Source organism: Mustela nivalis (assembly GCF_964662115.1).
Source record: "Mustela nivalis genome assembly, chromosome: 9".
Lineage (NCBI taxonomy): Eukaryota > Metazoa > Chordata > Mammalia > Carnivora > Mustelidae > Mustela > Mustela nivalis.
The window spans coordinates 19,651,453-19,722,702 of record NC_139028.1 but is presented as its reverse complement, the minus strand read 5'-3'; the positions used below and the strand labels follow the sequence as shown (position 1 = coordinate 19,722,702).

General features: G+C 51.7%; 1 long non-coding RNA gene across 2 annotated transcripts; it reads right to left on the bottom strand.

Moving 5' to 3' along the window:
* Positions 1-17,339: 17,339 nt before the first annotated feature.
* LOC309840436 lies at positions 17,340-69,002 on the bottom strand. 2 transcript variants are annotated; one of them, XR_014298599.1, is made up of 7 exons: positions 68,518-69,002; positions 63,430-63,545; positions 59,697-59,842; positions 37,341-37,530; positions 36,989-37,133; positions 19,937-20,054; positions 17,340-19,003 (listed from the first exon to the last, which is right to left on the bottom strand). It is a non-coding gene; the product is annotated as an uncharacterized lncRNA (long non-coding RNA). The 2 variants fall into 2 exon arrangements; XR_014298600.1 differs by lacking the exon at positions 37,341-37,530.
* Between the last annotated feature and the right edge of the window lie 2,248 nt (positions 69,003-71,250).

Here is a 71,250-nt window from a genome sequence, read left to right as displayed (position 1 = left end):
TCATCGTCCAATGGACTTGAGTCCTTCAACATGACCTCCTAGGAATTGACCTCTCTCCCAAGTCCTCTGTTGGTCCTAATTGCATCCTGTTTGCTCTCAAAGGAAAACCATTCAACCTTCACCTGAAGGTCAGACTAGGAGATACTGTTACTCATGGTTAACTTGCTAGAGAAAGGATAAGCATTTGGGAAATGCATGATGGGGATACAAGGAAAGATCCGGAAGCTGAAGTACACCAGGAGTATGTCTACGCAGTGGACTCTGACCTGGAGAAAAACCTGCCCAGAGGAAACTTTGTTTCTCTCTGGAACCAAGGTAGAAAAAATGACCAGCTCGCATGGCTGAAAGGAACCCAGTTGGAACCAAGAAGGCAGACCTGGGTGTTAAGCCAGACAAAGTCCTATGTTATGACTAAGCTATGCACCTGTAAACTGACTCATAGTTTAAACCATAGCTACTAGTTTATTCATTCACTCCAAACGGTTCCCAGTAAGTGTTACTATTCTGTGATCCACCGTGGAGCCAGGTTTCTGGAAAGAACAGAGAAGGGGCTACAGGCCCAAGATTGTTGTTTAAAGAGTTAGCTGCAACACACACCTTCTTTTGCTTCTTGAGCAATGAATGCAGATGCCATGGAGATGTCTGTCTTTTGGGCACAGGGGAAGGGGATTGGTGAGGACTCAGAGGTAGAAGCTGCCTTATACCCAAGACCCGGCTGTTTCATGGGTCTTGGGTGTAAGGAACCAAGACCCCTGTTTCACAGCCAGGCTCACCTTCCTCCAGTGTGACTCGCCCTTCCACCCCAAGGCTCCCTTCTTAGATATCAAGAATCGTCATGCCCACAATCTTGCATCTTTGGTTACCCCTCACGAGGCCTGCAAGTATGTCTAGGAGGAAAGGAAGGCAGGGTTGATCCTACTGAATCCCAGAATCCAGAATTTAGAGGATTTTTAAACCACAGCTGTAAGACAGCGCTTGAGAACGTAGAGATTTTCTCACTGTGTTCAGTAGGATACAGACATCCAGTTGACTGGACTTGACTCCTGGTTTGAACACTTACTGGGTTCTGTGACCTTGGCCAAGTGGCTTGACCTCCCAGCTGTGTGTCAGTTTCCTTATCTGTGGAGTGTGGTTGGTGATAACTGACCTCTCAGGGGTCTGGGGAGGCTACTGTGGTAATTAAATTAGTTGATTCATATAAATTGTTTGGAGGAGTGCCTGGTATTATTATTAATAGGAATAAGCAGAGTTTAAGTCCTGCCCAACGGATAAGGAGCTGGGCTGAGTGACTTCTTAAGATTCTGTGTCTTGGCCTTGTCTTTTCTGAACTAGGTGATTGCAACTTTTTCTTGATCCCTGCAAAATTTGCCCCAGACTGGCAAGGAGCAGAAAGTGGGCGCGCGTGCGCGCGCACGCACACACACACACACACACACACACACACACACACTTGTTTCTCCACATGGAATTGCTAGAGTGACTAGAGTGACTAACAAGTGACCTGCAGGAGAGAGGAAACAGTGTCTATGACAGCTGATAGGTCTATATTCACGAAGCCCCTGGTCTCACCCTGAGCTCCTGCCATCTCCAGCCCACCCACCTATAGGTACTGAAAGTTTCACCTGTGCACTCCCACCGGTCCTATCCCCCAGCCTGTTCTGACCAAGCCCAGGTGTTAACTGGGTGCCCTATCCCACCTGCAGATGAGGACCTGTAAATTAATGGGTCTCCCTTCCTCAACTGAGACCTGAACCCCGTGAGGCTTTTCAAGGCCCACTGAGACTAATCTTTTCCACCAGTGCTCACCCTTTCTTCCTGGTGAGAGTGGCTGGATTCTGTCCAGATCTAAATCTGCACTCTCTTTTGCTCTTCTGCGCCTCGGCCCAGATCACAGCTGCGATGTTCAGAGAGTCACTGCCCCTGCACCAAGGAGAAGCAATGTGTCGCCGCTGATCTTACTATGACCTTGCCTGGAGTCTCCCTGTGCTGAGCTGAATCTACCAGCTTTTTCTTGTCCTCTGGGACACTGATTGGGACCCTGGGACATCATCACTTGAGAGCCAGACTTACCATGGGGGTGGACTCCACTAGCCGCCCCCACCCCCGGCCAGGCCGTGGTTAGGATCCTTCTCTTCCTTTAGTGACCCATGGCTTAAGTTACTACATGCCCTGTGGCTAACTCATAGAAGCCATGACAACCACTAACCATGTACTGTACACGCAATCTGTCTGAGCTCACCGCCCGCCGATGTCTCTGCTAGGATGCCTCCAAGACACATCAAATTCAGTAGTCCAAAACCAAATTCATGATCTTCTGCCCCAAATCATACCCCCCCATCCACTGTGACGTCCCTCAAATCACAACTCCACACTTCAACCAGAGTGATCTTTTCAGAATGCAAATCTGTTCATCACACACTTAAAACCCTCCATTAATTTCTCATTGTTCTCAGGGACTTCAGGGCCTGCCTAATCTGGCCCTGACTGCCTTTCCAGGCTTACCTGGTCTCACATCTCCCCTCCCTTGCCGTGGTTAGTCCCCTGGCCACGTTAGCATTTAGGCCACTTCAGAGGGCATCAGATAAAGGCACCCCATTCTGGGCAGCCCAACTGGGGAAAGGTGCCTTTACCCCGGGGCTGATATAGCTGCTCATCTGGGTTCTAGCACATGGCAGGCGGGGCCTGGCTGGATTTCCACTCCTTACACCCTCGTCCAGAGCCCAGCTTGTGCCACGACCTCGCCAATCATCTTCGCCTTTTTTGAGCTCCAGAAAATACGCCATGTGCTCTCCCACCACTAGGCTCGTTCGCACCAATTGCTCTGCTCGAGGTCCCCTTGCCCTCTCTCTTGACCCAAAGATCCCCTGCTTATCTCATCACGACCTGGGGGGAGCACCCCCTCCCTCAGGGAGCCCTCCACCTCTCTACCTGGCTGGGACAAGTTTGGGGTGGCATAAGCTTCCATTAGACAGTGCCCCCATTTCTCCTGACACTTTCATTTGTAAGCAGGCATTCATTTGTGTAACTAACAGCTGACTCTCTCATCGTATTACAAGCACCATTATAGCAGGAACCATGTCTTTTTTTCCCCCTCACTCCTTTGTATCTCCAGACCTTAACACAGTGTCAGACATATAATAGCTGATCATTAAATATTTATTGAGGACCTACTGAGTGCTGCCTGCTATGCTGTAGACAGGAGCGTCTGGGCTTTATAATTGGAACAACTTAAGCTTCCCAGAGGCGTGATTAAGTACATCAAAGAAGAAAATATTCTGTTCCACTTAATTATGCATTTTTATTTAAAAATAGAAGTCTTTATTAAAACAACAAAGCATAAATATTAAAGAATGTATTTAAATAACTTGTGCAATTTAGTGCAAACTTTAAAGGTGCATAAACACTGAAATGCAATTCAATGTCTTTTTATACCACTCTGCATCATTGTGTCTATCCAATCCAGTCTCTTAAGGTGGGTTGGAGAAGAAAGAATTCATTCTGACTCTTCTCATTTGGTCTCGAAGCCTGCTAAGGCATGTCCACAACTTGGGCAGGTTCCTGGCCCCTGGGGCTTTAAATCAAATCGCAGCAAAAGTCTTCGGGGGTAGTTGGCCTCCTTGCCGCACAGCGGGAGGGCTCCTGCCATTTTCAAGGGGGAAAGGTCCTTCTCCTAAGAGTATTCAGGATAGATGCTCTTTGCCCTGGCTGGCTCCACAGGGAGCATCAGATGACTCAGCAGTCCAAGAGCATGACCTGCCAGTGACAGCACCCCCCCCCCCAGACCTCCAGGTTGCAAAGGGAATTGCACCTGAGCCCAGAAGGGTCATAAGGGAGCTTTTGGGGTGCCCCCACATGAGGCATAGCCATGGGGGATTAACGGCTCTCAGGCCACCCAGGGAGCTCTTCTCCCAAGCTGAGACTTCCCTGCCTCCTTCTCCCACAACTGGATGTTTACAGGTGCTGGGAGCGGGAAGCCTCCACAGCGGTGAGAGCCATGGAATGAGAAGTCCGCCCATTGACAGAGCTGCAAAGAGGCCATTAATGCTAAGCTTCAGCCGGGGAACACAGAAAACGGCATTAAAGGATTTACTTTTCATGACCATAATTCACAGTTAATGTACATTTGATGTTTAATGTATGAACCAGAGGTGACTTCAAACTTGCGGGCCTTTTCTAAATAGTGTTTTAATCTAAGTTTAAAAAAAAAAAATAGAGGTTCATACACTCCGTCTGTCAGACAAAAGGGAGGGGGGCAGAGGCAAAGCTAGGTGTGAGAATCCAATGTGGGGGAAGGCTTTGTTCAGTCTTTTATTGAGGTTTTACCTCTAATCTCTCCCTTTTTGATGCAATTTAAGATTAAGGAAATGAAAGGCAAGGCTGCCTGTGAATGGTTTTACAAACAGGACAGCCAAGGGGCCCTCAGAAGACAGTTTTGTAAGAGGCTTTGGGCTTCAATCCCTAGGAAGGACAGAGGTGGGAGAACTAACTGGCCTCTGTGTGCCCAGGAATGTGGCCCCTGTAAGGCCCCGTGTCTGTCTGCCTGGAAACTGGCCTGCCGGGTCCCAGCAGGAGATGATCGTAGGAGGAGCTCTGATTGCCACGAGCCACAGGCAGGCTAGGGAGACCACAAAAAGCCTCACTGGGAGAGCGAGAGGTGCCCCGCTCTGGGGGAAAGAGTCCAGGGTTACTGTGTGACCTTGGGCAAGTCATTCTTCCCTCTCCGGACCTCGGTCTCCTCACCCCCACCACCAGCTTCTTAAGCTCAACCAGCTCTTTCAAAAGGTCTCTGTGGAAGCCCTGAGGCCCTGGAGTAGCCTCGGTGGAGGGACCCAGCCCACAGCACCCTGTCAGCAAAAGTCACTCCACTTCTGTTTCAAATAATGGTTTTACGCCAAAGTCAGGTTTTCCACTTCAAGATTGAAAGCATTAAAATGTCCCACATCAGCCAGTCCCTGAGATGCTTCCCAGCCTGCATCCAGAGAGCAGGGTGCCGAGAAGTCACTCACATGGATGTCCTCAAGAAAACGACCCTCTAAAATGGGCAGCAGAGATAGAGAAGCCCCGGACAGGACCCACAGATTGCAGCAACCACATTGCACGAGATCAATGCCGGGTGGGGTCAGGGGTCTCTGCCTCGGAGTTCCATCAATCGACCTCAAGGGGAGGCCGATTTTCTCCAGCAACACACTCAGCTGCTTCCGAGAAGGTGCAGAGCAAGTGGGGTCCTTGGGGTTTTCCAGGGGAGTCCGGGGAGGGAGATGGGGAAAGGGAGTTAAGGGTGCAAGGGAATTGCTTTGTCGAGATGCCCTAGAGAAAGGAAGGAAGGAAGTGGGGGACCTGGTGAGGGGGATGAAAGAAAAGGAACCATTTTATGTCTTTATGATTTTTTTCCCTATTGCACTTTTCTGGAGCATCTACTCTGCACTAGGCACCATGGGCTATAAGGATCGCGCGACAGTCAAGTGCAGGTTGCCCTCAGAACCTAATGAGAGAGTCAGAAGCTGAACAAAGGTTTGTCTGTGTGACACGCATTATGGGGGCGGGCGTCCAGGCTGTTCTGGGCGATGTGAACAAAGGGAACTCACTCAGTCAGAAAGCAGGGGCCCCCCTCACCGCCCCCAGGACTTGCCTGATTCCCAGGTCAGCACGAGAAGGTTCAGAATGACTCCCCGAGTCCTCTCCCCAAAGCTGCCCTCCCACTCACCCCCTGGGTGCCACCCCAGCCCTGGTTTCAACAGCTCATCCAAGAGGAAGAAGGGCCCCAACCACCTGCACCACTTGCTTCCTCCGTGCGACCTCCGTCTGTCAGTCCGTACTTTCTAACTGACGAGATTCTTCTTTCCAAATCTCTTACCTGAAGTGAAAGGGCTGGAGGCAAACTGTCCCCTGATGGGAAGCGAGATCAGCCCCTCACGCAACAGGACCCCCTGACACCGGCAAGATCCGGCACGACGGACCCCAAGACAATGACCTCTCTGACCTTCACTGCCCACCCACGTGTACCCACCGACCTTTGTCCCCCAGTTTCTTCATGTGAACCTGGGAGTATTTTGGGCACTTTGGAGATAGTCTTTGAGACTCTAGGGCACTGCTTTCCCAGGGTTGGCCTCACGGACGTAGATCCCTTCCTTGGGTCACCACTGCTCCTTTCTCTGTCTGTGGATTTTATCAGTGGCCGGGGCCGAGCCGGGGCTGTGTGGGACCCCCAAAGCCGTGGCCCCCCACGCTCTGGCAACAAAACCAGCGTTTCTCTGAGCCTCTCCTGCCTCCTCTTCAGGAAGGATTGTGAGGTCTTCTTCCGACTGCCCTCCTCAGCCTCTGGAAGAAAATTCCCTTTCTTGGGTGGCATTAGAAAAAAGGAGATAGACCCGCTCCGCCCTGTGGTGGTCCAACCAGACTTGAATATCCTGTACACGTCTCTGATTCAGAGATAAATGAAACAAGTCTTGATCAAAGGACGGTGACCAGGGTGGAGAGGGGAGCTGGAATAGGAGCTCGGGAAGAGCATGTGGGGAAACCGGATGTTTACCCAGAAGGCGCTGGGCGGGCATGGCTGTGCCAAAGCTTGCAGGACAGTCCTAAGGAAGGAAACCAACACAAGTCAGTGCTCACAAATGAGAACAAGGGTCAATGGGCCAAAGCTATAGAACATATTTTTATCTCAAATTAAAAAATATATAAAAGTGGCTGGAAACAGACTGGAGGCTGAGTTACTGAGTTCTCTGTGGAGAAGGGTAAGGAGGAGCTGGGTGGCCATTCAGCAAGGATATTGTTCAAGAAACACCGAAATGAGGTGAGGAGCTAGAACGCTACCAAGTTCTTTACGATACTCCCCACACGTGACAGCGTCTTTCTGGGTTGCTCAAACTCCTCTGCTCTCCTTCCCCAGCCTCCAGTCCTCGTCGTCCCTCCTCCTATGACGGTCCTCACCAAGCCCTCCAGCGGCCCCTCAAGATCATGGGAGAGAACTCTTCCCTAGAAGAACTCTGAGCCTCTCCGTTCCATCCTCCACAGAACGTGACTCATGACGGTGTTCGGTTCTTCAGGCTGAAGAGTCGCCGCATCTCTCCCCCCGGCACCGGGGGTATCTCCCTGTGGCATGGCGTGATACTGTGATTTATAATAAGAAATGGGCTTTCTGGCACAGAGCTCCTAAAGCCCTTGGGGTTTGGCTTATGTTCATGAGGCAACTGTTGGACAGTCCCTGGAGTCACTGAAGGATGGGGACTGGTTGCCAGGGGAACCAAACACAAGAATACAGGGTTGGAAACTTCAGTCTCATTCTCCCCCCGACACACGCACCCATGCAGCTTCAGGGAGGGGAGAGGGGCTGGAGATGGAGTTCAGTTGCCAGTGGCCAGTGACGTCAACAATCAAGTCCATGAAATGAAAGCTCCATTCAAATCCCAAAAGGGTGCGTTCAGAGAGCTTCCAGGTTGGTGGACATGCGGAGGTCTGGGGAGAGGGGTACATGCAGAGAGAGGCTGGAAGCCCCATGCCCTTTCCCTATGCCTCGTCCTCCGCATCTCTTCCATCTAGCTGTTCCTGAATTCTATTGTTTTATCACAAACCGGTGATCTAGTAAATGAAATGCTTCTCCGAGCTCTGTGAGTTGCTCCAGCAAATCAATCAAACCAGGGGTAGAGGATGGTCACTGGAACAGCCAGTCTGTGGCTGGTCTGTCAGAGCACAGATAACAGCCTCAACTTGTCATTGGGGTCTGAAGGGGAGAGACAGTCCTATGGGACTGAGCCCCTGGCCTGTGGGATCTGATGTTCTCTCCAGGTAGATAGGTCAGACCTGAGTTAACTGCTTGGTGGTGTGGGGAAACACCCTCTTATCCCCCCGCCCCAACACACACACACACACTGGAATTGGGCACGAGAACTTTTACGCTCTACGTGCATAAAGGAGAAAAGGCCTGGTCTCCTGGCCTAAGTTTGCATGGGGGCTCTGCATCCCACTTCCTCCCCAACTTCTGCTTTCACAGCTTTTACCTCCAGAAACCACGGACCCGCCTCACCAGGGCACAGGACTTTCGGCCCCGGTGTTGATCATTCATCCCCAAACTAGGAAGAACTTGTGTTTCTAGCCTGTCTGCAAACGTTCCCGCTCCCATCACCTCAACCACTGCCCCTCTCGAGCTGTAGCATGGGGCCCCTTTTCACACGGCAAATGTTTCTAGAAAGGCAGAGAGCAAAATGGATCCCGTCCAGGAGAACCAATCCCAAAATCTCAGAATCTTCCATATGGGGGTGGTGCTTCTCATCTCGACGAAGGAAAGGTCACCCACGGACAGTACAAAGTAATTATTAAATAACTTCCCCCATTTGTTCGGGATCAGTAGCGGCTTCATTACCTGGATCCGAAGACAATATCTCTAAGTCCTGGGCATGGATCCAAAAAGGTCATTAATAGCAGGAGAGTCCCCAAATTTGCAGGAAAAGAAAGACCAGTTCCAATTAAGGAAGCAAAACATTCCAGACCAGCCCTTTATATCAACCAGTTGCAGGGTAATAACAATTTGCTTTTCTCAGGGGCTGACTTTTCACAGCCCCTTGACAGACAGTAGCCGGGTTGAGGGAACCTTTCCATGGCAAACGGGACAGGACTCTGTATGTTACAGGCAGGGTATTGCGCTTCTCATGGCTTCAGACCAGAGTTCAAGGACTGGACCCAGAGGCTCAGATTCCTGGCTCTTCTTAAGTTGGACTTAAAGAAAAGCCTGGTGCAGATGGGTCACCTCGTGGCTAAGCACTACACTTAGTCCCAAGCAGGGTTCTCCAGGCATCGGCACTGAGAGCGAGTCTACCCCGGGGCTCGGAGTTCGAAGGGCAGCCTTTCTTCTTTGACTGTCTTGAGTTAACCAGGCATCTTTGAACTGCTTCCTCAAGCTGGGTGCCCCTGGCTTCCCCCTAGGAGCCCCTCAGCCTCTAAAGACAGATTAGACTGTGCTAGGTATCCAAGGAGAGCTAACATCACAGCAGTCGCCCCTTCTGCCTCATTTCCCTGCTTTTCCTCTTCTCCACCAGCCTTGAAAATCAAGAGCATGCCGGCTGAGAGTTCGGCCTCTGTCTGGAGCCGGTACAAAACCCGGTCTGCCACTTACCAGCTGGGAGGACTTGGGTAAAGCTCCAAAACTTTAGCAACCCTTCGACAAAATGGGGAGAACAGCTTGTGAGCCAAATAAGGAAGGGCCCTTCTGAGAGTGAAAGCTGGGGGGGGTGGGCACCCTTCACGATGATTCAGAGGCCGCAGGCATAGATCAGAACGCCCCTGGACAAACCATGATGCACAGCTACCCTGCTGAGTAGGTGATCGTGAAGACGAAACAGAAGGTGACACGTCCAAAGTGTACCGCAAGGTGCGGTCCATTCCAACCAACAGAAACCAGCACGGCCTGATGACTACTGCCCCACCTCTGCAAACTCCAGGACTGCCCAAAGGTCAAGAGTGGCCAAAGGATGGAGCAGGGGAGTCTTCCATCTCCCCGGGTCCCGCCCCGCCTCCCGCAGGCCTGTCCCCACCCTCTCTCCACACCCAGCGGTCCTAGCAGACTTGACTCACAGCGGGGTCCAACAACAGGAACACCGACTCCCATCAAAGAACCATTTGGAGTCCTGGACCGTCCCTGGGAAGCAGGCTGGCGTCCTCCATGGGAAGTCTGAAGGAGCCTCATTCCACGCGTCTCCGGGATATTCTCCAGGATCCGATTAATCTCACGAAAGCTTGAAACACCTTGTTTCCACCTCACTCAGGCCCATGCTCCGGGGCACTGGGCTAGGTCCAGGGTGACACCCAAATGGGCCTGATAATTAAAACAGTCTCTGCCCCGGCTCATTTCTTCCCCCATTACTCTCTCCCATTACTGGAGATGCAAACAATAAATAATTTAATAACCCAGGTTGAGTAGAATCTGGTTCCAAAACAAAGTGTTTTAATTCTCCAGTGTGCCTGCTTTCAGCATTACTGTAATTCCATTTCCCTTCACTTGACTGGGCCTTTTGCTGCTTTTTAGGCTTCTCGTATTTCTCCCCCAGTTTTCCCCACGGGGCCCTGACAGCTGCATTAGAGCGGGGCCCGGCGGCCAGCATGACATCACTCCCTGCTCAAGTCCAAGGCCGTGCTACACGTACTCATTAACCCCAGCAATCTGTCCTCCTCGGGGTGGAAATCTGGCCATGGGGCTGCAGGCAGGGCACCCTGGCCCTCCCCTTTCCCGCCACCCTCTCTTTCCCTCGCCCTGCCTCCTGTGATCTCCTGCCAGCCCTGACAGGCCCAGAGAAGAGGAAGGGGCCTGGGTGGGGGACATTGGAAGGAGTGTGGGGGCCTAGCCACCCCCCAACACTCTCCGATCCTGGCTCTGAAGGAAAGATCTCCGGACACCCCCCACTTTGGCCAAAGTCTACGACACCCCCCAACTCTCAAAGATTAGGTGTTGCTCCCTCTCCAAAGAGAGCCAGAACCACAAGCTCTCACTCTAGCCAAGGAAAATCTCGCTGCTGGGTCCCCCCACCCTCTGCCCCCACCACAGCCCTCCCCGGCAGCCAGAAGCCAGAATTTGCTGACGTGCCTGCCTGGGAGTCTGGGGCCCTTGCCTGAAACCAAGGGGGCCGGGGAGGGGCAGCTGTGGGGAGGAGCAGGGGAAAGGAAACGCACCAATGGAGCTTTCGTTTAAATAAAGAGCAGGGAAGCATTGTGCTCCATTGATTACAATTTTTTTTTTTTTTCTGAATGTTGTGACATTTGCAGGAAGGCTAATTTATTCAAGCATGGAAATCTTTAAAAACTTAATTAAGTTATTTCTGTGATTTTCCGTGCCTTATTGTTTCGAGTTCACATTTACTTTCATCCTTGTTAATAAAAAAATAAAAAAAGTGGGGAGGGGGCTCAGGAGAGAAGAAAAAGAGAAAAATGATCTCACGGAAGCTCCCAGGATGGTTTCTAGATGCTCCATTCCCCGGCAAGAGGCCTTGGAGCACAGAGGGGACAGACTGAAGGAGGGTAGAGCCTCCCGTGTCAGGGTCCAGGTCAGGGTCCCGTCTCCATGAGTCTGGTGCGGGATTCATGCCTGGCCTCCTCCTCCAGGCTCTCCGGCATCTGCAGCCAACATAGATTAGTGTGGGCTTGGGCACTAATTTCCTACAGAACCTTGCTGGTTACATCATGTCTGACGCTGGTCCTCCCAAGCAAGCCTGACGCTGTGCTTTGTGGGGTGTCATGGCAGGAGGCAAGGTTGGAATTCAGAGACCAGGCCCAGTGCCAGAGCCAGATGTCTTCCCACACAGCTGTGCTGCCTACTAATAACACTATGGGCCTCATCAAGGACTGGGTGTTCTCCAGCTCAGGCTCTGAATCCTAGAATCTGTATTCACCCGTTTCTCCCGAAGCGAGTAGGAGACAGGGCATCCTCTGTGACACAGGGGCTCATGACCCTCCCTGAGTCACTCATCTGTGGGGGACTGAGATGCCCAGGCAGGGGTGGGACAGAGCAAAGAGTAGACTGAGTCAAGAAACGCAGAGGTGAGGACTCCCACTGGAAAAATGAAGCCCGTGCTGGCAGGAAGCATACGCAGAGCTATTCTGCAGTTAACACTGATTTATACAAAGACACAAGCAGGAGGACTCTGCTGGGAAGTAGCGTCCTGCCTGTGCTGGCTTGACTGAGGGCTGGTGAGCGGCCAGGGGGGAAGCACTGAGTTTGGTGTAAGGACATGTATGGTGTGGGGGTTTGGGGGAAAGGGAGCGGGAAGCTACGCCTCTCAGCTGCTAATATAGGAAGGCTGAGCAGGTGAACTTTAATGGGTCGCTAGATGAGGAAGGATACGTGATGTGATATATGAACGTGTTTATGGAGGAAGGAAAAAAATAGTCAAAAAAGGCAGAGAAGACTGGCTCCAGAGCCTAGCTGAAGGCTTCCAAAGCAGACGGAGAGGCCACCAAGGAATGAAGATGGAGAAAGAGAAGGTCTTCCCTTAGAGGAGGCAAACAGGGAAAGCCAAGACCCGGCCGGCGTGCAGATGCGCGGATGTGTTCACGGCCTTCCTCCCTGGGTTCTGCCTGCTTGGAACATTCCTTGCAGATGATCCCTGCTCAGAGCAAATGGGAACCGCGACCCTCCCCAGAAGGTCTCCCTGAATTTCCCTTCCTCGTGCTTTAGCCATGATCCCAAATAAAACATTCTCCTCGTATGCAAGATGCTATTCACTCAGCCCTAACTCTGAAATGAACCCTCTGCTTTGTCTGAGACATCAGACAGGGGCTCCCCGCTGGGGCTCCCCTCCGGGTCATCTGTATTCTGATGACATTTGCCCATATTATTTTTAAGTCATTAGTCTCTGCCTGATATTGTGAGTCAAGAACTTTAATAAGAGAAATTTATGGCTTGTCTCCTCCAATCAACACAATAATTCATGGTTGTGTTGAGTGTGCTACGCTAATGGATATTGCTTTCAACGGGGTGTTTTTTTTTTTTTTTTTTCCCTCAAATTCATTAGCTAGTTCTTCCTGATCTATTAACAAGAACAGCAGCCAGTCCCCCCCGCCCCAGGCTGTCCACGAGCACAACGGGTCTCCAAGAGTGGTCCTGAAGAGACCTCCAGGAGGCCTACCAGCGAATCCAAATGGAGAGGTACACAAAAATGCCTTTTCTTAAAGTATGATCTCCAGACCAGATTTGAACGTACATTAGGAAGGCTCGAAACGAACATTACCAAAACTGTAAATATAGTAATGATTACTTACCCAGACACAAGTGTCCCTGGATCACTGTAAGGTCTAGATAGCAATCAGGGCCGGTGAACACGAGAGGCCCGTGCCTGGTCTTCTATACTGAGGTCTGGGTTGGCAGGGCGGCCCTGCCTCGCCCTGGAGAGTGCAGCTTGGTGGGAAGGGGAGGCATCGGCCTTAAGTAAGACAACCAAAATGTCGGGGTTCACAGAGAAATGTCTCCAGCTCTCGGCCCAGCCGTCTCCTTCCAAGATCAAGAATCGGCAAAGACGTAAAAGAAGAATAAAATAAAAATGAGGGAGGTGGAGGAGACCCGCATCAAGACACGGTGTAGAGACAGAGCCCCGGAAGGCTGGGGCCACGGGGGCCACCTTCCCGCCTTGGGCCGGCTTCTCCTGCTCTGGTCAGCACCCACACAGAGCCTGAGCCAGTACCACAACACTCCCTCCACGGGAAATGGTCACTCTGACCCTGATTCTGAAAAGCTTCCCATGTAGGGGAGGGACGATCAGAGCCAAGAGAAAAAGGGTGACATCCAGACAGAAGAAGGCTCTCTGGGCATGCAGGCCATTGGTTGCGTTTCTACCACAGCAACAAGGAAATGAGAGTGGAGACCATCCCTTAAGCCCCCTGGCACGTGAGTTCCCTGCGGTGACCCTTCCCCTAGTGCCTAACTCGTGCACGCAGGCTCTTCTAGGAGTTGCTGGAAACATGACAGCTAGAGCTCCGACACCAGTAAGACCAGTCATTGGCCTGTAACAGGCTGTTCTGCTTCTGGCTTGGCCTGCCAGCCTTCTGCTGGCTGCTCCGCCTCCCTCCACGCCCCCCTTGTTCCAGGAATGACTGAGGGTAGCTCCTCTCACGACCCCACTCTCCTCTGTGAACTCCCCTGATCCCCGCGCATTGTCCATCTTTCCCCCGGAATGAGAATGTTGTTCTTCATCTCTTCCCCCTACACCTGCCCTTGAACGACACCTCTATATACTTTTGATCTCAGCTCCTCCTTCTCCCAGCCTTCTGGGCCAGTGACTTAAACACCAGCGTGAATCAGATCACCTGGAGGGCTTACTCAAACTGACACAACGTTGGACCGGGCCACTGAGCTTTTTTCATTTGTTTTTGTTTTTGTTTTTTATTTATTCACTGGAGACAGATACAGAGAGAGAGAGAGAGTACGAGCAGGGGGAGAGGCAGAGGGAGAGGGAGAAGCAGGCTCGCCACTGAGCAGGGAGCCTGATATGGGGCTTGATCCCAGGACCTAGAGATCGCGACCTAAGCAGAAGGCAGACGCGTCACCAACTGAGCCACCCAGGTGCTGGAAAGTTTCTGATTCAGAGGGTCTGAGGCAGGGCCTGAAGCGTGCATTTCTAACCTGCTCCCAGGCCATGCCAGTGCAGCTGGCCTGGGAACCCCACCTTGGGAACCACCATTCTACATCCCCAAGTGTTCCCTGTTCCTCTCCAAGCAGCCCGGGGCATGCAGGAAGCAAAGCATCCTTTTTCGAATGGATGCGTCCCACCCGTGGGCTGCCCCAGCAGGCCGTGCCCCCCTCACTCTCCAGCCACAGGGACCAACTGGGATCACCTCGCCCTGTCCTCTGAGTTGCTGCTTCCTGGTCCCATGGCCACCCCCCCCCCCCAGCTTCCCTCTCCCCTTATGCCTGTGGCTTTTTGCCTTTTGCTTTTCTCACACTCCCGTGTTTCTTCACATCCATCCCTGTCTGCCGGATTCTCACATCCAGGCTTCCCCTGGCATCTCTCCATCATCCTCATACAGCTCGCTGTGCAGATATTTACATTTCTAAAGCCCAGTGTGTTTTTATGATTCCTCCTACTTCAGCCAAACAGGGCTTTTCCTCTCAAATCTACTCACAGTTAGAGCGGGGGCTGGGGGAGGGCGGACACTGGGCTCTGTGGAGTGACCCTTCTGGAGGCTGTTTATTCATCGAGAGCACAGAATGATGGCAGCAGGGACAGAGAGCAGACAAATCAGTGCCGTACCTTGGAGCACCTGTCTCACTCAGGGACAGTCAAGACAACAATTAGATTGGTTGGTTGGGTCCCATTGATCCCTTCTAATCACGGGGAGCTGACTTGAAAACCCCTCCCAGAGACCTTGGCATGGGTATTTATTTGCAATCCTCAAGGACCAAGGAAAAAACAATTACATATTCTTTTCTGGAGCGGAAGCCCTTGATCCCTGGGATCAAGCCACCAAAGGCAGTGGTTGAGGGCCTGAGACTCTGGTCTTGGATTGCCTGCTTTGAATCCCAGCTCTGGCCTTGAACAAACATGATCATTACCAAATACCATGTCTCTCTAAACCTCAGTGTCCCCATCTGCAGAATGGGCATGATACCTCAGGGCAATGTCCAGAGAATTAGATGGGAGACACATCTAGCACTTGACTCCTATGACCCCCCACACGGAAGGACTCAGTCAATGCTACTGGCACTATTATCCTCGACGCATACTTTGGAGCTTCAGAAGCTGAGGACAAAGACCGCGAGAAAGCACGGGTGGGTCACCTTGTGTCTGAGACTGGACTAGCAAAGCCCAGAGTTTCTCAGTTAGATAACAGCCATTCCCCATTTTGCCCTGAACAGTCAAACCCCCCAGCACTTTACTTAAAAGCTTTGTGCTTTGATTTTTGTGTTGTTTTGTTTTTTTAAATAGGAAAAAAAAAAAAATCCTATTCTTGTCTGTCCAGTGTTTTTCCAGCAAAAGAGCAAGTCAGCACTAAGAATTCTCCCTGGTCAGCAAAACATATGTTGCAGTGGGACAATTTGGGGGAGTTTGAGGAGGCCCTAATGAGATGGGAAGTTAGGGGCGGCTGGGCACTAGACAATTTTCCAGGCGTCCCAGAGATTCCTTGGGAGGGATTCTTTCTCATTCCTTCTACATCTGCTCCGTTCCCTTCCTATGGAAGGCAAGTCTGAGGTCTTAAGAAGAGTCAGATGTAGGAAAAGCAAAAAAGCAACTCTCCCAGAACAGTCTGGAGGCTAATTACCAGAAAAATCATAGACCCCCCCCCCCACACTGGAGCCATCTCTTTGAGGGCCTGTCTTCCAAGTATTCTGGAAGGAAAATGTAGGTTACAACGCCAGCCACCCACCCATCACCAAGGCGCTCTCTGAGAATGTCTTGCCCCAAAGGCCTTGGCTCACGGGCCACCAGAAGGACACGCTAAAATCTGTCAGCCACTGTCTGCCTAAAGATGCCCAGCCTTGTCTGCACATCACCACCAGCCATGTAGGACAGATGGAAGGAAAAGCCCATTGTCTTCTACCAGCCAGGGCAGCCCATCTTCAGAAAGGCTGCAAGGCCTCAACTTTCAGTCTCCTTAAGTGGGAGGACCTCCTTCCCCCCATCTCTCCCTCCAGGAACCTGGAAATCAGGCCCTCCTTGGCCATCACCATGGAACGAACACAAGCGGTGGACCAGATGGGCATGATTTAAGATCCCGACGAATTCGGCCAGCTACGTCCATCGGCTCTTCTGGGATACGGGGTCGGTTCCTGCTCCACAGACCTGTTCCCACGATGAAAAGTGTCACATCCAATCAAGTACCACAAGTGTACAGTGGGGGCCCCAAACTCTCCTGGGCTCACCCAATGAACTGTGGCTCTCGTGATTACTTAAAATAAGTTGCAATCCTGACATGCTTATCCGTTACCGGAGTCCGGAAAACGGTCATACTCAGCCCCCCAGGACCTTCCACTAGAACGGACCTCACTGTGTTAGAAAGCAAGTCCGAGGTTCTCGGCCGCTGCCCTGGCTCTCCCCTGCTTGTCGGCAAGTGCATTTGCATTCCTCCGCCGCCCGCGGCCCAGTACATATGGAATACATTTTCTTTGGATGTCTCACCATTAACGTTTTCATCTCTGCTTAGTGTCAGGGGCTTTGCACATCGCTGGCTTTCCAGAGCCCTAAGCCTGCCTTTGTGTAGGTTTGCTTTGTTCTCTCATTTCCTCATCAGCCGGGGAGCATTCCTGGCCAAGGGCTCTCTGGGAGGAGGGGTTTGGCAGGGCAGTTCAATACACTCTGAGTTTTGGAGGAGGATGAATCAAGTCCCACCTGATCCCTGGGTCCTCTCCCTCCCTCCCTAGCACCTGTGGCTCCTCGAGGATCAGCTCCGGCCTCTGTCTTTGTAGGGCCGAACCCACGTGTGGCCTGGCAGAGCGCTGCCAACACACACAAGGGAAGTGAGCTGCCGCGCTCAAAGCTCGTCCTGTCGGCAAGCCGAGCGTGACTCGGGGAAGATGACCTCTGCCCCCAGAGAATGTAGAAACTCGCAGTTATTGGCAAATGGGCAGCGAGGGGGGCACTGTCATAGGCACTGATGAATGGAAGTGTGAGTCGGTATCGAGTTCCAGGTGCGGGGGGCGGAGGTGTCTGCCGGCGCGCCACGAGAGCCCTGGAGACACGGACCCCACTTCCAGGAAAGCAGCCGGAGGAAATCATCGGAAGCCTGCTCAAATGTTGCTACGATGCAAAGATGTTCGTTGTAGTGGTGTTTACAGTGGTGCCAATTTACAAACAATCCAAATATCCGGCAATAATTGGTTAACTAAATACATACGCATCCACGGAATTAAATACTCTGGAAGGTTTTTAGGACCGATTATAGAACAAGATTTAATAGGATGGGGATAGGCTCATGATCTACTCTTATATGACAAAGATTATTATGAATGTAAACATAATGTAATTCCAACACTATTTGAAACTGTGTATACCTGAGTATAAAAGAGCCTGGAAGGAAAGTCCCCGAAATCTCAACGGTAATTATCTTTGATGGTGGGATCGTGAAGGATAGCCTACTTCCTTCTCTAGGTTTCTCCGTACTTCCGACACCAAACACGTATTATAATCAGGAAAGAATGACAGCCGTGTAAACAAAAGCGACGCTTTCCTACCCAGGGTCCATGACCACATAGAAAAGGCAGGCTCCCTCCCTGGGACCACCTCCAACCCTGACCATTGAGGCCAGGACATGGCAGGGGAGATGCTGTCGGCCCCCGTTGGCCCGGTTCCACCCCGCCAAGCGTATGACCGAAGCTGCCCGAGCCTAGTTGTCCGAGAGGCCCGGAGTCACCTGGTCGTGATCTCCCGCGGCCCCGCACATCCTGGGAGCCTTTTCTAAGCCTCCCGTTAGCCGGCTCTCCTCCTGTCTATTAGGTCACAGCAGATTGATTCATCTCACTTCACTGTGGTTTACAATTTGCAGTTCTTGACCCTTACATTCCCCCCTGGGGCTGGAGCCGTGTTTCGGCAGTACCAGCAGCCCAACGGCAGCAAGCGGCGGTCAGCTCCGGCCTTCTATGCCGTTGACCTCCTCGGCGGGCTCCTTCCCTCGCCCTTCCATTCCAGCCCCATTCGGCATCCGCACACGCCAGGCTGCCTCTTCCAGGAGCACGATGGGGTCCTACCCTAGATAACACGGGCGAGCCTGAGACCTGGCCAAGGTACCCAACATGAGACACCATGTGCTGAGCCCTCAAGGTCTGGGCCGTTCCCCCCTGCCTTCCGGTGCGATGCCAGGAGTGCAGAATGTCGGACCCCGTTCCCGTCACAGGTGAACTCTAAAAACCCAAAGACTCTGAGCTCTGGATTTATTGGTGGAGTCTTTGCAGAATAATCTCTCTGATGATTAATATCAGCAGAAGGAAGTCCTGGAAGATAGTTAGGGGGAGTCTATCCTCCAGATCCTTAGTGCCAATCGTGAAAAAATACCAAATTTAGTCCCCTCAACCTTCAGGGTCTTCAGTGACATGACCCTCATACTCTTCTACCCCCAGTGTCTCGCTTCAGCTCAGTACGAACGTCTAGTCCATAAAATCCTTTCCCCCCACTCCCTTCCTCAGATATCTTTTTCCATGGGCTGTTCCCCCCACTTTCATTTCTGTAAAATTATACGAGCAGCTAGACACACGGAGGGAGCCTGACTTCCGATTCTGACTCTCTTGTTCACTCTCAGGCCTTCAGGCCAACCGTGAGCCATCCTGAGTCTCAACTTCCTGTCTGAACATCCATGGGGTGGACTCAGCATCCAGACACCTTGCCAGTTGCTCGGAAGCCTTGTCTAGAGCGTCTGGCCCCTCCTCCGATGACCACAGGTTCGCTCTACAGTTACGTTCTCAGCGTAGAGGAATTCACCCAGACGTGTTCTGCATTTCCTTCGTCAGTACGTGCAAGACCTCTCTGTTTGTTTGTCTTCTCCTGTCCGCGTCCAGAGTACTTTTGGAACAATGGCAGCGTTTCCTCGTGACCCCCTAATACAGTGTGCAGAACACAGGAAACAGTCAGGCGAGGTTGTTAGTTCTCTGACTAATGCCTCCCCCTCAGGCCGACTTGAAAAGGGACTCATTTAAATTTGGTTTCCCTGCCAGAATTGTCAGGCCTCAGTAGCCTTGGGAAATCACCAAGGAGGAAAATCACCATTTATCCTAAAATCTCAGCAATCTGCAGGACTGCCACCAGCCCCAAACCTCTGCCTGGCCCTCACCAAGCAGTGCGAAATGCCTTGCTCCCAGCCCTTTCCAGGGTCACAGCCACTCCTGGAGAGGAGCGGGTCTCTGCTCCCTGCCGGGTGTGTGTGTGGGGGGATCCTGCAGAGGTTGCCAGACTCATTCAAACCCAAAGCCCAGATTTTCCAGCACAGATGAGCTGGAGGAGCCCTGACGCAGAACTGCAGACACAGCTATGAGGTACATTACAGCCTGGAAAGCCACGACAGTCTCTGCTGTGGCCAAGACTGTCCATCTTTCCCTCCCTTCAAAGTCCCCCTTCCACAAGGCTGCCGGCAGAAGGACGAGGGAGGAGCATTTATGCTTTTTTTGCTTTTTTAAATTGTTTTATTATGTTCAGTAAGCCAGCATATCATATATCATAAGTTTTTGACATAGTGTTCAATGATTCCTTAGTTGCATATAACACCCAGTGCGTTTATCCTGATATGCGGAGTTGGATCTCGTAACGTCTTTTCCCACCAAATTGCTGGCGTGTGAGGCATTTAGGTGCTGGGGACCGAAATGGCCATATTTAGTACTTTAGTTATGTGTGAGTTAATAGATTTTCAAGGAGTTCCCTGAAAACTTCCCCCTACATTTAACACGTTCTCTATGAGAGAAAAACATCCCCACTTCATGGAAACCAACTTCCAAGCAAATCACGGGAACCCTGCCCATCCGTAAGTAGAGTTCTACCTGTGTTAAATCGCCTTCAGCTGCTGCTGTTCTGCACCAACCGGTGGGCTAATGACACATTTGTGGATCCCAGCATGTGTGTGATATTACAAACACAGGTGTGGTCTCCTGCCTTCGCCTGCAGAGGAAGGAAGGGGCAAGAAGAAAGAAAGCACAGTCAATTCCTTGGCCCTCTTATCTCACAGAAGGGGATCTTTCTGCGCAGGACCTTCCAGGGGCGGAGAGCTCTTTTCTGGTAAAGCAACTTGTGCAAAAGACAAATACATTGTAACAGTCCCAGTTGGAGAAAGGAATCTCAGAAAGGACTCCTATGTCTCAGTCAGAAACAGAAAATAGAACGCCCTCCTAGGCAGGATGTTAGAGGCAGGAAGAAGGGATTCAAGAAACGGTGGTTCTAGGAAAGGCAAGGGCCTGCAGAGAGGGGTTTGCACTGCTACTGAAAGCTACCAGGATCTCAGCTCAGCTCCTCTCCCAGAAAGGGTGCCCAGGAGGCCGACCAACCCACTGCACTTCTCTGCCAAGGGGCTGAGATGGGGCACCTGGGTGGCTCAGTGGATTGAGCCTCTGCCTTTGGCTCAGGTCATGATCTCAGGGTCCTGGGGTCGAGCCCCGCATCCGGCTCTCTGCGCAGCAGGGAGCCTACTTCCCCATCTCTCTCTACCTCTGCCTGCCTCTCTGCCTACTTGTGATCCCTCTCTGTCAAATAAATAAAATCTTTAAAAAAAAAAGTTTATTTAAAAAAAAAGGGCTGAAATAAAGGATGCCTATTGCCTAGCTGTATGTTGTAGGCTGAACTGTGCCCCCCCTCCACAATTCATATGTGAAGATCTAACCCGCCAGTAGCTCAGAATGTGACTGTACTTAGCGATCTGGGTCCTTAAAGAGGTTATTAAGGTTAAAGGAGGTCATGAGGCTGGGCAGTAAAGCAATATGACTGGCGTCTTTAAAGGAAGGAGGCAAGGATGTAGTCGGGCACAGAGGGGAGGCTGTGAGCAGACCCGGGGAGCAGACGGCATCTGCAAGCCCAGGAGAGAGGCCTCAGAAGCAAGGACCCTGCCCAGACCTCAAGCTCACATTCCAGCCTCCGGGGCGGGGGAAAAATAAATGTCTCCTCTGTGAGCCGCCCAGCCTCTGGTACTTCGTTTTGTCAACCCCCACAACTGTACCCCCACAACGGCAGAAGTAAGTCAGGAAGGAAATAAGGTGCAGACCCCAGGAGTCTGGCCTCCGGGTCCAGATATGGCCGGACTTGGACGGAGATGGTTAACACACTTACGAAGGGCCGACGGAGTTTGCGTGTCCCGGGCCCTCACACACGGGCACCGGGCTCCTTCCGTCCATGTAGCTGGATTGCCATGTCCCCGCTCTCTTGGAATCGTGTCACTGCTGTCGGGAGCGACCCTCTCCCCGCAGACAGAGTTCTCTGGAAGGCAGAGGAAGAGCAGAAAAAAAGAGGGAGCCCAGGAAACCCTTGTGCAGGCCTCGCTGTCTAACGCCCGTCGTGTCCTGCTTTTGCAGGACAGTTTGGGTTTGCAGGATCGGCTCCCTGAGAAGCCTCTCGCGGGACCATCTCAGCCTGCCAAGCAAGCAGATTCTGGTGCTGAAGGACCACGAAGGGTCCCACTGGAAAGGGTGGGTATGGGTTTATGTTGTTTCTGAATACTATTAAGATTTTATTTATTTTTATCTCTTTTTAAAAAGATTTTATTTATTTATCAGAGAAAGAGAGAGTACGGGGGAGAGAGGGAGAGAGCACGAGCAGGGGAAGCCGCAGGCAGAGAGAGAAGCAGGCTTCCCCACTGAGCGAGGAGCCCGATGAGGTCGTGACCTGTGCCAAAGGCAGACGTCTAACCGACAGAGTCACGCAGGTGCCCCAGGATTTTATTTTGTGGAAGGGAAGGTGCAGCGTCTTCCCATACACCTCCTGCCTGGGGACGTGCTCAGCCTCGCTCCAGCGGGGCCCTGGAGCCTGGAGGCCTTCTTTCTCCAACCCAGTTTCCTTCTGGTGGCTGAGACCCTGGGCCTTGTCCCTTCCCTTCATTGTCCACTGACTTCCACTCTGGCCCCAGTGTGTTGTGTTTTCAGTGAAACGAAGCACATTCCTCCCCCAAGCACAGCACCTTTTCTTAAATGATCGTAAGCTCAGAAAAGCTCGTAACCGTCAGGACCCCTTTCAGGATGCCCACTGTGTGGGTCCTCGGATGTCATCACTCACTCACTCTAATGCTCCCCATCCCCCCGGGAAGCGGGGAAGACCACCCCCTTGTCACCGACGAGGAAGCCAAGCCAGCGGAGGAGGAACCCTGGATGCGTTTGGGGCAGAGCGAGGATGGAGGACGTCACGCTCCGGCCGACTCGCAGGCTTCGCACTTCCGCGCTGCCTCCCTGACGAGAAAACACGCCCGGGAGACTCATTTACCGGTGTGAAATGCTCTGTAATGAAGAGTGCTATTCTTTTTTTCCATTTTTTATGGCTCAAAACGGGGAGAGGAGAAAAGAGAGCGCAAGCGAGATCTTCAGCCAACACAGAAGTCCCATGACTTCTGAAACCGAGACCCTCCCCTCGAAAACCGTCTGGGTCTTCACGGTGCCCGAGAGCAGTCTCTGTTCCCAGCACCGTCTGAAGTTCAATATCGGAGGTCGGAGTGGGGCTGTTTGTCAGTGTCTGCTTTCTGCCCTGGACTGAAGCTCTCTAGGCAGAATGACCACAGACAGGGTAGTGGAAACAGAAACGTTTCTGAAAGGAAAAGGAGGCTTCAGTCATCATTCCTCCAGGACGAGAAGGAACCTGGGACATATGGCCATCCTGCGTAGGAAACAGAGAGCGACTCCGGCTTGCTTGCCATGAGAGTCCCAGTGACAGATTCCACACTTGGCACATAGCAGATGCTCAATAAAGAAATCTGTTGATTGATTCAACAACATGTCTTTCATTGATTTCTCACCATTTTGTCCCACCAGATCTTTCAGACCTTCTCCCTGGTAGCTGCTCCCCAAACCTGCCCCTAGACACACAGGGCTCTCCCTTAAGCCCATCTCTGACCCACTATTCCCTCTCATGCCTCCGAGCGATTATGAAACTCTGACCTCTGGGGCGCCGGGGTGGCTCAGTCGATTGAGCATCTGTCTTTGGCTCAGGCCATGATCTCAGGGTCCTGGGATCAAGTCCTGTATTGGGCTCCCCAATCAGTGGGGGGGGGGGGTCTGCTTCTCCCTCTACCCCTCCCCCTCACTCATGTGCTCTCTCTCTATCTCTCAAGTAAATAACTGAATAAAATCTTCATTAAAAAAAAAAAAAAAACTATGAGCTCTGCTCAGTGTCCCCACCACAGACGACGGACCTAAATCCTCCCCTGCGTCCTCCCCGAAGCCCTCCTCCCATCCCCTGCAATACCTAAATACACTCTCTAATGACACCCCCCAACCCACCAATTGTTTACGTGTCCCCTTCCTTCCTAGACGGTGAGTCCCTCCAGGTTGGAGGCCAAGTTCCATCCGTCTCCACAGGGCCCACCCCCTTCCAGTATGGAATAAACGCCCATCAAAAGACTGAGAGAGGGCTGGGACCCTTGTGGGCGCCGGCAGGCTAGAGACTCGTCCTCTGAAGCAAGCGGGGTTCTGATGAGTCTCGGCAGCGTCTCACGTCCCGCCCCCATGGCGCAGGGCACATCACAGACATGCCGTCATTCCCTATCCCCACCACCATCATGGGCCTCATCAAGCTTTTCTGTGGCCGTGTCCCATCATCTCTGTCCTTCCTGTCTTCTGTAGCTCTCATGCTGCGTCCCCACCAACACCAACTCTCTGTTGGAGCCAGCCTTCCCCCTGCCTTCCGTCAGCTTGGATCTATGCGAGGCATCCTTCCTCGACAGGCAGGATGTGCCAGTCCTCCGGCACCTCCGACCCCTCCCAGGTTCTCCTGGACCAAGGCCGGCGCCGGACTTCTCGGACCCTCTGCCTTTCCCTCGGCCGGCGCTTGCATTCCTTAAAGACCTGTCCCGCCATGCTTGAGCTAATATTTACATCCCTGCTTAACCAGGCTGGCCTCTGCAGCCCTGGGCATTTCTTAGACTCAAGCAGGAGGGAGCTGCGATCTTTCCAAGCTACTCCGTTGCTCAGAGCGTGCTGAGAGCCAGAAGCCGCTTCTGGGCAGGCTGCCTGGCTGGGGACTGGGAGGCGTCCAGTGAATGATGGGCTGGGTCTGTCCTGGTCCTAGGTAACTGCGGACACAGACCGCCCCGTGCTTGGAGCAATGCTCAGCGACACATCAGCCGGGGGACCATGCAGTGACTGAATCTGTCCCCAGCCATACTTCCCACATCTACGAAATGGAAGTGATTGATACTGTGTAGGGTTGGTAGGAGGCCTACATGTGACCATGAAAAGAGACAGGCACATAGTAATTGCTCACGAAATACTCCCCAGGATTATAAAAAATCAACCCAAGTGGGTCGCATCCCAACTATCTACTAGGTGCGTATAGGGTCAAGCTCTGGGATCGGAGCAGGGGAAATGTAAAGATGGAGATGTAACAAAGGAGTCATCCCGCCGCCCTCCTTGATTTTAAAGGCGGATCTCAAAGCGGGCTGGGGTGGCGGCGCGCTAACAGGCACAGACAGGCGCCCTGGGAGCAGGAGGGAGAGGCACAGGATGGGGCCAGAGCTGAGGTCTGGCCCGGGCCTGGCAGACGGAGAAGAGCCTCAGTCTGCAGCTGTGATGAAAGAAAAGTCTACAAAAGCGGTTTTCTGCGCAGAATCTCAGAGAGAGGGTGAAGCATCGCAAGAATAACCGATTATCTCCAGGGGCGCTGGAGACCAGGCGGGCACCTAGCAAACGCTCTATACCAGCTCCCGTGCCCTTCTCAACAACCCCGCGGGGCGGGCATTGGTGCGCTGGTATTCCCATCCTCCAGATAACTCGATGCCCCAGAAGGTAAGGGTACTTGCTCCCTTGCTCCCGCCTGACCCCAAAGCCGGAGCTCCTGACCCCGCACTGTGCAGGCTGGGTAGGGACATGTGGCACTGCAGGGAAGATGTGGGCTTGGAGCGTACAGGGAGGGTGTGCACGCACACATGTGTGGGCCCGGCTGGGTGTGCGAGCTTGCTCGCAGGCCCCTGTGGAATGCAGGGGAAATCGAGAGAGGAGTCTTGTAGCTAAGAAACAGGAAGACACTATCGACGATTCTGGAGTCCAGGCTGAGGGGCTCACTCTCTTTTTTGAGGCTGCTTCCGTTCTTGCTGCCACTCAACCCCAATGAGCCCCAAGGGTTATGCAGAGCAGCAAGGAATTTGCTGACACGGGTAACAGGGACAGCCCCGGGAGTAGGAGGGAGGACAGTGCACCAGGGCGTGCACTTCACTCTATACGGAAGGGAAAGGCCTCCAACTCCCATCCTGGGGCTGATTCAGGGCCAGGCCCAGGCCTCCAGATTGACTCTGACTTCACAGAGGAGCTCAGCAAATCCTGCAAAAGCCAAACACCTGGAGGAATATCCCTCCTTCTCCGGAGTTTTGGCAAACTTATTATCCCAATCAATATCTGAGTAATTACAATCCCCTGTGATCAAAGGGGGTGTTTTTCCCTTTCTGTGGCCTCTTTACAGGCCTCTCTTATCTGGAAAAAGATTTCTTAATCTACTTTCCCTAAATGCCCTGAAGTGTGCATGCCACAGAGGCCTGGGAGCTCCCAGATTGCTTTCCACTCCTTCTCGGCCTGACCGAGCTCCCAGGCTGTGCTGGTAGGAATCTGCCTTCAGCCCAGCCACCCACAGAACCTACAGAGAAAGAAGTGGGGGTGGGAGCCTAGGAAAACAGAGGCGGGTCCCCCTTCTCTCTCCATCTAAGAGGAGGTGAGGAAGAGTTGGAGGGCGGGGCCAGAGGACCCACTGGGAACAGCCAGCAAGTCAGCCTGGCCTGGTGCCTCTTACTGTCTCCAATTCCTCACCCTACCCCTGGCCGCCAGGCTCTCAGCCACTGGGGAGGCCCGGGCACACTGGCCAGGGTGGGGGAAAGGGGCTTTGGGGGATTTGAAGGAAGTAAGTGGGAACGGTTTCTTTTCCATCCTTGACAAGGAATCATGGGTCTGAAAAACATTCTGTTCGGACATCCCAACCATCTGTCTGGGGCCATACACCCCTGCCCCAACGGGCCTTCAGACGAAAATCCACCTGCCCTGCTTGGGGAACCCCGCCCCGGGCAGGAAGAAGCTTTCTGCCTCGGCCCCCCCGTGCCTCTCAGCAACAAATGCAGGAGGGTCTCTTTGGAGGGTCCGACGCAGTGTGCCCACATGAAAGGGGGGCTGCCCCGTGGCCACCAGCCCGCATACAAGAAGGAAGGCAGGGGCCGTGGAGAGAGCCCTCAGGCTCCATCGGGCCTGATGTATGATTTAGAGACCAAGTCCTCTCTGACTCTCAATGATTTAAGAGGTTTGTGCACTCCAAAAACTTAATTACCCCAAAGATTTCTGTTACGTCTTCTCGGCTTTGCTTCTGAAGAGGCCTTTCCAAGAACGCCCCTGGGTTACAGTCATTACTCTGCGGATGCTGGCTCGCAGGGCCCTTTATTGTATTTTTATGAGGGGAATGCTGTGCGGCCCTCATGCATTTCCCAGGGAAGGTTCTGCCGTGGGGGGTCCCCGCTCCACGGCTGCTGAGGCGGGAGGGGTCAGGTCCATGTCACAGACAGGCGTGCATGTGTGTGCCTCCACCCGAGGAGAGGAGGGAGTGTGTGCCCAGTAAACACAAGTAACTGAAGCCAGGCGGTGCACACTTAGGAGACAGACAGATAAGCCAGCAGAAGACTCACCACCTGGGACATGTTGATAAGCATTCCAGAGGCCATCCTGTCCAGCCCCGGCCTCTAGGCAGATCTGTTCCAATTTACCCACGACAGCATGCGTTTCTACATCTCCAAGGCAGGCAATTTCACCGCTCCCATAGTAGAATTTTCTAGTGTTTTAACGGCCCTCCTCCCACGGAGCATTTTCCTTCCGGAATTAGCAGTGTTGGCCTGGAAGGGAACTTGGAAGACAGAGACAATGCCTCTGGTTTTAGGCATTTAATGACAGAAGCCAAGGGGTGTCCGTTCTTGGCAAAGTCACCCTGCCTCACAGCACAGACACCATCAAGAAGGAGATCAAACCCCGTGCAGACTCCTTCGGCTCAGCTCAGAGCCGAGGGGGTGGCCCTTCTGATCATGTCCAGGTCCCGGGTAGGCAACATCAATGTTCAAAAGAGAATGACAACCCTACCCCACGGTTGGCAGGTTCCTACTGTCTGTGTGTTTGTAAGGCATATGGGTCTGTATTTAATTGGCAACCCAAGAGCCACACTTCAGGTACCTGGCAAGGAATATAGTCTTGAACTCACTGCCACGCCGTGTCCATCAAAAACCCAGCTGAGACAAAGAAGGAGGACGGAAGAGGGCCTGACGGGTGTGGAGGCCGTCTGTCCCTCCAGGAATACGGACAGTGACTGCAAGATCAAGCCAGGTCAGCGGAGAGCTGTCCAGCGCGCCGTGTCCCTCTGGTCCCCTGGTTTTCTGAGCTGAAGCGCAATCTGTGTGGACTGGTGATACGACGGCAGACAGCCGAAAGACGCGGGGAGTTCCAGTCTCGACGCAGGGCTGCTGAGGACACCGCTACCCCAGCGGCACACAGGAAGTGCCCCAGGAAGGCCCTGGGGACCCGAGGCGCCGGGGAAGTTGAGCTTCTCCTGAACAACCTTTTGTCTGCATTCTCCTTGGCTCTCTCCCTTCTGTCCTGCCTCCCGCTGTCTCCTTCTCCCTTTCCTCCTTCCCTCCTTTCCTCGTCCTTTCTCCGATCTTACAGGCACGATGACCTGTGAGGGGGATCCATTCACCTTGGTCAGGTTGGCTGTAGGGCTCATCAGGGGAGGTGTCCAGGGCCGTGAGCTCTGCAGGCCTCCGTTACCCTCATTTCTGATCCGCTGAGACCTTCCTTTTTTCCCCCTTTCCCCTTCCCGTTGGCTTCCAGCGGCTCGCATCGCACTCCGTTTTTCCTATCTGTGTGAGCCACCACAATGCCCGTCTGGCACCAGGCAGATATAAGTAGGAACGTTAATAAATTAATTAATACAGCTCAAACTGTGCTGCACACACGAATTATGTTTACAAAGGAGAGCATTTACCAAGCTGGTACTGGAGAGCCTCCCAGACCATATGGACCTTGAGCTCAGCGTCTTGAAAGAGGCGTAAGATACAGAGCAGCAGAGAGAAGCTTTGAAATTCTGTCCCTTTCACCGAAGTCGGACCCAGCACCCTCTGCCTCTTCTCTCAAGGACCCGCGGAGCTGGTCTCCCGGAACTTGGCCCGGTCTAATAGCCCTTTGTGAACTTGAAGGCATGGAATTAAAAAAAATAATAATAAGTAAATTGGAATCAGAACATTAGGAAAGTAAGCCCTTGAAGGAACCAGAGAAATCATCGCACCGAAGCCCTTCGATTAGCCTAAAGGAAATGAAGGACCAGAGCCGGCGGGTCCAGGTCCTGGATCACTTGGCCACTTTGAGCAGATTCCAGAGAGAATCCAGGGCTCCAGCTCCCTGCATGTCCACACCCTTTGTTGAAGCCCTGGAAGCTCAGGACTGGCCGGACCCCTTAGCCGGCCCCTTAGCTGGCCTGAGCTTCCTACAGGCATCCGCAGGCACCGACTGTCTGTAAAACAGAGAAGGGCCAGTGGGACCGCCCCTCCCATAATCTCATCCTTCCGGGGCGCTTCTGCCCAGGCAGGCCTTTGGGCACATTCCTTAACCTCACGGGGGCCTTTGCTGCCTCACCTGTAAAATGGGGATGATAAGACAATTTCTCTCAGGTTGCTGTGAGGACTGAAGCCGCAAATGCGTGTGAAGGACGTGCCAAGGCGTAGGCACTCGCTAAAATGAGTTGCGGCGGTGCTGGCGGTGGTTTGCTTGTCTTGGTTTACAAAGGAGACACAGCAGCCCCAGACAAGGCAGTCATTTGACCAAAGGAAGAGCAGACCTCCGGGGCTGCTCCAGAACTTGTACTTTCCCTGCTTGGAATCACCAGGTCGGGGGGTGGGGGGTGGCGGGCGGACGGCTAAAGAGTGCAGGCGCTTGGATGTCCCATTTCTCGTTCCCTCCATCCCATCTCCACCTTACCTCTGGCCTCCTCCGGTTCCGCAGCCTGCCGCTGCCTGCCAGCTAACACCCTCTTTAAGGATACCATCTGCCCAAATGCCAGCACCAACACCAAGATGCCTAAATCAAGGTTAATGCCAGAGATACTTACCAAGGGCAATTGCACCATCTCTTGGGGGCTCTCCTAGCTGGGACAATTGACGTGAGATTCTGATCAAAGGAAGGGGGACGGGAACCAAGTCATTTTCTAGGCATCTCTTCAGGCTAAGGACTCCAGCGGTTCTGTTTTCTTCCATCCCAAGCTTGGGCATCGAAATCTTGTTTTGGTGCCTGGGGTAGAAGCAGGAACATCTGGAGCCCTTGCTGAGTTCGCACTTCAAAGCCTCAAAGCTTCGCCTCGCACACCAGCCTGAACTACTTTGTTCATGTCCCCTGCGCCCCGGCTTGAGACGTTGGCTCACGGGAAGGGAAAGGGGCGACCCGGTGGGGTAAGTGGACAGGAGGCAGGGCACAGCGGACCGCGGGCATTTCTCAGGTGCTGGAGGACTGCTGTTCATCTTTACAATCAGCGAAGGGGAGAGGGAAAACTGACTGTTGCTTGGATTTTTGTGTTTACTTCATCGGCACCTACTTCCTGAGACCTGACTGCATCCACTTCCCCCGCCTGACCACCCACCTCTCAGAACCGCAAAAGCTGGTTGTTTGCCAGCTTTTCAGATGGTCATACCGAGGGCCCAGGATCCTGGACTGCTGAGTTGTCCTGCCCCAGGCCAGTATACACGGTGACGGACCAACAGTTAAGGCTATAAACCATGAGTGATCTTGGACTAGGTTAGAGCCCCATCTTTCCCTGGACACCTTCCAGCCCCCAGGCAGCCTGCACATGAAGCTGCTTCCAGTTCTCAGCACGCTCTGCACTAGGAGTGGCAAACGGCTGCCGAGGAGTTTGGAAAGACTGTAACTCCATCCTGCTTGAGTCTAAGAAGCCCAGGGCGGCAGCAGAGGCCAGCCTAGTTAAGCAGGGATGTACATAGGAGCACAGGCATTGCGTGAAAGGTCTTTAAAGGATGCAAACAGCCTGGCCAAGGGGAAGACGGAGGGTCTGAGAAGTCTGGCGGCAACCATTGCATAGGAGGCCCCGGACCTTACCTCACACCATAGACAAGATGCAACCCCAAAAGGTACATAGACCTAAATGCAAAACCTCCAGCTATGAAACTTTCAGAAGGGAACATGAAAGAAAACTTTCTGGACTTTAGGTAACACCAAAATCATTATGCATTAAAAAAAAAAAAAAAAAAAAGGAAACATTGGATTTCATCAACCCTAACATCTTCTCTTTCAAAGATACTGTTGAAAGACTTAAAAGACAAGTCCTAGACTAGGAGAGAATATTTCCAAAACACATATCTGACACAGGATTTCAATCTAGAATACACAAGGAATGCTTAAAACTCAACAATAAGAAAACAAATCACCCATTTAAAAAGAAAAAAGAAGTGAGCAACAGACATTTTACCGAAAAAGATTCACAGATGGCAGACAACCCCATGAAAAGACACGCAATATTTTTAGTCATCGGAGACATACAAATTACAATACAATGAGATACCACTGAAGACCTATTAGAGAGGCTAAAATCAGAAATACATAAATGAATTCCAGGCAATACCAAGTGCTGGCGAGGACGTGAGACACCCAGAACTTTACTTCTGTGGTGAGAATGCAAAGGATTGAGACATTTTGGAAAAGAGTTTGGCCGTTTCCTATATAGTTAAATATGTGCCTGTCATATGACCTAGGAATCCCGGACTGAGTATTTACTACGGAAGGAACTTCTGTGCACACAAACGTGTGTGTGGAGGTTTATAGAAACTTTATTCATTAGCACCCTAAACTGGAAACAATCCCAATGTTCTTCCTCTAGTGAATAGAAATACAAACTGTGGTTTATATGCAATGGAATCCCACTCAGCAATAAAGAAGAATGAATTACTGAACAATGGGGATGAATTTCAAATATATTCCTCTAAGTGAAGAAGCCAGACTCAAAAGACTATATACTATATAATGATATTTATAAGATATTCTGGGAAACGCAAGCTATGAGGACAAAAAACAGATCCGTGGTTGCCAGGGGCTGTGGGTGGGCAGTGGTTAAATGACAAGGGACGCAGGGGAGCTTGGTGGGGGTGGTGGGGGAGGGGTTGATGGAATTGTTCTATGTACTGTGGAAGTGGTTTTATGCATTTGTCAAAACTCATAAATCTGTGCTGGAAAGAGATCATTGCACTGATGTAAATTATACTTCCATCAAAAGAAAAATCAAAGGAGCTCATTATTCTTGACCAACATAACGCGTAAGATGGGTACTAAACAGGATTATTCCCATTTTACAGATGAGGAAATAGAGGACAAGAGGGATGGATTTGTCCAAGGTCAAGAGCAAGCAAAGGGTGGTGCCGTGACTGACATCCAGGCTCCAGAGCTCTAAGGGGATTATGGTCTTGGCCACCAGGCCATACACCTCTCCCATTTGGGACTTTTCTTTATTCTTGACTACATTTTAGCTCAGCCATTGGATTTTATTCAATCTGGAGCTATTGTCTAAATCATAAGCCTCTTATTTGTATTTCAAATACGTGGGAATTACTTAGATATGTTGTATCCTTAAGAATAATCAAACAATAAAAGAATTCAGAGAACAGAGCGCTTAAGTCCCCCACCATCACGCCTGCCCCTGACCATACCCCGCTCTAGGGATGGTCCGTTGACAGCTGTCGGATCACCTTGCACACCAGGGAAACACAGACCTACAGAGGCACATCGCCTGCGATTCCAGCATCCTACTCCATCTCCAGTCATGGAAGCTTGACTTGGGACCGACCAAAAGCCATAATAGGTTCAAACCCTCGCTTTGTCAGAGACTTCGCTGTAGGACCTTACCGAAACTAGGTCACATCTATTTTCCTAAAATAATATCCATTTTTAACAAGGATGATTCCTCATCACATCATTCCACTCCAGTAAATGCTGTTTAATCCAAACATGTGGGTGATTGGATGCAGCAGACGGCCGCTGAGACTGGGAACACCAGGCTTCCATCCGGGCCACCCCACTGGAGGAAGGTGACTCTGTCCCAGGCATGCCTGCTTTCAGCACCTATTTTTTAAAGAATCCACGACACAATCCTAACAAGTCGTCTGGGTCCTATGTCACTCAAGGTATGACGGCGGGAATCGAAGGGACAGGAAATACTTAGCCTAGAGAAGCAAAGGCTCTTCGGGGATGTGAGCATCACTTTAAAGTATTTGAAGAGCTGTCATAGAGGGAGAGAAGGCAGATTTGTTCTCAGTTGCTCCAGGGCAGAGCTGGAATTAATCTGGATGCAGATTTTGTATCACAGAATGAAATTGTCCAGCGAAGGAGGAGGGGCCCGTGAGGCAGTGGGCTTCCCACCACTTTTGGGTAATCAAGCTGACACGGTGGGATCATCTGTGAGAAGAGCCAAGGCGACACCCCTGCAAGCGGATTTGGAGATCCTCTGCCACTCAGTGCAGAGGTGCCCATCCTCAGCACACACGCAGGCATTCGTGAATCCCGGCAGCGGCAAGCGTGTCCTGTCCATCTTCCCGTCGTCCCCGTTAGCTGCGCCGGTCACAGGGGTAAGTGAAGTGCGTGCAACACAGGAACGAAGGTATCCCGTACAGAGATGGTTTCGTCGGCTGCTCCTGCCTTTAAGAAGGGGAGCAAAGGAGAGACTGTCCTGCCCTCCAAAAATGCAGACCTATTTGGATCCTGTGTGAGGTCCCTTGGCAGCTGACACACAGGCCCATCTGTCATGCTGGCACTGTGCCCCCAGCAAAGGGAGCTGGGCTGCCTGCTGGTGGGTGTAGGTTCCAGGTGGTTGCATATGCCTAAGGAGAGGGGAGCTCTGTCCCACCCGGCACAGGACACTCACCACTCCCGTGCACACCCTCTGCCCCACTGACCCCCGACCAGCCCCACCGGAGGCACGGAGGGACCCAGGGGTCGCAGAGAGTGGGAAGGGAGAGCCTGGGCACTGGAGGGCTTGGGGCTGCCAAATGAACAGGCCTCGCCGCATCCAGCACGTTGTGGAGCCAAGACCACCCAAGGAACAACCAAATGGGCACTTGGAAGGAAAGGCCAAGGCGCCAAGGGTACCAACTCAAAGGGCATCACGAGGGGTTTGGGCCCTTGAGGGGGAGAGGAGATGTCACAGGATGCCTCCAGCTCTGTCCGTCTTCTCCAAGAGTGCAGAGGAAGGGCTCTGAGGAAAGGATCTTCCTGGTTTTCTGCGTCTGGCCTGGGCCGAGGACGTTCACCGGTCTCTCTTCGGACCGCAGCGTGTGAGCCTGGGGTCGCGTCCGCCCAGCTGTGGGGCAGCCTGTCCGCCCCACGCTGGCTCGGGTGTGTGTCGGTGTGTGCAGGCCCGCGTCCGCCCGAGGGCTGCAGTAATGGCATAGTGCTGATGCTGCAAAAGCACGGAAAGGCCGGCCGGCTAATCCAATCATTCATGCTTCCCTTGTTCCCACTCTTGGATCTGATAGATAAAAATACCCAGGCAAATGACCAGTTTCAGGGACTGTTTCCTCTTTTGTCAATACAAGGAATTGCGAGCTGTCATCTTGTCCCTCCTCTCCGAAGAGAGAACTCAAATATTTATGACGAGCTTTTATAACATTAATTGTATTTCTAATTGTTTTTCCCTCTCCGCAGAGTCGCTCGCCTCACCCTGGTGATGCTGGGCAGTTCTGGGGTTTATGAAGAGTGGCTTGTCACCAAGGAAATTCAGGAGAGGTTCTGAACGAGGCAGCCACGTTTCCTGCTTAGTGGCCCTCCTCTGTTCTGAAGCGTGGGCTCTGGCTGGACGCCAAAGGCGCCGGACGTGTCCGCCGGGCCCTGCAGCAAGGACGGGCCTCCTCCTCCCCAGGGATCAGGAAGTCAGGGAAGCATCCAGGGCAGCTCCCTGGGCGCTCAGCATGGCCCTGCCTCGATTTCTTCATCTGGAACATCTCTCCTCCTTCCTCCCAAACTGCTTCTGCATTTCTTCTCGGCAAAGGGCCCACTCACTGGTGTTTTCTCTTAAGGCTGGAAACTGATGTTTAGATTTTCCGATCAATGAACGTGCAGGGATGAGAGAGGTATACCGGGAGGCGTGTTTGATGAAGAATTGGGAAAGTGGAGATCTAGCTAGTTAATTATTCATTCATTCATTTATACATCAAACATGGACGGGAGCCTCCTGCGTGAGAAGCCTTGCCCTGTATCCAGGGAATAGACCCTAATGCTTCCTGCACCCTTGAAGACCTCTTGCCTCTCAAGCCATAGCTGGTTCTTCTACAAAATGGAAGCAGACCCCCCCCCCAAAGACACTGTGAATCCCAAGAACATTGCATTAAAGAGCCACCTTTACGACATTCCAAAGGACAGCTTGGGGACCCAAGTAAAGCTCCAGACCTAGGGCTGGGGAGATTCTGTTTGCTTCTTTCTAGTTCATGACCTGGGACAAGTCACATGGACTTCTTAAGTTCTGGCTTCTCTGTCTGTAGGACAGGAATAAAAATAATCTCATACCCCACACTGATAGTGAGTAGACGGATAGCGCCATGAGGAGGGGGAAGGCTCTAGGTAAACTACATGTACAACTATCTAGAGAAGTAACAAATCAGGGGCGCCTGGGTGGCTCAGTGGGTTAAAGCCTCTGCCTTTGGCTCAGGTCGTGATCCCAGGGTCCTGGGATCGAGCCCCGTATCGAGCTCCCTGCTCAGTGGGGAGCCTGCTTCCCCCTCTCCCTCTGCTCTTCCTCCCCACTCCTGCTCCTGCACTCTCTCAAATAAATAGGTAAAAGCTTTAAAAAAGATAAATAAGTAAGAAATCACTATTAATAATAATCAGAGAGCCCCAGCTAACTCTTCTGGCATCCCCATGCAAGGTATAAAATGAATAGAAGGAAATGATGTTGGAGGAGGATTGTATTGATTGCTCCCCCCTTTCCAAAGGAGGTAGAGAAATCTCTCCTAAATCTTGGAGCATCTCCCCTGAGAGCTGGATCGAACTCGCCACCCCTGCACAGGTAAGGGACTCAAGCTTGGAAGTAATTAGAATCACAGTCAAACAGAGTTTAATGGCTTACAGAACTCATCCTGGGGAGCAGTGTTTGGCTGCGTGTGAAATACGCTTCCCCAGCCTGAGGGAGCTAATAAGGGTCACAGAGCCCCAGATCTGATGCCCAGCAATGGTTCCAGGGAGCTGGTCCGTGAACTTCACGACCATCTCTGCAGAGGTCTTAAAGGGACAGATGCGGGAATGGCAGCTCCTGAAGGACTGTCCCCAGACCGGAAAAGGATATTCCTCAGCTGGAGAGGGAGGAGGTGCGGCAGCAGAAAACGCGATGGAGAGAGGGTGTCTACTTTCGGGGCCTTTCTGTGCCGCCTCCCGTCTGCCCTTCCACCAGAGGCACTGGACTTTATCGGTGATGATGGTCATATGGGAGAAAGGAAGTCTCTAAGAGGGTTTGCTTGGGAAAGAACATTAAAGCATCTCAGCATGGTTTGCCTAGAAAAGACATCGGGTATCAGCTATCCCAAATCCCGCCCTGGACAGAGGGACCACGATCTTGAACAAGCAGGGGTTGAATTAGGACAATCTGTGTGACCTTGGACCAGCCTCAGGATTTTACTTCTAAATTGGCAAATAGGTAGTAAAATACCAACTATTTCATGGGGTTATGTGGATCCCATCAGGTAGTACGACAGAAAGTCCTTCACAGAATGGTAAGGCCTAGAGGAAAGCATATGGGGCTTGAGGTCGCTGGACTTGGATTTAAGACTCTCCTATGCCCTCTGCCTGAGGCCTTAGTGAAGTCCTTAGCTTCTGAGTGGCATTCTCTTTATCTGCAGAGTGGAAATAGTGAAATGATATCCACCTCAAAAGGTGATGAATACCAAGTAAGATCATCAAACCCTTTGATGAGCTGGAAATACACTTCAGTATTACTGATTGCCATTCTGATGAAGACACTGAGGGTCTGGGAGGCCCCCTGATTTGCCCAAGGCCCACAGCTACTCTGGAACCTGAATCGGCTCAGAAGGCAGCAGGACTCTGACTGCCAGGTGGTCCCCTGTTCAGCCCTGGCCCCCAGGGAGAAGCCTGCCTGCCCGGACAGCCCGAGCTTGCTGCACAGGCCTGCTGGCGGCCACCCTAAGCAAATGCAGTTGGGGTGGGGGTGCATTTTACATCGATTTGAATGCTGCTGTTTATATTTGTCTTCCCTCAGGAGTTAACTACACTCCTTCTAGCATTGATTAGCTCTATCTGGTTTCCTAATGGAGTAAACACGGGGCCCCTTGGATATCGACTAGAATTTAACAAATATACCCCTTCCAACACCAAAATTGGCCACAGGAAACAGCATTTACACATACAGGCCCCTTCTGTCTGAATCCCCAGGTGGGATGCCCCTTGACTTCCCCTGGGGCAGCTGCGGAGCCACTCCAAGCAGAACTCAGGAGTCAGTGGGACCGCTTACAACTCTTCCTTTATAATCTTGAGGCGGGACTGAGTAATTTGAGCCTCACTGAGTCCAGAGACCAGTACAACAAGACATAGGAGGGGCTGAGTTCCTGCCAACTCTGGGCACCCTCAGAGCTGCTCTGAACTGGTTGGGCTCCTTCTGGGGACCTCTCCCCACCCCCATGCCAGGGGTCACTCCAAGCAGAGGTCTTGAACCCACACCTCAGGCACACTTGGGACAGAGCCTTCCAGCCTTCCCTACACCCGAACTCGAGTCTCCTTCTCTGCGGGTCAGCCTTGGACCTTGTCTCCCTCCGTGCTCCTTCCCCTCTGCCTCCCACCCAAGCCTGTGGCAGTCCCGGCCTCCTGTCCCCCTCCCCCTGCCCAGCCCCAGCCACTGGCCTTTCAGCTGCTTGCTCCAGGCGGTGTCTTGGGGCTTCAGCTCTGCTCTCAGAAGACAGAGCAAGGTGGAAGAAGGCTGAAGGCTGGGCATCTGTCAGACGAGCTGGGGGTGGTCTCCACTCTGCTCTTCTTGGCTGCCATTCACCTGCGGAGAAATTCCAGGTTAGGTCCGGGACCTATGTTCTGACCTCCCCAGCTTTCTGAAACCAATCATTTCTTCATTACACCTTTGAGTTGCTGGTGTGTGTGTGTGTGTGTGTGTGTGTCTGTGTGTGTGTGTGTGTCTGTCTGTCAGAATAGCAATAAAATAAATCAGCAGGGGGACCCCCACTATCAGTAGGCTGGGAGGAACCTTTGGCTTGACTTCTTCATGCGTTGGAGCTGAGCTGGGAGAAAGCAGCCCGGCTCTCTTTCAGGGACCAGCACGTGGCACCCATCCTTTCTAAGCACACACTCCTTCCCGAGGCCGCCTCCTCTCATTCGGAGCCAAGCTTCTCAGCACGTGCAGGTAGCCAGAGTCTCCTTCTGGAAAGAGGCACGGCCTGGAGGATGAGAGCAGGGAGGACGTTGGGGGGAGGGGGGACAGTGATGTCCACCTCTCTGCCTGCGGCTGCTTCAGCAGGGCCCCCCCACAAGCCCTGCCTGGGTTCCCAGGTCTGCAGGCCCCCCGAGCTCTAAGCCACCCCCATGGTTTCCTGACGAGCCACACAATCGCTGTATTGAGCGGAGCTATAAATTTCAGCACGGCTGACCCTGGGAGGAGGCAATTAACTTCTAAGGAGGCCCCCTCGGGACTGACTGCTTTCCAGCACAAGGGGGCCTTTCATAGGCCCACTCGATGCTGGGCCACGGGTTACGGGACGGCCCGTGCAAGGGAGGGTGCTAAGCACACCCCCAGCACCCCTCGTCTCCCTGCCGGCGCACCCCCCACCCCGGCCCAAGAGGGCAGCGGTCACACGAACAAACACTTGGCTCGGAAGGAGACTGTTCGGATGGCTGCTTCTTTGTTTCCCACAAGTTTTGGCCTCAGCCCAAGTTCGAGAGGAGGGAAGGATGGAGAAGAATAAATAAGCATATCACGCAGGCCTTTTTTAAGTTAGGACACACCAGGAAACGTGGAGAGAGGGTGAGGGGGAGAAGTAGAGGGGAGGGAGGAAGGGCCCCTTTCCTCTTTACTGGGGGGAAATTGCTACATTTTCTAATAACAAGTAACTAGAAAACAACTGAACCTGAAAACTTCAAACTTCAATCAAAGTCACTCTCAGAGAGGAGTGGGTGGTTTGCAAAGGCTAGGAAATAAGGAGAGAAAAAAAAGAACAATTGGTCTGGAATTAATCAAGATATTAATATTAGAAAAGGTAACAGGTCAGACTGGCCGTCCGAAGGTTGCTGTGGTGGGAAGAGCCCAGAGCTGGGCCCGGGTCTGCTCTGGGCTCCCCCAGCCAGCCCCTCCCCTTCCCCTTGGAAAGGTGCACACGTCAGGGCCAAGACCTCGGAGGGCGAGAGGTCATTGCCATATTAAAAAGACTCCCTTCTCAACAGCCAGCCACCTTAGCCTTCCTACCCACGCCTTGTCTCCGCAATGACAGGCCAGCAGCGTGGGTGGGGACGTCTGTCCCCAGGGGCAGGTACCCATGGGGCCACGTTGACTGACAAGCTCCAACTTACAAAGGGACTTGTTTGGTGGGGAACAGGCGCTTGGGCTCCCCATGGCTGTCAAGCCATTCCCTGGCTCTCAACACATTTAAACTAAAAGCCCGAGTATATTTATTCCCTAGTAGACCTGACACACTCCAGTGCTCCTGCCAACTTGCTTTGCAACTTTGTACACATCAGATCAATGTGTGCAATTTAGCAACAGAGAAATGAAGACTTTGGTGAGTTTCCGGGAGGTAGGGAGGTAGGGTGGAGGCAGACCCGCAGGGGGCTGGGCTCCCCCTCAGACGCCCCCCCCCATTCCCTCCTGCTAAAACTCACTTACCCCCACCCGCCCCGTGGTGATGTCTGAGCCTTTACAAGGAGAGGGTTTTTCAGCCGTGGACATGAAGGACGGCTCTGCCACGTTCACCTTGGCAAAGGGATTGGCACCTCTTTTCATGTGCCTCACGTACAGAACGTAACCGCGACCACAAGTTCATATAAAATCCCATCTGCGTGTTCTGCCCTCAAGGGCACCACGTCAACTCCTGTCCCCACCCCCTCCCACCCCAAAGCTCCAATGCCTCAGCAGACACAGGAAACTTGGGGACAGGTGACATAATGTTGAGCAAATACAGATGCTATTTACCTTCCATCCATTTTCCTGACTATTCTTAGAGGACAAAAAAAAAAAAAGTTGAACTCATTTCTGTCGTGGAAGGAGGTTGCCGGATCCCCTGTGTTTCCGAGAGTGATTCTAGTGGCTTGGGGGTTCCTTCCTCACAGTCCCAGACTCTCTTTCACAGGAAGAACTCAAGGGGAGCAAATGGACTCTGCTCCGAACAGTAAGCGGAAACCGTATTTACCAAGTTCTGCCCGTCCACTCCCCCAACACCAAAGAAGAGGCTTTTGCCCACGGTCACGCACACCCTCAGCCTGAACATGTTCCTTCCCCCGCTGAACTTGACCTTGATGCTGTCTTGGCCTGATTTCACTAGAACAGTGACACCAGGGAGTGGGGTGTGGTGAATTAGGCTGGGAGCGCCACACCCCTGCTAGGAAGGGCAGGAACACCTCCCAAGGTTTAGGCGAAGCAGAATGTATTCTGCACCTGCTGCATCCAGGGCTGAGTTAGTGGTTTTGTGATCAATTCCACAGCCCTGCACCGGCATCACCTTCTCCACCGCCACCCCATCCCACGAAAGAACTGATGAAAACATCAGGAACCGGCTAGACTGGGTGATTTTTCCCAAGGTCATTTCCACTGCTAGGATTCAAAACCCGACGCCCGGACTCCAACATGGGTGCTCATTCCCTGAAAGCGCCGTGACGCCGAGGAAAGAAAGTGGAGCTCGGGACATGGTCAAACACGGATTGGAATCCTAGGTGGAATCTGGTTCCAGCACTTGGTAATGGCATGGCCTTGGACAATTAGTCTTTCTGTGTCTCAATTTTCCCATCTGGAAAACAGAGGACATAGCAGCCATGCCCTAGTGGCAGTTGGCAGGGTCATTGGGCTTGGCTCCTGTGCGGTCTGGCACGGTGGCGGGCTTGAAGGAGGACTAACAGAAGCCCCTGCCCTTTCCCCTCGCTTTTCTCCACTTCAGATGTTTTAGGGCAGTTTGTTGAGGTGGAAGAATGAGCCTTCACCAAACGTACGCATCCATGTGCTCAGAAACTAGAGCAAGAAACAGAATCTTTGCGTTCCCCCACCTCCCCCTGAGGCTCCCCTTCCAACCCTATCTCTGCTCCAGGGGAACCCATCTCCTACGTCACGCGGTAGGTTAGCCTTCCGTGCTTCCGAGTCTTCTGCAAATGGAATCCTACTGAACGTTCTTTGTCGTGTCTGCTTGCTTGCGTTCTCCGTGGTGCTGAGAGATCCATCCATGCTGCTCTTGGGCCACCGTTCATTCTCTCCCTTCTAGGGACGTATCCCCGAGTGTGGGCAAACTCGCTGTACTCACGCATTCCACTGTTGACAAACACCTGCACTGTTTTCAGCACTTGGCGTCTAACACGCCGCGAGGAACATTTTGTGTGTCTTTTGATAAATGCACGAACGTCTGCTGGCCGTAGGATACGTGCGCAGGTCCTGCCATGCTGCCTTCCAAAGTGCTTGTCCAGTTCAATCTCCCGCTGGTTGTGTTTCAGGTGATTGTTCCACACCCTCCCCAGGACCTGCTGTTGTCTCTTTAATGTTAACCATTCCGCCGGAAATGTGGTGATATTTCAGCGATTTGAACTTACACGCCCCCGATTACCAAAAGTGTTGAGCACCGTTCTGTATGTTTATGGGTCCCTTGGAGACCTTCCTTTCAGAAAGGCCATTTCAAGTCTTTTGCCCATTTTCTCATTGAATTGTCTGCCTTTTTCTTATTGACTTGGATGGTGCTTCACATAGTCTGGATATGAGTCCTTTGATAGATACATGTTTTGCAAATACCTTCTCCCACTCTGCAGCTTACCCTTTTGCTTTCTTAACTTGTGTTTTTGATTAATTGAAGTAATTAATTTTAATGTAGTTCAATTAATCAATTTTTCCCCCTTATGCTTAGGGTTTTTATGTGCTGTCTGAGAGATCTTTATCTAGCCTAGGTCCTGAAGATACCTTCCTATGTTGCTGTTTTTTTGTTTTTGTTTTTGTTTTCCTAAAAGCCTTAATCAATGTACCTTTTTCATTTAGAACTAAAATGTGTCTGTGTGGTGTAAGTTAGGGATTCAAATTCCTTTTGTTTGTTTTTTCTTTTTTCTCCCCCCGTAAGGATATCTGCTCGGCTAAGCATCATTTAATGAAAAAGGTCCTTCTTCCCCCGTGATGCTGCAGGGTCCTCTCTGTCATACACAGGCTGCTGAGTACGTGTGGGGGCCCAAGTCTAGCCCGTGCTATGCAAATTTCATGGGTCTGTCTTCCATTTCATCTGTAGAACATTATCTTCACTATCAGACTTTTATGTAAATTTTGTAGATTTTTTTAAAAAAACTAACAGTAATATCTTCCCAATCTAGGCATTGGAAAAATAGGTGCCCCCTTCTGGGCCCCCGGGAGATGGTGCTGGTGCCGAGCCATCTGTCCAGTTAGTGGGGCGGGAGGAGGGGTGCGGTAGGGAGAGAGCAGAAAAATACGTTGTGAAAGTTTCACTTTTTGACCAAGTCAGATTGGGGTGAGTTGCCATGTGTCCTTCATGGTGGGGAGAACCCAAAGATGTTAGAATGTTCACGAAGCGGTGGGAAGGGCATGGGCTCAGAATCAAAATTGCTCCGTTCTAGGCTCAACCATGTCTTCTACTCACTGTGTGATCTCGAACAGCCCTGTTCCTCTGTCTGGGCCTTTATTCCTTCTTCCGTAGAAAGAAGGGATGAAATTAGACGTCCTCCAACATCCCCTCTATCTCTGAGAGTCTAGAACTGTGACTTTTAGCCAAGAAAAAGAGCCACTGATTTAGGAAATGACCCTCTAAAACCCTAAAGATGCTTTTCCCTGAGAGCAATAAAACCTTTTCCTGTTGTCATTCATCCCCAATGCGGTATCTCTCTGGAGGCGTGGACTCTGCTGAGCCCGATGTCTCCCTTGTATTCAAGGCAGAGTTGTCGATGCCTTCCTCGGAGCTAGGATTCGGTCTAGCAGGAGACACGCGTGTGGCTGTGGTGACTCTGTAACTCACTTGCTCCTTGACTTTGGACCCATCATTCTCCCTCTCTCAGACTCAGCTGTTCCGAATGTAAAATGGAGGCTAAGCCCATTTTCCTCCCTTATGTCCTTCTGCCACCCTAGAAAACCTCCATCGGGACACGCGACTGTTTATGAACTACGGGGTGGGGCTGTTGTACTGAAACTGCTGGTCAGGTATCTGGTCAACCTCCACCCTGTTCAGGGGCTTTACCACTGTTCCTCCCCACCTGCTGGAGGCCAGCCAATGGTGGTAGCAACACAGTCATCATTCCCCAAGGTAACCCACCTGCTCAGAAATTACCTGGGTTTATTTTTGGTAAAAGTTCCCAGATACTTCCCTCCAGGCGAATGTGGTTACCAGTGTCTGTAAGGTCAGAGGAGGGCTACGTCATCACTCAGAGTATTCATGGAGGAAAGGTGACTGCGTTCACAAAGTGCTGAGCCCAGTGCCTGGCAGACGTAATGGCATCTGCTGGTGTTTCTGTTCTTCTTCTTACACTCGTTCTGTTAAAGGATTCTTTCTACAGGATTCCAGCCCTCCCCCACCCCCACCACCAAGCCAGTGCTTGGTTCCAACCAAACTACCTTAAGTTATTTTGTGGCTAGGAGGCAGAGGAAAGGACAGATGGAGGGGTTGGGAAGATGTCTTCTCTCCTTTCCCTCTGTGTGGTGGTTCTAGGGAGCCCTTCCTTTCCCCGTGGAAAACAGGGGTCTCCTGTAGCCTGGCCCTCCACACCTAGACGGTCAAAGTCCCCCGTGGCCAGAGAACGGGCCTCTGCCCCATCATTTCCACTGGTCAAGAAAGGGCCATTTTTTACCTTCTCCGCTCAAGTAGCTACAAAGATGACTGCCTACTGCCGCACAATGTCTCTGCGCCAGGATTGCCTCCCAGACCCAGGCCAGCTGCCGTGGGGCCCTCTCAGACATTTCAGAGGCTCTGACTGTCTCCCCGGGTGGCTGGAAGGGAGCAGGCCGGGTGCACAGGCCCTCAGCAGGGTATAAGAGCAGATCTGTGCCTCGCAGGGGGTTCCCAGCACATTTGCTTGATCCGTGTCCAGGTTCTTCTCTTAGACATTTGCTTCTAAGCCGACAGCGGAACATAAAAGCAGTCCCAAGTGGCTGTTTTCGGGTCTTCAACACTGGTTAGCCGCAGTTGGGAAATCTTCTTCCTGGTGCCCCTAAGTGAATTATCACACGTTATCCAGTCAGAGCTTCGGGGTGGCCAAGACTTGGCTCTGCGGCTTGTTTTCCGATGATCCATCGCCCACTGAGTGGGTCACAAAGACGTTCTCCGCCTGAGAGCCCACATCTGTCTGCAGCTGTGCTGCCCCTCTGTGGGGGGTGGGGCACCGCGGGGGGGCACCCGGAGCTTCTGTCCCCCTGGATGTGGGAGCCGCGCACTCTGTCCCACTCCCTTGGCCTGCCGGGGATCCCGGACCTGATCACCCATCCCACCTCCAGTCCGCACCTCCTCCCGGTCATGGCCTCTGCACCCACGCAAGCCACTCGAGAAGAAACAACTCCCAACCCTGGCCTCCCAGAGACGGTGACGCCTGCCTGGCCCGGTCCCCCAGAGCTCATGTTCAAGGACAGACAAAGCAGCCCCTCCCTGCCCCTCGGCGACCAGGTCACCCCTGCTGCCCTCAGCCTCTGGCCTGCAGAGGATTAGATCGCACATGAATAAGCAATATTCACTTGGCTCTGAGAGTCCAGAGCAAATCCCTTGAGCCGATACACAGGAGCCACGCAGAATTTCCCATCTTCTCCTCCCTCCGCTGCTTCCCCCAGCTCCTATTTCACTGGAAGGCCTTTGTTTTTTTCTTTTTCTTGGTATGTATTTGAAGGTGGGTCACTATATTAAACCACACCATCAAAGCACAGCTTCTAGAGCAATAACACAGGTCCCTGGCCGCAGTCACCTGATTAACAATGAGAAAAGCTACTTGAGGAGTATCCCCCTAACCTCCCAGAGCCCGTCTTGCCTCTCCCTCCTTTGCCTCCCACACAGGCTCCCTGGCCTGCTTGTCATGAACCCCAGCTGTGGACGTTAAAGCCATGCTGGGGTGTCATAAGGGCCACGCTTTCTGGGAAGAGCCTGCCCTTCAGAAAGTTCTGGAGAGGCAAGCACCCCTGAAGCAGGACATCTCCGTCAGCTCAGTTGCTATAACAAGATAGCACAGGCCGGGGGCTTAACCAACAGACGTTAGTTTCTCTCCGTTTTGGAGGCTGGGCGTCCAAGATCAAGGTGTGGACAGATTCGGTTCCTAGTGAGCGCCCATCTCCTGGTTTGTAGATGGCCACTTCCTTTCCCTGGTGCCTGTGGTGGAGAGGGTCAGATCTCTGTCTTCCTCTTCTCACAAGGGCACTGATCCCGCCAGGAGGATCTCACCTCCTGACTTCATCTAAACTAAATCACTTCCCAAGGGCCCCTTCTCTAAAGAGCATCACACTGAGGGGGAGCGAGGAGGGGAAGGGGACAGGGGGAGGGTAGAGTTTCAACAGGGGGATTCTGCTGGGGACCCAAACACCACCCCACAACATAGTGGGTATTCAGCACACACTGTGGAAGTGAAACCCTACCCCCCGCGTCCCAGTTGTGGGTCCTTAGGGAAGTCACTTCATCGCTCTTTGCCTCATTTTCCCCACTATCAGCTGAGAAATAATAACGCTCTTGAGTGACATGCTGGTCACAAATGTTGAGACACATACTTGACCCATACTACCTGTCCCTTCTACTCCTGTCACCTGGCCAAAGGCCTGCGGTTATGCCAGCGTGGCAAGAGGGGATGTTGGAGAGAGAACGTTTATTTTGTTGTCTTGGATGAAGAAGCACCCACCAGCCCTCTCGATGGTTCTTCCCCGGCCCTGGGAAATGCCTGGTAAACCCACTGGCCTCCAGCCCATGATGGGCGCTCAATCTAGCTCAGGAGAAGAACAGGAGGGAGACAGCGGACGGCACACACAGGAGGAGCAAAACTGAGCTCCCTGTATCCCCTGCACCACCCCCTGCCCCCAGCTCGCTTCCCCTCCTCACTTCCCTGTTTCATCAGAGCTATGATCATTTTCTGTTGTCAGAGGCTAAAACCTCAGGGGACTTGCGACTCTCCCCGCTTCCTTGGTTCCCCTGGTGGAGCCGCCCACTGACTCACAGTCACTCTCCCTGTTTCTCAGACATACTGTTCTCCTTTCCTGGCTACTCTTGCGTTCATGGCTTCACGACCTCCCCTCCCCATAATCTTCCTGCCTCTCATCTGTGTCCCCACAACCCATTTTTTTCAATGCTTCCAGATGAATCTCTATAAAGCACCATTCCCATTGTATTATTCTGTTTCCAAACTTGACTGTGATTTCCCTTTCCCAGGGGCCTCCATGCCATTCCAGCCCCGACTTCTCTTCTCTACAGAGATCCCCCGTCCACCCTGATCTGTCTTCTCTTTGCCCAGGATGTGTTAACTGCACATGTATCATGAAGAATTTCAGTGAGATGCTAGGCCACCAGCCATATGTGGTTTTTCAGGCACTCGGAAGTGTGGCCAGTGCTGCCAAGGAGCTGATTTTTTTTTTTACATGTTATTAATTTAAATGAAAAAGCAGAAGAAATGTAAAATATTTTTTGCATTAGATACTTCTTTATTTTTGATAGAACCACACTTCACTTGAGCCACTGTATTCTGTAAGATATACTGTTGTACTGTGATACACGTATTGGGAAAATGCATCATTTCTAGCATTAAGAACGCACCACGGATCACATAGGAGTCAATGGATTGATCCAGAATGACGCTTTTTGTTTTCTGTGTGGCTATATACCACTGTAATGTGATTATTTCAATATTTCATGCAAACGGCATGAGTTACAGTGGTACCTGTTCCTTTTTTTTTAATGGCCCTACTAAAATATGTAAAATGCATATGTGGCTCCCATTATATTTCCATTGAATTGCTCCGTGTTAGCTCTGGGTGATATCGTGCTTCTGGAACTTAATAGCAAGGGAGGCATAGGAGGCAGGTATGGCCACCTTCAGAATGAACTGGCCTCTAGAAACCGGCAGCTCAAGGTACACTGTGAACCTTCAGGAAACCCTGTCGAAGGCAATAGGGCATGTGGAGTAAGATAGGCTTGGCAATCACATGAGCACTGAATTTGAATCCTGGCTCTGTCTACTTGATGACTGACTATGGGCCTCAGTTTTCCCATCTGCTAAACTGGACTGTTAAACATGGCCATGTCAGAGGGTCGTTGGCAGAATGACATGAAATAATGCTCTTAACCTGATCCTCGTGCTCTTAACCTGGTCCTCGTAGGTAATGAGTGCTCCGTAATGGTTAGCTACTAGGCAATTGGGTTTAATGGAATAGCCGCAAGAGGTGTATAAAATTACTTCTGAAGGCCTGTCGATTTCTCTTTCCTCTGATTCCCAGTCACATGGTTGCTACAGAGGATGACCTTCTGACTCACAGAGATGAGGTTCATTGCAGCAATAAAATCAGCTCATAGAGAAGTATTTTTTACCCATCGACTCAGCACAAAATGCATTCTCAAATGTCCATCAACTAACCACAATGACCTGTCCTTGCAAATCCCATGATCAGCTCTGAGCTCCACCTCCAGCCTCTCTGAGAGGGGTGCAAGGTAGCAGGAGATGGGCTCTGTTTCTAGTTAGTTCCTGGGTTTAAAATAATAATAGGATGCCTCACTGTCCTCCCAAAACGTGCCTCCAGGCTCTTTCGAAGTCAGCTGAACCTCCAGGCTAGTTGACACCAGAAGTGTGGTATGAGTGACTCCCCAGAGGCATTGCCAAGGAGAGCCTCCCCTGCCCCCAACCCCCGCCTTAGTCCCACCTTGCTCTTTGCCAAGCTAAGAGGAGGTGCTGATCCTGGCGCTACCAGGCAGACAGATCAACCATTCAGAGGCCTTTCCTGGGCTTCTGCCAGGCAGGAGGAAAGGAAGCCGCTGAAAAGCTTGAGTCACTGGGGCTCAAGTTCTATCCCAGCACTTCAGAGTGGAGAATAGAAACAACAGTGATTTCAGACAACGCTGGAAGGAATGAGGAAGCAGAAAGCAATTCCAAGTTCTCTGCAATGTTCCGGGACGCAGAGCCAAAGGGAGAGCCACAGAGTCTTGGGTTTAGGACCTACAGAAGCAGGGAGCAGCTCCAAGGGCAAAGGACAGAGCACCACATGAACCTAGACAGGAGCCTGTTCTCTAGTTAAATTTACCGATAGGCCTCCGGGGTCTGGTAGCGTCCCTCGCTACCGGGTCAAGTGTGACATTGTGAGTACCCTGGGGCTCTGAAAAAGACCTCTCAATACCAGTGAGGTTCTCTATTTCCCCCATCCGTGTCACCGGGTGCTCTAGAACCGTCTTAGAGGAGAATATCACAATCCTTAGAGTTGTGACTGACACTTTTTTAATAAAAGGCAGAAAAGAAGGAATTTATTAAAAGGATCCTGAATATTTCCCATAATCAGTGCTAAGATTGAATAATCAAACGGTAGGAAATGCAGAGATGCTACAATGGAACAGTTTCGTCCTTGTGACAGAATTACTCCACGTGGCAGAGATTACTAGTAGCCCAGCCCCACAGACATTCTTCCTTTCTTCCTTAGTGACAGAAACATAGTTTTATTGGGCAGCATCAGTCCCAGCTCAAAGACTACATTTCCCAGGTATCTTTGCAGCTAGGCTTGGTCATGTGACTAAGTTCTGGCCAATGAGATGTAAGCAGATGAGTTACTTAAAAGGGAAGTATAATTTTTTTCCCCCTCCCTTGAGTCCTTCCTACTACCTGGCATGCAAATAAGATCACTAAGATCCCTGCACCTTTATTGACACCTTAGATGACTCAAAAGGGGGACACTGCACGGAGGATGGAGAAGCAGAAAGATAGAGTGACCTTGGAGCTCTCTGGCTGACCCTGCGCTGCCGACCTCTGGACTTCTTTACATAAGGGGGAATATATGTTTGTTTTATTTAACCACTGTTTTTTGTTTAGTTATTTCTGTAGCATGTGAGGGTGGGGTGAGGGGGGCGAGGGGGGTCAGCAAATTCTATTATTAACAGATATAATACAGTTAGGATGTTCCCTATTTATAGCATCTTTAAGCAGAGACGATCTGACTGGCTTCCTCAGTCCTTGTTAAAATTCACGGACAGTTCTGATTGGCCGAGCCCTATCCCTAGACCAAGCAGCTGTGGTCGTGGGCACATGACCTCAGTAGGGCCAGGAGCTGAGTTGGAGACAGGACTTCTCCCACACTGGTCACTACCTGCAGAGGGAGGGGTAGTGGGTCTCAGGTGTAGACAACGCCCATGAATCTACTATTAGAAGGGATGGGTTTAAGGTTCCTTAATCTCTCCTTTTCCAGCACATATCATCGCTATCTATAAAGATAATACTTGACTTTGCATAATGCTTTATGCTTGTGTGGCAAATTACAACATACGAATTGTTTTCACAGCTGTTACCTCATTGAATCATCATCACAATTCTGTAAGGTGGTTATGCAATATCCCCATTTTACAGAAAGCAAAACTGAGACTGAGAAGGTAAATAACTCACCCAACGTCTCACAGCTGGGGAGCCTCAGAGCTGGATCTCCAGTCAGGGTGCATTTCCTACCACACCAATTAACATTGTAGCTAAGCAATTACCGAGTTTCCCTTAGAGAGAACTGGATTACAGGTGACATACCTCCTCCCCTTTCCCTGCTTCTGCTCCCCTAAAAAAAAACACAGCTCTGTAGTCATGACACTTAGAATCCAACTGGCGGTGTGGGAGGGGCCGGTGCAACTATTTAAAATTACAAAACAGGGGCGCCTGGGTGGCTCAGTGGATTAAGCCGCTGCCTTTGGCTCAGGTCATGATCTCAGGGTCCTGGGATGGAGTCCCACATTGGGCTCTCTGCTCAGCAGGGAGCCTGCTTCCCTCTCTCTCTCTCTCTCTCTCTGGCTGCCTCTCTGTCTACTTGTGATTTCTCTCTCTGTCAAATAAATAAATAAATAAATCTTTAAAAAAAAAATAAAATAAAATTACAAAACAGAAAAGTAACTGTAAATTACATAATGTCTCCAGGAGGGAGGGATGTGTAAGTACTTCCCTGGGTGTGAAGTTAGGAGAGTGGTCAGAGCCTCTGGGAAACTTGGCCGTGGTGCTCGTTTTAGCTCAGAAATCTTTGAACCTGGCCATGAAGCTGCTAGAGCAACAATATCTTCACTGGGACTTTTTTTTTTTTTTTTTTTTAAGAGCTTTTGATTAGCCTGAAACATTAGTGTGACTTATTTTCTCGGCTCCGGTAAATATTTAATTATCAAAAATAATGGTTTCTTTCTTTTTTTTTTTTTTTTTTTTTACCTTTTTGAATCTAAATCACAGCAAGAATTTTATAAAGGCTCTCTTGGCAGTGAATGGTATCCTAGTGTGGCATCTTTTAACTGACATCCCTATAATTAGAAGGAATTGTCTTTTCATACCACAAATTTGAACTGGTTAATTACTCAATGAATATTTAACTTGTTACATAGGCAAATATTGTGGGAAGAGGAGAACTTCAGTGAATGAGTATTCAACCCAGAAAACTACCCAGGAGCCAGCTGTGGCCTGTTCTAGTTGAGGTCTTCTCTACCACCCCTTACCCCACCGTCACCCCCACCTCTGCCATCTCAGACACATACGCACCACATTCTGGCACTTCTGGGGGAAAGCCCATAGGATCTCTGGTTGTTGGGTGGATTTGCACATTTTGATTCTGTAGTAAAACATTTCTTAAAATATTTTAAGCATTCAAAAATTTTAAAGAAGGGTGTATAATACATACCCTTGTACCTACCACCTCGCCTAATACATAAAACATGATCAGCAAAGTTGGATACCTCCGTACCATAGCATCCCCTCCCTCGAAAGCCTCCTTCCTACCCTGTATTCCCCCTCTCTTGAATTTGACCATCTTGAATCTGGTGTTTATATTCCTATGTATTATTCATCAACAGTACATAGTGTGGTTTTTGCATAGTTTACAGCTTGTCTAAGTGGTATCACAGCATATATATTCTTTTGCAACTTGCTTTTTTAGCTCCATAGTGTTTTATGGGATCATCCACATTGATACATGTAGCTCCACTTCCTTTACTTTTATTACTGGAAAGAATTCCATTGGATGAATATTCTACAATATACTCATTTTCCTGTGGGTGGAAATTTAGGTGGTTTCCTCTTGTTTTTTTTTTTGTTTTGTTTTGTTTTGTTTTTTGTGGGGTTTTTTGTTTCTTTGTGGGTTTTTTTTCTTTCTTTCTTTCTTTTTTTTTTTTTTGCTATTATAAACAATGCTGCCGTGATTCCTCTGGTGTATATCTCTTTCTGCACTTATATGAGTTTCTCCAGAACATATGTCTAAAGTAGAGTTGCCGGATTGTAGGGAAATGTATCTTCAATTTTACTAAATGTTGCCAAACTTTTGCTGCTCAGGGAACAGACAAACCACCCAAGAAAAACTGATCTTTTTAACTGGCCTTTGGAGGACTGTGTCAGCATTCCTTCCCAATATAGTCCCCATGGCTCCAGTCACTTTCCAGAAGCTTCTGTGGTGTTCTCTTCACATGATGCTGGTCTGGGTGGACCGCCTATTGAAGGCACAAAGCCACGGCCCCAGGGAGAAGACCAAGTCGTCTTGACCTGCTTCGTTTTCAAGCTGGTGTCTGAGCCTTCAGAGACCTGGAGCGGGCGGAGGGGCACCAACTGCCTCTGAGGATCCTAGACGCGTACCTCAGCTTCGCGGGAATTCCGCAGGAACCACGAGGCCTCGGGAAACTCAGAAATAGCTCCAAGGGGGAATATCTTGGTTCTACTGTCCTAAGGGAAGACTGGAGAAGATAAGGAGTTCCCTTGTCCAGGGACTTTCCAGATCAAAGGAATGAACAAATCCCTTCTGAAGGATGAGCAAGCACTGTGAAGAGGGGAGTGGGGGAATGATTTAGGGGGCACGGGCTGGCCTGGTTCCCAGGCATCACCTATAAGAAGGTGCGGCGCCAGTCCCTCATCAGACTCTCAGGCACGCAGAAAAGGGGTTCCTATGTCTGAGGCGTCTGTCTGGTCTTGTTGTGGGGAGCGGGGTGGCTGGGCCCTAGGCAGCTGGGAGGCAAAATGGTGCCCCTAATCCCAGGCCTGGCCACCAATTCTGGGAGGACTGGTTCCTCACCCCTTGAGCACACTGCCAGGTCCAAGTCTACCAAGGAACTTGCTCAGGCCTCTAGGGCTTTGGGGAGCTGAAGGCCACCCCTGAATAAATCAGCTTGCTCTCCAACACTCCAGGCCAAGAAGGAAACAGCCAGGGTGGACCCACTCTGGGGGCCTCCCACATGAGGTCTCCAGGGAGCTTTGCAGCCTTGAGACCCTCCCCGGACACATGTCTCAGTGTCGCAGGCCCTCATCCTTCCTCCTGCCAGGGTGATCTCTTTATGGTGACCTCACATGTAGCTGTCTCTTTGTAAGCCTGGTGAGGCCAAGGCAGAGCCCTCCGTCACCGAGTACTTACTTCTGCTCAGAGCTTGGTCCTCATCTGGTCCTTCTGACCGGCGCAGTGAGGCTCAAAGCCGAGGCCAGTTCCCAAGCCATCGCTGAGCCGGGATTTGCTATCAGAGCCCCCTCTACAGAGAGAGGAAGGTGCCAGGGTACTAAGCACTAAACCCCAGGGGGGTAAGCGGAGACAGGCGCCACCCCTGGCTGTGCGGTCCCCACCCCCGCTTGGTTCCACAACAATGCCTGAACTCATTCCATCCAATTCTACTTTAAAAAAGAAAACCCGGGAAATAATTACTTCAGTCAGACATTATTTACTTAAGTAATTCTTTACTCAAACGTCTTTAGGCTTTATTTTACTAATACTACATAATTACGTAATTGTGTAATTAGGAAGAAATTAAATGACAAATGTTTGCTGAGAACAAACGGAAAAAAAAATAGATCTTTTATTTCCCTGAGTGTGCTTGGCTTAGTATGTTACATCTTCTTCCCCCTCCTCCGGGCTCTGCCCCTGGTCTCCTCAGCGCCCAGCTGCCCCGCAGCGGGGGTCTAGCTGGCAGGGGGGGGGGGTGTACCTGGGCAGGTAGCAGCAGGGGAGGGTGCCCCGAGCCCGGGGCAGAACACAGATGCCTGTAGAACCAACCTGTGAGTCTCTGCACAGGGCCTGGCCTCCCTCCCATGGTTGGGGGCAGCTGTCAAGCTTCCTCTGCTTTCCTGCTGTCTGTCTCTGGGCCCAGGAGATCCATGGGGTTCCAATCCACAGCAGTGCGAGAAAGGCAAGTGCACCTTGTCCCGAGGTTTACCCTCCTTCAGTAAAGGCCGATTCCCCTCACAGGGCGGCCGGCTTCTTAGGGTCCACCAGGAAAGAGGGGAAGGAGCACCTTGTGCCACACACAGTGTCTGCCTCGAAAATCTACCCAAGGAACAGGCATGGTCGGCACTCCAGGGCTGTCCTGCCCACTGGGGGACGCATTCACACGGACCACCACGCCTCCTCCCCTCCTTCCTTTTTCTGACCTCGGCAGCTGTGGAAGCCAGTGGAGCTTCCCGCAGGTACGAAATTCAATCAATCCGCCACCCACCCAACACCCATGGAGCGTGTCTTTTGTTCCAATTCTGAGGGGGACACAAAAGAGCAGGCCACAGCGCTACTCATTAGTACGTCAGTGCCTTAGAACTTGGCATGGACAGCAGTGCTATTCAGAGTAGAAAGTTTCCTAGGCCAGCTTGCCAATTAAAAAAAAAAAAAATCACTTATAACCATCCCCAGCATCCAGTAGCAAGAAGTAGGAGTCTGAGCTGTGCCAAGGTTGTGGGGGTCCGTGCCCTCTCTCCAACATGTCCATGCTGTGCCCCTGGACAAATGACTGATCCTGCTGTGTCTCTATTTTCTCATCAGCAAAATGGGCACAAGGCACACCTTCCAGATGAATGTGACGATGAAACGAATCGGTAGCAATAAGGCATCAGAACAGCACCAAGTGTCCAATAAGCAATAACCCCAGTTGTCAAATGGAGCAGAAAAATCAGTGCTGCGGGGAAGGGAGGGCGCTGCAGGGGAGAGGCCGGCCCGCCTCCCCTCCCTAGCCTCATCTACTCTCAGCTGATGATGACTCATGATCTTGGAGCAGGGCCACAGAACAGAGAAGCTGGGAAATAATAATAAAAGTATTAAAGAAACTCAGATCCCAGGGAATGGGGCATGGATCCTGGAGAGGGACTCTTCAGAGAGGCTCCTGCCTAGGGGCCCAATTGCGGAAAAAGAAAAAAAAAAGCCCTGTTTTCAAATCCTTGCAGAAGATCCTTTCTGAGATCTTCTTTCCCCCAAAAAACAAGGAGGGTTGAGGGATTAAAGTGAAGTCCTCCAAAATCTATATTCATTAGTTTCACAAGAAACAGACAAAAGCCACACATGATCACTGGTGGTGGGTCTTTGGTTATCCATTAAGGGGATGTACTTTGCACCAAGACCAAGAAACCAAGCTCTGGCCATCACAGGCCAGAGGTGGGACTGGAAGGGTAAGGAGGATGACCCCTGCGGGCAGGGTCCCTAAGCCCTTGTGACTCCAGGAGGAGAAGCCCAAAGTGATTCTTCCCTGCTCCCCACATCACTCCAGACCTTGGACAGGTTGTCTCCCCAAGCCCCATAAATACATTAAATCATCCTTCATCAGATAGTTAGAAGGATTACAGGAAAAAAACGCATTTTAAAGCACTTAGCTCAGGGGCCTATCACATATGAAGAACCTAATAAATTGTCATTCATTCATTATCATTATTATTTAATAGAACGGTTATTGATCCTGCTACCACAGAGCCAATCCTGGAGACCATGTCAGATTTGGAAGCCGAGGGAAGAGGCGGGTTCTAGACCACTGCAGGCAGTAGGCAGGTCTGCAGAGAGGGGAGGGCTGCCCAGGGAGGCGGGGGATTAAGGGACATTCTAAGCAGTTGCAGAAGACGGGGCAGCTCAGAACCTCAAGGATCATATTGTCCTTCTTGGTCAGATCCAAGAGGCAGTGAGATGAAGTGCTTTCTGCATAAGACAAACCTCCACCCAGCAGGGAGAAAATTCTACCCTTCTTATTTCTAGGCGCCCCTTTGAGGTCTTTAAGTTATAATCCACTGGGGTAAGAGTCACTCATTCTGTGTCAGAGGACAGCCTCGGAGAACTGCATTTTTCCAATTTGCCTATACTAACGCCCGGCCAGCCCCGTGGCCTGCGCCTCACCCCACTGCCCTCAGCCCCGTTCAGTCTGACAGGCTCCTGTCCTCGGGGCTTGGGCCAGCTGTGTTCTGTATGAGGCTAACCAGAGCTCTTGCTCAAGTTAGGATCTAACCCTAAATTTGCATTAAGGCTGGGTTTGGTGGCCTGTCCATGCTCTCCCAGCCCCTGTGGCTCCCAGCCTGGCCATTCTTTTGCCTTTGCTGCTGCCTCTCACGGTGGACCAGCGGGCTCCCAGAGGCTTTACGGACCTCCTAGCTGAGGGAAGTCCTCCCTCCCCCCACCCTGTGCTCTCCTCCTCCTCAGTCAGCTACAGGCTTGAGCAGCAAAGGATCCAGGGAAGCCAGAGCAAGGTCAGCACCATCCTCTCCCTGTAGGTACAAATTCAAGCTGAATTCCGTGCAAAGGATATTTATAGAGTCTGTAACATGGGAGAGCTCAGAGCCAAGTGTGTGTGAGTGTGAGAGTGTATGTGCATGAGTGCTAGTGTGCATCCGTGTGTATGTGTGTGTCCTGGAAGGGAGTCTTCCGACGGGATAGATGGAGAGCCACCTTTGTCCGCTCATCTCATATTCTTCCAAAATCGAAATTCAGCTCTGCTTGGAATGTTCTATAGAACACACAGCAGCCAGTCCATATGGACCAACAAACGAATTGAATTTGTGAAGCCAGGGTTTTTGCACAAGTTTGGGTCCCGAGGGCCCAGAGGAAACCCTGCCCCACTGGTCTTCAGCTGCTCCCGGTCTCCTCACGAAGCCTTGGCTTTGGCTCCTGTGGCTGCCGGCAGAGAGCTGGTAGTAATCAGGATAAGTCTGCAATTAACAAGGGCTCCCTCCTCGTCTAACCTTAACAAGGACAGAGACAGCCAGCACATAGCCTGCCCTCGCCGCCGCCTCCTCCTCCGTGCTGTTTGTTAGCCTCGCAGATTATTATTAGAGGCGCCGTGGAGCTAATCACCTCCCTGGTGGACACCCCGCCTCCCCTTGGCTCTTGCTCCTGCATCGTCTGCATTTGACCTGACTTCCCAGGGCTCCCGGGCTGTCTGCTGGCAGCTCCCGGGGAGGAGCAGAGGTGAGCCCACCTGGGCAGGACTGGGGGGACTGTTTCCCCCAGGAGGGTGACCTCTGCCCCGAGCCCCCAAGGACAGGGACTGGTAAGGCAGAGGAGCGGGAGAGGGAGGAGGAATTTGGGAGAAGCACTGTGAGCTAAGGCTGCCTTGACACTTACTCATCTCTGGTTAAGCCCTTGTTAGAGTATCCAGAGGGATGCACGGAGGGAAAGGCAGACCAGGGGATGGCAGAGCTCCCCTCCTGCAAATCAATGCTGGGTAATGGAGGAGAGTCATTAACATTTCTCTCCTTCCCCCAAAGACTGCAGAAGAGAAAACAAACTAAGATTCCAGCAGAAGAAATTCGAGTAGCCCAGAGGAAGAACTTCCACAGGCCAGGAGGCTTTGCTTCCCTGGGTAATCTGCAGCAAGCTTCTGCAGCCCGGCTGGTCCTCACCAGCCTTCCCCTGCTCGGCCCTGCTCAAGCCCTCTCAGCAGCCTCCGTTGAGCTGGGAGAGGTAACAACACAGGGGCCCGACGTTCAGGCCAAACCTCCCACTACAGGAAACTCTCTTGGCCCGCCACGCCCCACTCTTCCTGCAAAGCCAGCTCAGGGCGGCTACGGCCATGGCCACAAGTGAGAGCTGTCCTCCTCACTGCGGGCTCACCTTCCTCTGGAACCCTGGCTTCCGGGGGGTCGGGATCGCTGAGCCGCCCCACACCCAAGTTCATTATCATATGCAGAAAATGCTCGACAGACGGACACACTGTTCTTACCACAACAGACGATGTAAGTCCTGGTGCTGTCACAGGCAGGACATTACAATCGGAGCTTTAGAATAACAAGGGAAGAAGAACAAGAGACGGAATCGTTAATGACCACAACTGATGACCTCATTTCCTCCCTGTGACCACCCTACTGGGCAGGCATTTGGAGTCCCATTTCATATATTTGCAAACTGAGGCTGAGAGAGGTCAACGGCCCAGGGCCACATAGCCTGTGAGAGGCAGAGCTCTGGGATGTGGGGAATGAGGTCTGACCCCACAGACTAAATTCCTGTTCCCATGCAAAACTCCCTTTGATGTGAGGTCGGTTTGACTTAAACTTATTTTATTATTGTTGTTGTTGTTGTTATTTTAAAAGATTTTTATTTATTCATTTGAGAGAGAGAGAACAGAGGGAGAGGGAGAGAGAGAAGCAGGTTCCCCACCGAGCAGGCAGCCCCATGTGGGGCTCGATCCCTGGACCCTGGGATCATGACCTGAGCCAAAGGCAGATGCTTAACCAACTGAACCACCCAGGCACCCCTGACCTAGCCTTCTAATAAAGAACTTGAACAGGATCTGCTAAAAGGTATGGCACACGGGATATCATGTTTCACATCACATCGCTATCCGCACCCCCTTGTGGAAGAATCTTATTTCATTTAGTGATTTCTGGGACTGAAAGGTATTCATTGAACAAGTGTCAGTAAGTAAAGCGAGTGCATACTCTGTGCCAGGCTCTGTAGGTGCCAGAGACAGCCCAAGCCCCCACAGCAGCCAGAACTCGGCCCTGCTAGAGGCTCCTGGAAGTCATGGTCAGGTCTCCGCCCAGGGAAGTGAGGGACCCCCCTCTGCTTTCAACCCCCGGATTCTCCCAGGCAAGGGTTTGTTGGCTTATCACAGATCACCATTGCAGGGGCACAGGTGGGTGCATGCACACGGGTAGGGGCCTAGGAAAGTACACATGGGCAGTGTCCTTCCCTGAGGACTGCTCGATCTAGCCAGCTGCCTGAAGGCCATCACACAGCCCGGCCTCTCCCCAGAGGGCCCACCTGGTGCTAATTGTGTGCTGTTCTGCCGCAGATGCAGCTTCCCCACCAAAGTCCTCTCTGTCCAGATGTTGTCATCGGCCAACCCCATCAGGCAGGGCTGGCCTGGGGTCTGGCACGCGCCTGTCAGTCCTGACATCTTCAGTGGATAATGGAACGCAAGGATGTGAGAGGCAGAGCAGGTGCATGCTAATGAGGAGATCAATTTTAATTATGATTTTAATTAAACACCCGATCCAGTAGGAAATATGACAAGAAGTAGGCTGGGGCTATGCAACCTGGGAGGAGGGAGGGGTACGGGGGAGGGAAGGTGCCTCCAGGCCTCCTCAGGATTTAAAAGAAGGAAAGGGCAGCGCCGTTGGGAGACGCAGAAAAGCCTGTGCAACCTGAAATTGGCACGGAGAAAGCCTGGTCCTCTAAAGAGCGCTCAGGCAGTGGGACTCCCGAAAGAGGAAGTCTTAGCGATGAGGAGGCCTTGGAGGTCAAGGGGCCCTGCCCCTCCATGCACATGAGGAAACTGAGGCCCAGAAAAGAGTGTCTTCCTCTCCTCTGCCCCCACGACGGACTGTCCATGCCTCTCGCTGAGTACTTACCACACAACACAACCATTACCTCTTCGCAGCCTTCCTATCAAGTACTCATCCAGTCAGAGAGTCGTTTGAGCAATGCCAGCCCTTCAAGGGCAAGGCCACCTCTGCAGAGCTCTCTGTGCCCATCGAGCAAGTAGACACCAAAGGGGGTCACCGATGCTCACAGTGATGGTGCCTCCTCTCACGGCAAAGGAACTGTATATAAGAATGGATCTTCCCCAAACTCTGTACTCCACTAGTGCTCTGAACAATGCCTAGCCTGTAGTAGGCATGCAGGAAATGTGTATACAATATGTAATCACAAGAAGTCCCTAACGTTTCATGAGAAGTCAGAAGCAACGCCCAATTAGGCAGCTGTTGAGACAAGCCATACGCTTTCTCTACACTGTCCTGACGGAAGAGAGTGATGTGTGTGTGCTCTGTGCCTGTGGGCCCATGCACTGTGTATCCGCAATTCTACAGGTCTCTTGATAACAGCGGATCACAGAGTTCACGTGATGGCCTTAGAGGAAGCCGCCTTAGAGATGAGCGCTGTCCAACAGTAACGCCTGCAGTGCAGGAGATGTTCCATAGCCATGTTTTCTGACACAGTAGCCCCTAGCCATGTGTGGTTGTGGAGCATTGGAAACGTGGCTCATGTGACGGAGGAGCTGAATTTTTAATTTAATTTAATTTCACTTCATTCAAATTTGAATGGCCACATGGCACCAGTGGCGACCATATCGATGTGGATCATCTCTCATCATTCTTTCTTTGCTTGGCCCTGGAAACTGAGGCCCAGAGAAGCAGCCCTTGGACGTCACCCAAGCTCAGATGTTGGCCTTCACAGGCAGCTCATTAAGATTCAATCCTGTTATGGCTTTCTGGTACATAAACAGCGCCTGTAAGGAGCTTTCACTTACAAAAATGTTAACAGAGTCCCTACACACGGCCCGAGGACAAAGGCCAACGATTCTCCCCAGTTCCCTGGATACGCTTGAGTCACGAAGAGCTGGAGGTCCGGCCAAGACCTCGGGTAATGACCCAACTACTGCTTCTGCCTGTTCCGCGCCCACCACCAGTACCCGGGCACGCGGGGCCCATCTGGTTCGTCCCACCTCGCTGATGTGAGGTCTTCCCAGCCTCTCTGCCTGCAGCTAACGTCTTGTCACTGGCGTGAACAGAAAAGCGGAGATTAAAGATGGTGGCAGAAGTTAATTGGGATTAGACGCGCATGTTCCATGGTTAACAGAAGCACAGATGCTCCAGCGCCGCTGCTGAAGCCAGATCGTTTTCTAAATGCCCTCCCTCCTTCCTCCCTGCTTCCTCCCCACCCTCCCACCCCCTGCACTCCACCACCCGCACCCCCAGGTGCCCCAGAGAGTATCGATTGGGCTGTTTCTTCTTCTTGCACCGTTATGACTCCATATCAGTTAAACCTTTTCCATAATGAATGAGGTCATTTGTGGGAGGAACAGAGAAAACAGGCACTCCTGGCCTCACTCCGACACACCTATCTCCCCTCCTCTCTTCTCTGCTGTCTGCTTTGTTCTTTGGGCCACTGATAGAGGAGGCAAGGTCAGGGTACCCACACATCACCCCTTATCATCACAACACAAAGAATACCCATTGTCCAAACACATTTCAGGATCCCAGACGGGCAGCAGGGATAGAGAATCAGGGAAAAGCACGAGCACTACATCCCCCGAGAAATTCCCCAACCTACCCCAAGGCTCCTCGCTGTTGGGGCAATTGAATTCCAAGCTTCAGAGGAGCTGTGGTTCTCAGACTTGGGGAGCTAGCTCACCAGAAGCACCCTCTCAGGAAAGATGAGTTCAGAATTCTCTGCTCCTCTCCAGTATGTAAGGGATCCTGAAGAACAGAAACATAAGCAGTTTCCATCTGTGATTCAAACGCACTTCTATTCCTCATCCCCAATCTGAGGGGTTCCCTATCAGCCACACCCTGGACAGTCCCCACTGTCCTCAGAGTTGACTCTAATCCACGCATTCAGGAACCCCCGAGGAGGACAAAGGCAGCTTCGCTGTGGACACAGCAGTCATTCGGGGAGGCAGGGGACCTGCCTGTCCACAGCCTGTTAGCTGAAACAGACATAAATATGAGAGACTGCCTCCTGACCTACCGGGGGGACATGCTGGGGTGAGAAGCGTGTGGGGCAGGAAGGCGACCTCCTGGTGAGGTGGGCTGTGTAGCCAGCAGAGGGGGAATGAGCCAGGGAGAGACAGGGCCAGTAACCTCGCTGAGCTCGCCCTTCGCACTCCAAGCGGGCTCTCGGTTGGAGAAAGAAATTCTCTTCGAAAGAACTGACAGGGTGGGTTTGTAATTCCCAATCGGCGATTCCTGTGGCTCCTTTCTTAAGGAAATTCTCCCAGAAGGCAAGCCGTTGGAGCACTGGAACCCAGAGCCTGCACCTTCTTCAGTCCCTGTCAGCAAAGTCCTTGAGCCCCTACTCTGTGCTTTCTTCCTCTTTCTCTTCTCCGCGGAGGACCTCTTCCCTTGCAGGAACCACACCTACTTCTCTTCGACCAGGACTCCACCTCCGGAGAATCCTGCTCTGGGTCGTGAAGGAGGAGGAGGAAGGACGTGGTGGAGGTAGACATTGAAGCCAAGGAGAGGATGATGGTTTAGGTCTCTCCGTTGGTGTTCTGGCTCTTGCCTGACTTGGTTTCGTCCCCAGCATTAGCCTGTCTCCCATAGTGCAGCTGGCACTGGATGACCTTGAGGGTCTCTGAAGGTGAGAGCGGAGTTACAGGAGAGCTGGCTCCCCCCAGCTCACTTGCGTTGACTTATTCAGCTGGAGAGGACTCTGGACCCCAGATGAGCGCCAGGTGGGCACGCCGGCTACATGTTTCCAGGACGCCACATTCAAAGCTGAACAAACCCAAGACACATTCACTGTTATTTTGAACTGCACGCCCACACAGCGCTTCTAGGGAGCATCTCGGATGGGCAACCAGAGGAGGGGACACGATGTCAGCCAGGCAGATGAGGGGACCCACGTCCTGTCGCGGACTCTGCACAAGCCCATTCCTTCTCTGCCTCGATCTGCCTGCCTGGTCCCATTCTTTGCCCGCAATGAGCAAGCCCCAGCCGACATACTAGAACCTATTAGCACTGATCCCTCTCCCATCAAGCCAGGCCTTTCTGCCCAAGGTCAGCTCAGATCCTGCAGACGGGAATCCCCTCCTGGCCCACTCCTCGGGGTTGTGGGGAGGGCTGGATAGAATCGCTCCTCTCTTAGATGCAAGATGTTGCCATCCAGGCTCGGAGCTTAAGGAAGATGCTGCCATTTAGAGAACAAATCCAGGGGAAGCCTTGGCAGCCTCACCCTTGAGCTTTTCTCATATCTACTGACTCCCACAAATCTACCAAGCCGTGTTTAGTGAACATCTATTATGGAAGATCCCCCACAGAAGACTCATGGGTGTGTGAGTCTTCTGCCCTCCTTCCTACCCTCCGTACTTTTGTGAGGAGACACATCTGGGGCATGGCAGCAGCTACTGCGGTGTGAACAGAACAACTCCAGGGCACGTGCTCGTGGGGAGCGCAGCACATGGCCCTGGGCCTCATGCCCAAGACCGTGTTACTCACAACTGGAGGAGGTTTACGCCAGGTGCTATATAAAAATGGTGGGGTGGGGGGAGATGGGGGTTACTGTGGGACAAAGGGATGGAAAGGCATCACAAAATTCAGGGGCTTGAGTTTAGCTTAGATGGATTTGGGTTTAGTTGAGAGGAGATGGGTACGGAAGACGTCACAGGTGGGAATATCCCATGAGCCGGGAGGTCTGGTCAAAAAGGCCCAGAATGTGCTCAGGAGACACTGCACCAAACCCTTTGGTGGGGAAGGAGAGCTTGTGTGGAACGACAATGGGAAACACCACTGAAGATCCCCAGGCTGAATGCTGTCCTATCAGAGAACATGGTTCTAGCTCTTCCTACAGGAGAGAAGGATCTCGGGTTTGAGTTCATGGAAAAGGTTCAGACCCAGATTTGTGGCAAAGCACCTCCAAGAGGGGCCCGCCCTCCATGGGCAGCAGAGCTCCATCCCATCTCCCTCCCGAGGACCCCTCCCCATTTCTCCTCAGTCAGAGCCTTACCCCCACCACATAAGCAGGACAGGAACACGCGTTCCCTTTGAGCGCACATCCACGCTGTACAGAAGAGCCCTGCCCCTCTTTCTGCCTCCAAACCCCACCCCTTCCCTGCACCTGTGCCCGTCCTCTCCTCCTACCTCCCATTCCAGGGGAGGGAGAGGCCAGTCCTCTGACCTGTGCTGCTGATCCCACTGCCTCAAGACAACTTCAAGGGCCTGTTGCATTGACTCTGTCCTCTTGCTCTCAAGTTTTCAACTTCCCCTCTCCACCTGGACTTCCCCGTCATTTGACTATGCTCTAGAATCCCCCACCTTAAAATCAAAATCTCCATAGGTCCCACACCCACCTCTACCCCCCATCTCTCCATTTAGTCCCTTCCCCACAAGCTGCCCCCAAAGGCTTGTATACAGATGCTTTTCCCATTTTTTTACACCAGTCCATTCCTCTGTGTCTGCCACGACCCACCTGCCCACCACACACCCTACATGTCATTGACACTGCTTTTGCTAAGACCACCAGTGACCCCCAGGTCACTAAATCTCCTACACCCTCTCTGGCGTCTCCACCGCGTCTACCAGTCAGCCCCTCCCTCCTTCCCAACGCATTCTCCCTCGGCTTTGGGTGAGGTCACATTCTCTGGGGCCTGGTCTGCATTTCCCCTAATTCCGTTGCCTTGTTAGTTCGCAGCCTCCTCCTGGCTGAATGACCGTTATGGACTCCTCATTATTTCTCCAGCTCCAAGCGCATTATATTTTTAACTATTTTCATTCTCAAAACAGTCCTACGTTACAGATGCTATTTTCCTCCTTTGCAGGATGAGAACGCGGAGACCCGTAGAACAACATTCCCCTAGCTCACTGAGCTAGAAATCCGAGCGAGAGACAAGAGTCAAACAGACATTTTGGGTCGTGATCTATGCTGCCGATCACTATATTACGCTGTCTGTGTACCTGACTGTATTAATAAGGGTAGGAAAGACCACACAGCCATAATAAACAAACCAAAATCTCAGAAGCTTCAATGACAAGCTATTATTTCCATCCTGTGCTCTGTATCCAAGACATCTCAACAGGGAAGGGGCCGCACGTAGTCACTCAGAGACCCAGGTCATAAAGGCTCCACCATCTTGTAAGTGCAGGAAGGAAATGGAAAGGCAGAAAAACCATACATGGGCCTTCCCTTGTCATTTTTACAGACCGAGTGTTATGGCCCCTCTTAACTATAAGAGAGGAGAGAAGTACCAGGGAGCGAATGGAGGGTCTGCTGAGATAAGCCATACAGACAAGAACAAACTTGAAATTGGGAGCTTCTCCAGCCTCATCCCGTGTCATTCCATACTCACCCATTCCCATGGCTTTAGCGACTTTCCAAATGGATGTCTTCAGCCCAGACCTCAGCCTCACTGTCGAACTCCCATCTTGTCGGCGTAACTGCTTCCTTGACATTTTTCAAGAGCTTCTGAAATTTGAAATATTCAAAATAAAACCCTTGGAGTTCACCCTCATCACAACCTCTCCCCTCCCTCAACCTGTCCCATTTCAACAAGTTCTACTTCCATCCATTGAGCCACTTCTGCCAGAAACCTGGGAATTTTTCCTGCCTCCTCCCCCTACTTCCATATTCAACCTATCACCACGTCTAAATGAGTCTATCTTCAAAATAATGTCAGATCTGCCCAGCTAGTGCTAGCCCTGTCACTCTTGTCAAAGACACCATCATCTCTTGCCTAGACTACTGCCACTGCCTCCTTCCTGCTCTCCAGATTGCCTCTTATTGCCTTCTAGAACATTCTCCAAAGCACAGATCAGATCACGCCACTCTTTTTCCCACTCAGTGGTTGTCTACCTTGCGCAGGGTTGTGTCCAAAGTCCTGAAAGGGGCCACAAAAATGCTCACCACAACCTTGCCTCTCCAGCAACAACCTGTGCCATTCGTCCCCTCATGCACCATGTTCCAGCCACACACGTCTTCTGGGAGGTCCTTGGCTGTGCTTACTCTTACCAGATGCAGGCTTTCAAACATGCCATTCCCTCTCCCTGAAATGCTCATTTCATACTCTTCATCCACGAAGTCCTTCTTATGCACGACTCTCTGGCTCAGTGTCACCTCTCAAGAGACCATTCATGAAACTCCCAATAGAAATGAGGCCCTCTTGTGTAGGTTCCCATCAAACCCTACTCTTCTGTTTTACAGCGCTCGTGGCAATTTATAATTATATATCTATTTGGGACTTTTTGTTGGATATCTGACTCCCACAGAACCATAAGCTCCATGACAACTATGGTGGGATATTTGCTTGCTCACCATTGTCTCTCCCACACACAGTATCTGGTGTAAAATAAGTCACCAGCCAAAACTTGTTAAGTCCAATGAGAATATAACCTCTTGGCCCGTATGGCTTCCATGATGAGCAGCTTCTGCCTGCAGAAGAACGGCGTACCATGCCCCCAACCCCTGGCTCCCTGCCAGTGTGATTACGACCAAGTGACAAAGATCTTCTGTTTCCAGGTTTGTTCTCCAAAGAACATACAATCTTGGCAGTCTGGAATAGACCGGTTGTGCCTTCTCCTGAGGGCACTTGGGTAGCATCTCCTAAGGCTGAACCACTCTGGGTCTCAGAGAGACTCAGCAGAGTCGAGGTCTCCTTATCCATTCTTTAAAATGGATTAATCAACAACTGAACTCCAGAGTCCAGCATGCAGGGCCTTCCTCAGGCTGACCCATTCTGCTTTCCGACTCCGTGGCTGCGAAAACCAGTTGCCACAAATGTAGAGGCTTAAAGCAACGCAAATTTATTATCTCATTGTTCTGAGTTCAGAAGTCCAAAAGGAGTCTCTCTGTGCTAAAATCAAGATGGTGGCCAAGCTGCATTGTTTGCTGGAAGCTTGAGGGAAGAATCTATCTCCTAGCCTTCTCTAGCTCCTAGAAGCCGCTTGCACTGTTTGGCCGGTAGCCTCATGTCCCCATCCTCATAGCCTGCGACATCAGTGGAGTCTTTCTCTCATGCCTTCTTTCTAGTTCCTTCTCTTCTGCCTCTGCTTTCTACCTACGAAGACCCTGGTGATTTCACCAGGCCCATCTAGACAAACCAAGGTCGTCTCTCATCTCAAGGTCAACTGATCAACAGCCTTAATTCCACATGCAACCCTTTTGCCGTGTAACCTAGCATATGTAGACTGGTCAGAGACTAGCCTCGGGGGACCCTTTTTCTGCCTACTGCCAAGGTCACATCCTTCCATCTCTCACCCTAAACTTTATGTTTGAACCACAAGGATGGCAAGACTTAGAGCTGTTGTTCCAAAGAGCCAGGGCTATCGGCACGGGGATCTATAGGAAATCACAAGTTACCTCTGGAAGATTCCCCAATACACTCTGCCTCTGTTATCTCCTCGCGCGGCGGATCGCTAACTCTCCTGCACTCCCGATTTTCTCTCCTGAAAATGAGGAGAAGGAGGCCCGCCTCTCTGGGTTGTTGCAAGGATTAAACAGGTTACATGTGGACAGTGCGTGGGAAGTCGGGCTGATGCATGAGAAGGAGCATGCGCTCTGACTTCAGAAGTCTGGGTTCAGCTTTGATTCCCACCACTTAACAGACTTGTGTGGTCCCAGAAGAGTATTTAATCTCCACAAATTCCCTCAAAATCTACATTTTCTCCGCTGTAAAGTGGGGGTATCAAGAATACCTATCACAGGGTTGCTGTAAGGATTAAATGAGATAAATTATGCAAAGTGTTTTGGCATACAGTAATTGCTCCATAAGATTAGGTATTATGATTATTATACTAGAATCCCTGATAAATGTAGCTGTTCTTTGTTGTGATGTTTTAGCTCATTTTTTTTTTTATCTGACAAACTCGAAAATCTCAGCTTTAGTATCACACCTTTAGAAAAGCCTTCTCCTTCCCTCCTAACCAGAAGCGGTCAGCTCTTCCTCCTGCTGTGCTCTCCCATAACACCTAGCCCGTGTGTTTGTTGAAGAATCTGTGCATATGTCCTTCCACCACCCGCCCCCCACCAACACATACACACACACACACACACACACACACACACACAGGATGCCGTGAGCGACTTGAAGACAGGTTCCATGGCCCGTTCATCTAGGTACACCGGCCCCTGAGTCAGGGCCTAGGAGGTATAATGTTTAAGACATGTCTGCAGACAACCGTAGAGTCCTAAGCTCATCCTTAGAAACTGACATTTCATAGAACAGTTGTTACTGTATTTGTCGCAACACACGTGTCCCTCTACCCGCAGTCCGTACTCGGGTTGGCGAGGTAGGTATGCACTTCTTTCCTGGGAGCTGCTTTCCTTGGAGTTCCAGCAGAACTGGCCCCCCGAGGGAGCTGCAGCCAGAAAGCAAAGTGCCCCCCCACTCCGCCTGCCACCAGTCCCACTCTCCGCCTCTGCCTCCGCCACCGCTGTGTCCCCAGGACTGCCGCTGTCTCCAGCCCCACCTTCAGCAAGTGCTCCGTAGACCCTGAAGCAGAAGTCTGCCCTGAGCAGAACCGGACTGAAAATCATATTTTCACGGGATGTCAAACCTCCTCTCCTACCTTAAATGAAAGGTATTATTTTTGAGAGGAGAATATCACACTCTACCACCGAAATTCTGCTTCCTCGGCAAAAACCCCAGCGGCGTCTCGGCATGGCTGGCGGCTCTCCACCCAGGGCCGCTGCTGGGAAATTCAGCAGGCCTGATGCAGACCGTGGGAGCACGGGCTGCTCTGCGATTCAAACAAGGGGGAGCACACTCAGGGGGCATTGCCTTTGCGGGGATGGTGGAGAGGCAGGGGAGACCTGGTCCACACACACACACACACACACCGGCCCTGGACCCACCGCAGGCCTTTCTCTCTCCTTGGGAAATGCACCCATCACTTTGCCAAATAAATAAATCATCCCCCAGCTCAGCCACCTCTGGCCCTGCCTGTAATAAATGATCTCCCTTCGGCTTCCTCGTTGGCATATATAAAAATATACCCTCTGTGCTGCCAACAGCCTCTCAGTCCCTTGTCTCTCTGCAATTCAGGCGAGACTCCGAGACCTCTTTCTGATTCACCCGCCCGGATCCGGCCCTGGGATCCGAAGCTTTGCGTGGAGCTCGGAGGGCAGGGAAGGTGTCAGGCCGCGAGTGGGAGCACGTCCAGGGAAACCGTCCGCGCTTTCTAATGAGTGAGAAGGCGCTGGGGAGAACAGGTCAGAAGCAGCTTTCTGTCCCCGGAGCCTCCGGTTATGTCCACTTCTGTGCGTGTGGCCTGGGGGCTGATCGCTCTCGAAGTCCCCAGGAGTCCCAGAAGCACCAGCTGCTTACCTGGCTGCCGGCTCTTAGCAGGGCCACGCGGCCACGCGGATCGGGACCTTATTTATGCTCTCTGGCCGCTCCCCGAGGCTCCTGCTCCCTGTCCTAGACGGGAGCCACCTGTGAGCAGCACCCAATGACCAACCCAGGTGTTTTGTGTCTCCTGGGTGCCCTGTGGCTGGACTCGGTGTCAAAGACCCCATTTTCGGGGTTCAGGGGGCCAAGTGCTCTCCCCCAGCCCCGCAAGCCCCTAAACCAGCAAGGGGCACCAGCCTCTCCTAGAATGCTTTCCTCGGGGGCTCATCGCCTCAGGAAACTCCCCGTGACCGTGAATGCCCTCCTCACCCAGGACTCTCCACTCCGGGATCCCGGCCTGTCCCTCCGGCGCCTCACTGGGCGGCAGGACCAGGGCTGTATGCAAACATTTGCTTTGATTTGTAAAATGATCCATATAATTAGGGAAAAGAGTTAAATAAAGGGACTGATTTCAGAGAGCAGCCTCTTAATGACACTAATACCTGACAAAAGGGGTCATTATGATGGGCTAATGGGCCTTGCCTGGCGTTCAGCTCTCTCAGGACACAATCCAACACACTCAATTATCTGCTAATCAGGGCCATTTTGTCAGAGGTTACTGCCCTGAAGTATCAATTATAGGAACATTATTAATACTTTATGGAGAAACCACTTGCATGAAAGTGTTAAAAACTCAGGAGGCGAGCCGTCACCCCCCTGTCCTAACGGGGACCCGGGATATGCCGTCTCTTTGTGGCCCCTTTTGACTCCCCAACTGGGGTTTTCCATGACCTATGGGGTCTACTGGGAAGGAGCCAGGGCCATGATGATGTTCCCAATCCTGTCACCTGTGACCGAACTGGCACGTCCAACTCTTAATGCCACCAGCTGGCGATGGTGACTTAGCCCAAAGCCAAGGCATTCCTGACTGGAGATGCCGGAGGGAAGCAGGGAGCCACAGGGCTCAGGAACAAGCCGGCGCGTGTGTATGTGTGAGTGTTTCCCCCTCTCCGTCTCTCTTTTCTCCCTCTCCTCCCCTCCTTCTTCCTACCCGTCTTTCTCCTCCTCCCTCCATCTTGTCTCTTTCTCTCCCTCCCTCCCTTGCCCCCTCACCTCCCGGTGTCTCCTCTCCCCCCCCCCCCCCTCTCTTCCTCTCTTGCTCTCTTCAATGAGATCCCGCTGAGGCAACAGGAAAGAGACGGACAAGAGACGTTTCTTCACGACGCAGCCTTTCCCGGATGCAGTCTGCGCCGCTCCCCAGCGTCCACTCCTCCTCCATGCTGGCCACGTGGATTTTTCACTTCGAGGGAGGCACCAAGCACCCAACACAGAAACTGGAGGGGCAGCTCTTAAAAATGGTGTGAAGTAGCGGTCAAAATAGGAAAAGAGCTTTAGAGTCAGAGCCATGAGAATTCAAATCTCTGCCCCATCAATCCCTGGCCATGGGGTCTCGGGCAAGTCACTTAACCTCCTGTGGCTTTCGAAGTAGATCCGTGACTCAGAGTAGCAGCTGGGCTCCTTGCTTGTTGTGCAAACTCAAGCAAGTTATTTCCCCTCTCTGAACCACAACGTTCCGCATTCAGGATAGAGATGGTCATATCCACACGCTAGAGCTACAGGAAAGGTTAAATATATAGGCACTAGTCCAGCGCCTGACCTAGTCTACCCAGAATGAGCATGATATCTGTATCACAGTGGGGCACGAGGTAGAAATACCTGTTTCTATATAATGAGTGTAAGTGCTCAAGAGAAGTCAATCCTCTCTGCCCCTCTGACCCTGAGTATCTAGACAACTTCCAGGAAGAGAAGGGATTTTTACTGGAGCTCAAAAGGAGAGCAGTTAGGGACCCTTTGGAACCCCTTCCAGTGCTCTGGTGCCACTGTGCTCTGAAGAAGCTGTCTGCTGAGAATGTGTGGAACTCTCCACTTCTATGGCCCAGTTGGCCAGAGACTCGCCCCTCACAATCAGGGCTACCCTTGTTTGGCCCCTCGCCATCATGAAGGAGAATCAATGCTTCATGGAAATCTCCTACCACGTGACTTACAGACAGAGTTCAGTCTCGCGGGGGAAAGGTAGGAAGAAGGGAGGGGAGTTCGCCCTGGTGCTCAATGGTCTCCCTCGTGCCTGCAAACCCTACTCTGTGGGTTAGAAAAAGAACAATTAGAAACATGGTTGTGTTCACGAATCCACCAATAGTTGCGAAGGACTTAACCGTAGGCTGGGCAGGGCGATTGCAGTCCAGATCGCAGACCCAACTCCAGGACAGATCCGTTCTGCTAGAGTCTGGTCTACGTCCTAGTATACAGATCTGTCTGCCTATGTCCAGAGCTTCCCATAACTCCTGATCAAGCTGAAGGACAGGGAGTTACTCTACCTTCGGAAGCAAAGCCCGAGAACAGGAGTGCCCAGAAGCACTCAAGTTTTAAAGAATCATCCAAAATTGGTGGTCATCCCCTACACAACTGAGTACAAACATCAAAGAAACGACTTTCCGCTCATAACTATGAGGTTCTAGATGAAGCATGTTAACCTAGAAGTAGTCAAAAATGCAGGAACCTGCCTGGGCACCTCTTCCCCGGAGTCCAGAGAGGAGTCAAGACATTTGGTGGACTGAGGGAGAATCCAGTTCGGAGATGGCCAGCGCTCCATTCTGCTGCCACCGAATGCAGGAAAGAGGACAGACACTTACAAGCAAAAGGCTCCCACTTCCTGCTTGGGGCAGCCTGACCGGCGGCTCCGTGGTGAGGAGCGTTGGCTGAGGCTCAGAAGGTGCCGAGAACCCAGCCCCATGATCCTTGATAAATAAATAAATGGTGTGAAATCTGCTGTTCGGTGGGCCTGGGTAATTAGCATTTGCGGTAAGCAGTTACGGGGTTAAGTGCTACCAGGGGTTTGATCTGGGCTGACAGAGTCGGAGCTACCGAGTGGGGTGGTTGCCTAGCAACAACACCTGTAGCACATTAAGCAGCCAGTCAGCTTTGTCAACTTCTAGCAGGGGCTTTGTAGCCCCGGAGATGGGGGTGGAGGAAGGATTAGGGGGCACAGAGGTGGAGAGCCGGACAGTGGGTCTCAGGATGGAAAAGGGGGGCAGTCAGGTGCTCTGTGCACCCCGGAACAGCTTGTGATGTCTACTTCCTTATGCAGGAAGCAAGCAGGCAGCTCTGGGGGTGAGTCCTGGGGAGGCATCCCCCCTCTGGCTCTGGTCTCCGCCAAAGAACCTCACACCGGCAGCGAGGGGATGTAGGAATCCCCTTCCCACACCCGAGCCGTCTTTTAAATAAGGCATCTAGGGATTCGGTGATGGGGGACGGTGGGGAGAGGAGGCGCCTTTGTGATTTTGTTCTCAGATCCTGGGGGAACAGGGTTTCCTTCCGCAGACTCGTCTTTAAGGAAGGGACCAGAGAGCATGAAAGCAAAGACCCTGACAAGACGGAGTCCTTCTCCCCACCTTCCGCCCACACCTTCCCATACATCGCTCTGGACTTCCTCCCATGCACGCCTGAGTGAGAGAGAGGGAGAGAGAGAGTGTGCTGGAAAAAAAAGAAAAGATTGGAGGAAAGGCACGAGAAAACATTGTTGCTGCTGTCTTTGTAGATTTCACGGTCCAGCGAGCAGCCTCGACTTTCCCCAGCATTCCCACCCTGCCTCTGCGTGGAGGTGAGGGGCGAGGGTGGAGAGTGAGGTACCGAGATAAGACCGCAGCCCTGGCGATCAGAACACACTCGGGGTCAACTCCACGTCTGTGACTTGTAAGCCTTATGGCCTCTGGCTCAGTTTTCTCATCTCTAAAGTGGAGGGTATTATACCCACCCCGCTTGCCTTACGGGGACCAAAGGAAGCAGCTA